Below are 72,089 nucleotides of genomic sequence, written 5' to 3' on the forward strand. Positions count from 1 at the left end.
GCTTTGAAGAAAGGAACAAGGAAGGAAGAGTAGATCCAGCCTCCATATCGACTTAGCAACTATTAGGAGGTAAAAAATCTGTACCTTGAGCTTTCAATTGATATATCCCCTTTCTAGCTTGCCTTTATGTCACATTTGGATCATTTCCAAGGTTAATCCGAATATTTAACCCTTAAGGATGGGTTTGGACAACAGATTTGGATACTATTGAGCTTTAGAAGCTCAAAGTTGTTGGCTTTATCCAGCTGAGATCCCATTTCATGACCTAGACCCCATGTTTCATTTGTCTTGTACGCTCTATTGGCTGCCACTTTTAGACATGGTCTATTCGCCTTTCAAGTGGTTTGAGAATGTGGGTTTTGGCTCTAAAGTGGGGAACATTTGGAAGATGCGCAAGATTCATGCAAGATTGACTCTAACCATGTTGACTGATGTTGACCAAGTTTTATGGTATCTTTCTTTTTCCTTTTTAACCTAGCTCATCCTAAGTTCATCTTAGTCTTGTTCTTACTTGAGGACAAGTAAGGTTTAAGCTTGGGATGATTTAATAGTTTATTTTATTTCCTTCTTTTTTTATAGTTTAGTTTAGAATTTTTAGCTTTTTTATTAGTATTGCATTGTATATTTAATCTCATTCTTTATCATGAATCAACACAATGTCTTGATTTTCCACACCGTGGAAATGGCTTTGCCATGGTGTGGGAACTCGAAATTAGAATTTGGCATAAAAACGAAAGTCGTTTGAAATTTTTTCTAGTTTTCATAACATCTTGAATCTCGTCAATCGGAGTTACGAGTCATGAGATATGGTCAAACCACTGACAATGGGTCAAGGTGCCCACAACATCCTTTTGCATTTTTTTGTGCTCCGTTCTCCTCCTTTTGTATCCTTGCTTACATTTTAAGCGTAATTAAACATTTTCAAGCATATTAAGTATCATACATCTAAAAATATAACATTTTAATCAAATATATTAAGAAAATAACCTAAAATAAATAGTTAAATAAGGTAAATATCAGGCTTGTTCATGTTCATTCGTTTAAGTTAGCTGAACAAACGAAGAAACACAAACACATAAACGAACGAGTTTTCTTGTTCATGTTCGCTTGTCTAACAAATAACATTGTTCATATTCGTTCGTTTATGTTCGTGAACATGCAAAACGAACATAAATGAGCGAACATAAACAAATAAAGATAAACAAACACAATTGAATATATATGAACATATAATATAGTAATGTAACAAAAAAACAATTGAACATATATGAACATAAATAAACTTAAACAAACGAACATAAACGAACAACGTAAAGAATGTTCACGAACATAAATGAACGAACGAGACTATTGTTCATGTTCGTCCGTTTATTAAATAAATGAACATAAAAGAACTTCCCATCGTACGGTTCGTCGAACGTTCGGTTCGATTACAACCCTACATTTAGATATTACTATTGACCGGTTCCTATTCACGACATTCGTTCTCGACTGTCTTTATATTGACAGGTTCCTATTCATGAGATCTTCGATTCTTGTTTAGATTGTTTCAGTTAAAAATCAACTGATCCAAATTTCAATTTTTACGCTAACATAACTATGCTGAAACTTCGAAATAATTAAAAAATAGTAATGCAATAAAAATAATACTTTTTAATATCTAAATATTTAATATTTAAGATAATATTTATTTGAATATTATAATCCAATAAAAAAGAAATTAAAAATAATTGACTATAAGAAATTAATAATCTATCAAAATAATATTTATTAATACATAACCACCCATTAAAAAAGAACTAATCCAATAAAAAAATTATAAAAAAAATAATTAGAAGAAATTAATAATTCATAAAAATATTTATTAATATACAACTATTATATATTAAAATAATATTTTATCAATATATAATAATTCAGTAAAAAATAATTAATCTAATACAAAAACAAATTAAACAATATGATTAAAAGAAATTAATAATCAAATAAAATAATATTTAATAATATATAAATATTATATATTAAAAACAATATTAATTAATAGATAATAATCTAATTAAAAAATTAATCCAATATAAAAAATAGAATAAAAATAAATAATTCAATTAATTAATGTATAATAATTAAATAAAACCAAAAAGAAGAGATACAAAAATGATCATTGTAGTTTGATAAAAAGACATATTATAATTTGGTAAAAAAATATAATTTTATAAATGGTCACTTAAAGTAAAATTGGCATTTTAAAAAAAATAACAATATATTGTTAAAGTTAATAACATAAGGACCAAAACTGCACAAAATATTTAAAATTGAACTAAAGATTCACCATCAAATGTTTTTGGACCAAATTATATATTTTTGAAAACCACATGATCGTTTTTGCAATTTTGTCATCAAAATAATTTTATTTAGACAATAAAATTTATTGTAATTATAATAATAATAATAATAATAATAATAATAATAATAATAATAATAATAATAATAATAAATTTAATTATTATTATATGTGAACGGGCTTTGTTGACACAAGTTGCCATTCAAAATAAATAAATAAAATTAAAATAAAAATTAAACGACATATTAAATAATGAAATGTCTTATTGACTTTTCGTAAACGACATACGTTTCATTTTCCTAATATCTAGTTTACTAGTTCAATTATTAATTTATTAAAGTATATATAAACAAGTTCATTTGTTTTATATATTTGTAGCGTACAATTCCATAAAGTATAAACTGTTATGTTTGAAAAAACTATTGTTTACAGTGATCACTATCCATTTTACTATATTAACTGTATAATTATAAAACTTCAATATAAGATTATTAACACACAAAAAATGTTTCATTCATTGTTATTGGGCGTTATACATTTGTACGTTCCTTTCCATTACCACCACCACCTTTATTTAACGTCTTTTTCTATTTTTTTCTAAAAACACCGGTTTAGATATTGCGCACAGTAACAGCCTAAACAACCGAAAGTTCAAAGTCTTCCATGTTAGCTTGCTAATCTGGATCACCTCTATCCACCGTTGGATCTTGCAAAATGGGTATAAGCAATATTCTGGCGGGCCCACCGTTTGGTATGCTGCACACGGCCCAAAGGCAGGCGAACTTCCACTAGTTCTAAGATTTTAGTAGGTTGATATTTGACATGAGTTAGTTAATAAACAACTTCTTTTTTTCATCGTTTACATTTAAATTTTAAACCTAAACTATACGTCTTTTATTTTGTCTGATAAAAGGTTAAGTATGATGTGATACTATTCAGACTGTTTGCTATATAATTATTCTCATACAAAATTGTAAGGCATTTAAAGACAAAATAATTTAAAACATAAAAACGAAAAGGTAAAAGCTATGTGGGGACTTTTTGGTTCAAATAAAAGTTTTAAGTTTGTTTTCCAAATATTTTTTAATTTGATTTTTTTTAAATACTAAAAGATAAAAACTAAAAGTCTTAAAAACTCGTCAATCAACACATAAACTAGACTCTTATTCTTATATTAAATAAAATAGGCTGATCATATAACTCAAGAAAATCAATTATATATATATATATATATATATATATATATATATATATATATATATATATATATATATATATATATATATATATATATATATATATATTTATCATATTTTGATAAGAACTGCAGTCTTTTATCATTTTATCATCGGCCAACCCTATTATTTTATATTAGTTAAACGAGAGTACAATATTCGGTGCTAAATATATTTTAAAAATACATTATCTCGACCTTCAATGTATGACTTCGTTTTCGTGTATCCATACTCAACCTCTGCAAATGCTTTCATCTGCTGATTAAAATATAAGGAATCTCCTTTAAATCACACTTTTGAAGCTGCAAATGCCATCGCCTACAAAGCTGAAAACTGCGTATGAGAGCAGATTGAAAGTCTATTCCCCCAATTTCTACATTTGTAATGCACAACGAAAGAGTTGAAGAGAAAGAGAAAGAGAGAGAGAAAGTTTTGTTTGTACGTGGAGTGAGAGAAAGAATGAAATCAGTAGTATTATGACCACTTTCACAGAAAGGTGATTTGTTTTTCATGGAGGACCCTATATGAAGATGTATTATGGTGTATACATATATTTATTTATTTTTATAAAAGGTAGCACTCAATAAACAGAGCACTCTTATGCTTTGATAGGCGTGCTTTGACACAGAAAACAGCCTTCTTTTTCTTCGTTTTTCCTTTATGCCATTGTTGGTTTTGATTAACGAAGGTTGCCCCACATAGATTTTGCAGGTTTTGTTCTTTGGTTTTGGATTTTTAGGGCATGTCCTCTTTTTCTATTCGATTGTTCTTTATATTCTCCTCTGTGTACTGAGTTTGCCCCCTAATTCGACACTCAATTATCGAAATTTTTTGTTTTCTTTCGTTTGTCTGTATCAAATGAGTGGTTTTTTGCAAATGGGTTTGTTCAAGAAGTTAGAATCTAATGTGGGGTTCTTTGTTTTTTGGGTGAAATTTTAGTTGGGTTTTGGTCGATTATGCCCTTGTGGAGGAGTCAATGAGATCTTTATTAGATGATTATTGAAGGGTCCTTTCAGATTGTAATATGAGCATCATTGAAGAGAAGGCCGGGGCTTACAGTTTACTTGAGGATATTAAATTGTTGAAGGAAATGCAGGATCATTGTGGTTAGTTTCTTTTAACTTTTTAGCAAAATCTTTGAGTTTTTTAAAGTAAATTATACTCAAATTGTTAATGTTGGAATAACATTTTTAGGTGTTCAAGATCACTCGCTTTGCTCCTTTCTTTTGCTTCCATAATTACACTTAACACTATTTTTTGCACAAAAATTATAGTATTTGATGTAAATAGTAATTCATCTCGAACCCATTACACCTTTTTTTACACCAAAATATTCATATATATAATATCTTTTGACAAATTTTTATCACACGAACTTTAAGAATTATATTATTAAACTTAATATATATGATTAATTAATATCAATATTCCAAGTTCCAAAGTACATTCTTCTATTTAATACCTTTTGACAAATTTGTCTTACATATTTTTTATTACAATAACTTTATAAGCTATATCATAAAACTTACTATAAGTAACATATACTAGATTTAAAATCTAACTATACAATTAAAGTAACTAAAAGTACAAAAGCTCAAACTTGAATAACCAAAGTGTTATCGAAAGTTAACGTCAAAATTATACTCTCCCGTTACACCATTTTTGTGCAAAAATGAGATTTGGTGTTGAGACATGAAACATGAGATGACCTAACTACTTTTTTTTTTAGTTATAATTTGATCGAATTTTACACTTTTATCTTGTATCAAAAGACAAAAACCCTATAATATAAAGGGTTCCACAAAGATTTTATGTTTTGGTCAATTCTGATAGTTGTTAGGTTTTTTGTTTTGGGTCTACTTGATGACATTAACTAGTGGGGGAGAGAGAAAGGAAGAGTTAATATTTTTGTTTTGTAGGGAAAAAGAAGTCAATAAATTCAGAGCTATGGCATGCATGTGCTGGGCCATTGGTAAATTTACCCCAACTTGGAAGCCTTGTTTATTATTTCCCACAAGGACACATTGAACAGGTTTGGTTTTGTTTTCGTTATTCACCACTTTGCTTAATTTGCTTGAAAATTGTATTTACTATTTACCAAATCATGGTTATTTTTAAATTTTTACCCATAAATAATTAGATAATCTTAGGAAAAGTAGGTTACCATTTGCTTGAAACTAAAGTCACAATCATTCATGAACATTGTAATTGGACATGTGTTAAATCAGTTTCATTATAGGTCCATTCTTCTATCTCAAGATATTTCATATACGATGCTCATGTTTATAACAACTATTTGCATTAATTCCTCATTGGTCGAAGCGGGACCCACAAAACATGTAACATGTTACTTTGTCTACTAACTAATGCTCAAATTTGGCTTATTAGGTGGCAGCCACGACGAATAGAACTGCAACAACACAAGTTCCAAACTACCCAAATCTTCCTTCACAATTGTTATGCCAAGTTCAAAACACAACCCTACATGTATGATGTGTTTCATCTAAATTTATATAAAAAAAAAAATGTTTGTTTGCTTTTTTTGTCCATTTTCTTGGCTCTTAGTTTTCTTTTTTATTTGAATAGACAGACAAAGATACCGATGAGATCTATGCACAAATCAGCCTTCAACCTTTGAACTCGGTAAGTTTTTTGTAATTCGGGATAAATGTAATAAATAGCAATGTAGTTTTACTTATTTGTGTAGTATTGCATCCTACATTCGTTTCTTTTTATTACACTATTGTACTTTCAGTGTCTTTCTTATTAAGGCATTGTACTTTGAAAAATCTACCTAATCATAGCATTGTACTTCCATTTATTTCATTATTTGTGTATTATAGCTTCCTACATGCATGTCTTATTTTACATCATTTTACTTTCAATAATTTTTGTGTTGTACTTTAAAAAGTCAACCTAATTATAGCATTGTACTTTCAGTTCTCTCTTATTAGAAGATTATAATTTTAAGAACCTACCCAATGGTATGCTATAACAAATAAATTAATGAAAATACACTGCTATTTCTTGCATTAAACCTATGTAATTTTTGCAAAACTAAAATCTTGTGTTTGATCAATGCCTTGATTGATACATTTACAATTCAGGAAAAAGATGTTTTTCCCATACCAGATATTGGAATGAAGCCAAGCAAACATCCAAGTGAGTTCTTCTGCAAGACTTTGACCCCAAGTGATACTAGCACACATGGTGGTTTCTCTGTGCCTCGTAGAGCAGCAGAAAAGCTTTTCCCACAATTGGTGAGATTTCATATAGTTCTTTCACAAATTCATAGTTACAATTCTTGATTGAATCATATTTGATTTTCCAGGATTTTTCAATGCAACCTCCGACTCAAGAACTTGTTGTTCGAGATTTGCATGATAATACATGGACATTCCGTCATATATATCGTGGTGAGACTTGTAAACAAACCCTAATTTTAATTCAGAAACGATATGCGACATTAGTTACCAAAAAAATTTCGCATGTTTTCTTCTTTTACACAGGGCAACCAAAGCGACACCTTTTGACTACGGGTTGGAGTATGTTTGTCGGTGCAAAACGGCTGAAAGCAGGCGACGCTGTTCTATTTGTCAGGTGAGAGCCGATTGATGCTCCAATGGCCATTTAAACAGCCCTAAAACAAAACACGAAACTTTTTAGGGCTAATTTCTGACATTGTAATGTATCTTGTACATTTAATTACGGTAGGGATGAAAGATCGCAATTACTATTGGGTGTGAGGCGCGCAAATCGTCAACAAACAGCTTCATCATCATCGGTTTTATCAGCTGATAGCATGCATATAGGAGTTCTTGCTGCTGCAGCTCATGCCGCTGCTAATCGAAGCCCATTTACAGTATTCTATAATCCAAGGTACGTCAATATGTATAACTATTAAACACAAAAGGGTAATTCCGTAATTGTATCTCCGACCCTAAGAATTTCTGTATTTCCATTGTTATTTTAGGGCGTGTCCGTCGGAATTCGTCATTCCATTGGCGAAATTCCGGAAGTCGGTGTACGGAATCCAGCTTTCCATTGGTATGAGGTGTGGAATGATGTTTGAAACCGAGGAATCCGGGAAAAGAAGGTATATGGGTACAATTACGGGCATAAGTGATGTTGACCCGTTAAGGTGGCCCGGGTCAAAGTGGCACAATCTTCAGGTGGAGTGGGATGAGCCTGGGTGTGGTGATAAGCGGGCCCGAGTGAGCCCGTGGGAACTCGAAAGCCCTGAAAATCTTTTCATTTTCCCTTCGCTCACATCAACCCTTAAACGTCCATTCGGTTTGGGCTTTTATGAAGCCCAAACCGAATGGGACAATATGGTAGCTCATCCGTTTATGCGGGCTACCGAACCTATAAATAGAAACTTTATGAACCCATCATTATCTAACCTATGGTCAGAACACCTCATAAAGACATTAACAAAACCCCACAGTGTTAACAACATTGTTAACACTGTTAACACAGGCTGCAGTTTGCCCGTAATCCAAGACGCGGGTAAACTGGAGCCTGTTATTATTCCTCAAAATGTTGTAAACGAGCTTCCGGTTGTTAACCAGTTGTCACCTCTCGACCCGCAGTTTGATCCGTCTCTTAGTGGGGTATTCCAGGGCCAAGAGAATAACACATCCAATAACGGTTTTTCTGGCCCCGGGCAGGAAAAGTGGGACCCGTGTGATGATGTTTATAATTGTCTTAATTTTGAGGGCAGTAACACGGGCAATGCGATTGTTGATCCGGTTTCGAGTGCAGTGTTGGATGAGTTTTGCAATTTAAAAGATGATGATTTCGAAGATCCTTCAAGTTATATAGTAAACAACAAATTTAGCCCGAGCCAAGATGTTCAGTCACAATTCACGTCGTCTAGCCTCGTTGATTCTCGGGCATACTCCGGGCAAGAGCTGCCCGACCACTCGGGCGGGACCTCGCCTGGAAACGGAGAGTTTGACACGGGACTCATGCAGATGGGCTCTTGGAAAAAAGTAGGCCCGCCTCCGCGTGTAAGAACCTATACAAAGGTCTGACTTTTCCATTCCTATAGACTTCCGAACATTTAGATACTAAACCCTAAACCCTAAATCATAAACCCTAAGTTTCTTGTGTTATTTGCAGATTCAGAAGGCGGGATCAGTGGGAAGATCGATTGATGTTTCTGGTTTCAAAAACTATGATGAACTATGTTCTGAAATCGAGAGGATGTTTGGGCTTGAGGGGCTGCTAAACGATGCAGTATATTCTGGTTGGAAGTTGGTGTATGTGGATTTTGAGAATGATGTTCTTCTTGTTGGAGATGATCCATGGGAGTAAGTTGATTTTAGCCGTATTTGAGATACTGAATTTATGTGAAAAAGATGAAGGGTCATATAAGATTATAAGTGATATAACCCTTATAGACTTATAGTTCTAATATGGATGCGGTGTAAATGCAGGGAATTTGTGGGATGTGTGCGATGTATCAGGATTCTGTCGCCATGTGAAGTTAGAAAGATGGGTGAAGAGGGAATGCAGCTTTTGAACAATAGCACTGCGGAATTGCAGGCTTTAATGGCGGTTTAACACCTGGGATGCCCATTTGTATGTGTGAAAGAAAGCTTCCAAGCTTTGTAATATATGAGTGCCACTTTAGCTAGAAGTGTATGTTGGTATTGAGGATTTTAAACCAGTAGTTATGGATAATAATAATAGGGAATTTAAAGGGGTTTGATGACGTGGCCTTTTTTGACTTTGTTATTGTTTATATGTTTGAGATTCGTTGTCAATATAAAAGTGAATTAATTGATCGTTAAATATCAGAAAGCAATCCATCAAATGCCTCACTCATTGTCATCCATAACCAAGATTGGTGCTTGGATGTGAGTTTTGAAAATGAATAATATAATATGAGTAACTATAATTACATAATTTGTAGTGATAGAGCATGATGTGAAAGATAGTGTTTGGATGTGTATGTTAATTAAAGATTCAATATAATGTTGGGTGTTTGACAAGTTCTATATATGGTGTATAAGTAATTTTATTTTTTCATGTAATAATCATTATTGATAATCATTATTCAATATAAAGATTCAATATCATTATGCTAAATTATTCAAAATTAATCAACCCCTATGAAGTATGAAGTATCAGCTGAGGATAGTGGCAATTATTTCGATTGAGTACTTAATGAATCAATTTGAGTTCTATTGGTTAAATGAGTAAGTTTGATAAAGTTCTATCACAAAATAATCATTTATTTCTATGACATGATAACCATGACAGTTGATGTTTTATCATAAAATAACTATCTTTTGAACATTTATTTCCAAATAATCATATATTTCACAAAAAACGACTTCACAAATAATTATTTTCTGTGAAATTGTTTTATAAATGGTTTTCATTACAGAAAATAATGTTTTTCGAGCATATTTCGTAGCAAACGACTTCACAGACTATTATTATTTTACTAGATGTGACACCTATGTATTACATGGGTTTAATTAAAAAAATATATATAAAATTTTAACAATTTGAAAAGTTTGAATTTATAAGAAAAATGAAAAAAAAAATTGAATTATTAAAATTATTGAAACTTTAATGTATTGAATAAATTATATATATAAACACTTTCTAATAAATACTTTACATATATATTACCTTACACATTAAATGTAGAATTTTAATTTAATAAAATGAAAAATACAATAAAATAACAAGTGAAAAATAGATAATTTAAAAATTTTAGAAAATATCAAGTGTCCAAATGAAGAAGAAGATGACATATGGTAAAAAAAAACTTTCATTTATTATAGTAAATTTTGCGAAATATATAGTTAGTTATAGATAAATATTCAAATTGCGAAAGAATACCATTATTTTGATATTTTAGGTTGTGTTTTGAACACATAAACCAACATATTATTTAAATTTATTTCAATTTAATATTTAATGAATAGTTATCATATCTTATAAACTAGAAACTTTTTGACTTACAATAAAAGTTAGTTTATAAAATATATATAATAAAAAGTAGTTATTGATTTCAGAATGAAAGTTCTTATATGTTCAACTTATCGTATGTTTTGAACTCTTTATATTTCGAACTCAAATTCAATAAATCTGATTCAAATGCGCTCAAGTAGCCCGATTAAAAGTTAAAACTCTAATTAGTTTGGACCATGGACTTTGCAGTCTTATTTAAAGTTGTATCCGTTTTTTTCAATAGAAAATTTACGGGTCAGCCCAAATCTATTTAGCCCGTTTCCTTCCTGGACGAAACTATATCCCCTACCCTTCCACCCAGCTTCTCGGCCTCAATATGAACAGCAACACAACGTCAGCAAGTGCTGCGAGGCGACCACCATGAATACTGCGACTGGAATACTATCATCTTCGTCATCTACCTTTTTCAACTACAATCGATGTCACCCATTTGTCATCTCGTCCTTTACTTCATCTTATAAAACCCACATTCGGTCTTCTTGGAAAAGGAGGGTCTGGAGGAGCATGCCCATGAATTCATCACCACCTTCGTCTTCGTCTTCGTCCCTTTATAGCGGTGCATCCGACACCAAAATTGAGCCTACTGTATTATCGTCGGTTGCCGCAGGGCTACAGACGTTTAAGGAGAAAAACAAGCCGACAAAGCAACAACCGTGGCTGATTGTAGGTCTTGGAAACCCTGGAAAATTGTATAACCGCACAAGGCACAATGTTCGTACTCTCGCTCTATTTAGTTACTTTTATTATTAGTATATGAAGATTGTTTGCATTGAGGAATTGAGATCAAATTCAGTTCCTCTGGAGTAGGGCAGATTTGGGCGAAATAATGATAAGGTGGGATTGAGAGAGATGATAAGAACTGATTTTGTAAATCTTAAATAATAGCGAATAGATGAAAAGGGCATTAGGTTTTCACAATTTTGTGATTACATATATGAACAAAAATTTCATAAACCATAATCATGTCAATTAGATCATATTTTTCCGATCTTATCAAATTATTCAACCCTAATCATCAACAACCCTCCTCTTGTTCCAAATTAGCTATTCATTATGATTATTTTGATATAAATTTGATGAAAGTTATGTAATTGCAGGTGGGTTTTGAGATGGTAGATGCAATAGCAGAGGCTGAAGGTATCTCCATGAGCAAGGTTTCCTTCAAAGCTTTCTTTGGGAAAGGTTTGTGGTCCTTTAACTTATTATTATTCTCAAAGAACGCATCATCTAAAGCCCTGTTTCTTCTTTTATTATGTTGATCCATGTTCATTTACTGATTTAAAAAATGGATTTGGTTTCTCTTTCTCTTTAGGGTGTATTGGAGATACACCATTGATGCTTGCCAAGCCACAAACTTTCATGAATGTTAGCGGGGAGTCTGTAAGTATGCTAATCTGATGCTATAAATGGTCCTTTTTGTTTTCTACAATCAATTAACTTCTTGATCCTTTTTCAAAGGTTGGAGCAATTGTCTCTTTCTGTAAGATTCCACCAAAGCAAGTACTTGTGGTAAACTGTCAAATTTGTCTTTTCTTTTTTATCAACACCTTTCTAAATGCTTTGAACTAATAATGCTTCACTTTCAGATTTATGATGACTTGGATTTGCCTTTTGGAAAGTTGCGTCTATTACCAAAAGGTGGACACGGGGGACACAACGGGTAACTGCCATGTCACAAATTGAGACTCTTTTATTATATGATTTTCCTAGTTATTTTTTTCATCTTTTTAGCATATACGAGTTGTAAATAATTGTGATGATGGTGAATTCGTGATGATATTTATGTTAGGATGAAGAGTATAATCAATCACCTTAAAGGCAACCGTGAGTTTCCCCGTTTAAGAATAGGTTTGTTGACCATCCTTTGACCGGTTTCTACAAAAAAGAAAATTATAACTCTAATGTGGTATTGACTTGGTCAACGGTCTATAGGTATTGGGAGGCCTCCAGGCAAGATGGAAGCTGCAGCTTATGTTCTTAAACGATTTAACAAACAAGAAAGTGAGGAGGTATGTAACATAAAACAACTTTTCTAGGTTAATTTCAAAGCATTCACATAATTCCTAGACACAAGATTTTGAGAGAGAAAAAGTTGCAAATTTTTGTCCCATTGACACAACCCTAACTTTGTGTTTTGCAGTTGGAGTTCACCTTTCAAACTGGCATCGAAGCAATTCGAGTTCTTTTGCTCCAAGGTTTCGACAAGAGTGCGACATTTGTGAATTCTCCAAAACCCTTGAAACATCTTCAATGAAGCAATTGTTTCTCCAATCATTGGTGACTTATTTTTGACATACATCGGTACAAACAGGATTGTTTAATAAACCGTAGACTAGCCATTTGGGTATTCTTAGTTAGTTTGATTAAATTTATACAAAAATGACGTAATTGATATCTTAGAAGCTGTTGCTACTCCATTAGATTGAGGGGTGATTTCTCATCGCACCCTATGGTGAGTTGTGGTGGTGTGCTGAAATTTTGAACTGTGTAATGATTTGCAAACTACCCTTTGTGATAAAGGTAGTCCTGAATTTTGAAAAGGGGAAAAAATATCGTAAATCTTAAACGATTTTGGTCTATTTAATGGCAACACTTCTATGATTTCAAATGCACACCCCAAATTCCAAATTTCTTAGAATTCCATATGACAGTTTCTATAAAGTATTGTGTACAAGGATGTTATGTTTCGTTTTCCAGAGTTATAATTAAATCAAGAGATGTTATCTGTTAACGCCACTAGCCACACGGGAATTGCATGCCAAAGATGTGCAACACGTGTCTAGAAGAACAATTTAGTGAGTGGGTGAAACTCTGTACTAATTAATGACGAAGTTATCCGAAATAGAGCCTTGTGGGCGACTGAGTGCTCATCAAATCAATAGATGTCATCATGTTTAGAGGAGAACCAATAGGCAGTTTCAAGTCTTTGACTTGTAACATATGGTAGTATACAATAATTGAATCTTGAACGATAGCGCAGAGTCGTCATGCGGTTTGGAAATGGGCTAGGGTGGTACCGGCCCGTCGGGTTACGTCACCTAGCACCGTCGGTTTAGCTTGGTGAACTCGTGAGTATTGCAGATGTATGTGAACTTTTTGACAGTTCAATGACAAACAATTTAATATGCATGTATAGAAAATTGATTCCCTCCTCAATCTTATTTTATTTTATTTAATGTACGTGAGTTTTTGACAACTTTATTCATGCGTGCCATTATTTATTTATTTATTTTGTTTTATAAGTTTATAAAGATGAATACACAATTCACTCGCTTGTAGTATGTTTTATGTGAGAAATTTTATATTTCGTTCAATTCATTATGTTGCCTTCAATGGATTCCCAGGACAAAGCTAAACAAACCGTTTTTACCCAAAAATACTACATGAATTCCAGGACAAAGCTAAACAAACCGTTTTTACCCAGAAATACTACATGAATTGCGCAATGTTGAAACTCACCACCAGTTTTGATCTAATCTTATTGATCACATTGAATGTGTCTACATTTCAACTCTAGATGGCTAGTTAATTTTAGTGTGTTGATATTTTAATTATTTTGTCTTTTTAAGTGTGTTTTTTAGTTATCGTGTATTTTTTTTATTTGTAGTGTGGTTTTTTAATAAAATATTATTTTTAATATTATTTTAGATTTTTTTTAAAATAAGAAAAAGTTAATTTTTAAATGAAGAAATGTTATTTTTTATTTTTATATTTTCTAATTTAATTATATAAAATAAAGAATGATGTGGCAAGTAGGTTGAGAAATATAGTGTTTCCATGTGTTGTGAGTTGAAAAAGATAGAAAACAGAAAAAATTAATATGACAGTAGGTTAGAAGGGAATGACTCTCTCCTCCTTAGAGAGCTTCACATGTATGTTTTCGCATATCCTTAGAGAGCTTCACATGTATGTTTTCGCATATGATTTGACAAATAGTTAGAAGATAACATAAAGCCAAGAAACAACTTGTTAACCGATTAGATGTTGGTCGACGTCGGACGGTAGAGGAGACATCATGGCTACCAAAGTTAAGAATTTGTATCTATTTATTTGTTCGACGAAAACTTGGGTGAAAGTATGTTGAAGACTAATTTTTCATGTAGTTGCCATTGTCCAAGAAATAGCTAGTCATTCATAGATTTTTAAAGAAACTGTTGTTAAATGAACACATGTTCTTTATATGGAAACTATTGTAAATTGTACATTTCGTTTCGATTTGTGATCTGTACACATTAGCTTCAATAATATTATGTTTTTTATGAGTTATTATTTTTAATGTGACATTTGTTTCGTATAAAGAATTTACTAAAAAGAAACATACAAGTTATCACATACTACTTAATTACATAATCTCATAATTTTTATCTTTAAAGAAAGTTTTACACATTTTGTACATAATCTATTTCGTTGTCTAAAAAATTATAACAAAATTCTATCTTTTGATTTTGATCACTCACATAAAAAATTAGTTTCCGACAAAACCTATATGATGATTAAAGAATGAGATATATAATAGATCTCGGTTTTCTTGAAACATCTTACGGGACATCAACAAAAGTCTCACTATTCAATGAGTGAATAGCAAGAGGGGCTCATCAGTCCGTCAATCGATACCAAGAGATTTTTCACAACATACCATGTCAACACCAAAGTTGTATGCGGAGACATATAACTTGTCCCCGACTTCAACCTTCATTGTTGGTGGTAGTCCAAAAAGCTAAAGAATCCGAGGAAAGCTTATTTCTATTTGTAAAAACCAGTTAAATAATAACATTTACAAGCTTCGAACATGTTCATTATATATGGAGAAATTTTGCAAAAGATTTTAAAGTGGTGTTTATTATGAAAATATTCGAACTTTATTTATAGAGGTACTACAATCATTGTTGATCCGTACACAAAAAAAATCTTCGTACATAACAATTGATGCTTTAAAATATTGTATTGTACAATTATATAATCCATGAATTGTTATGTATGTCAAATTGTTCCCTTTTCGAAAACATTATTTTGCAACATATTCGTTAATATCGGTGTTTTTTTTAAGAAAAATATGGTTAATGCGTGATTTACGTTTGAAAAATATGGTCTAAAATGAATATATAACTTGTTTTTTAAAATACACTTGAATTGAGGTGCAAATGTATCTGGTTGAAAATTGGCCTGACCCCACATGATCCAAACTCCCTCCAACGTTGATGGTGGATGACAGATTCTTCTGTGATGGTTGATTTTTGACATTCGGGGAGGGCCAGAAACGCAGCAAAAATGTCATCTGCAACTTCCCTTCGCTCTCCATTCCTCTCACCTTCTTCTCCATCGAAGCTTTCTTCTTCATCGTCTTCTCATTTTCACTCGCTTTCCTTCAAATGCTCAAGAAATCAACGCTCCCCTGCTTCTTACCCTCACCTCATCAAAGCCGAGCTCGACCAGAACACGGTTTGTTTCTAATTTTTGATTCCTTCGTAACAGCATCATGACTCCTAATACAATTTGGTCAATAACTAAGTTTTATGCTATGTTTTGATTACACTGAGCTTTTGTTGGCGGCGGCAGGTGGTGGCAGTAGCGGTTGGGGTGATGAGCGTCGCTGCTGGAATTGGTTTACCCATTTTCTACGAATCTCAAATTGATAACGCGGTAATTCGTTTCATCATTGTTCTTTCATTTTCGTTTGATTTGTGGATGTTTTTTTTCGATTGGATTAGCCCCAAATGCTGCCACTTTGCCAATTTATTGTTTATCTATAAGAGAATTACGCTTGGATTGTGTTCGTTTTAACTAATGTCCAAATATACCGAAATATGTTGTAACTTAATTATTAGGCATATAATTATGAAATATTGAAATTCCGGTAATAACCCTAACTTATAAGATGATTCTCAAATTGATGATATATAGCCTTACACAAACTTTATCATCAACTATCTCCATCCGAACCAAAGTGATTTGGGGTGTTTGGGTATCCTGATTACGAATATAACTTTGGTTTGATCCCTTAGAGGTGAAATATAATCCAAATTGCTACATTTACGTATAAACGGGTCGATTTGGCTCCTATAACAAGATTCTTGAATAAAATATGGTATTAAGTACTTAGTAGTATTGAAAACCGAATCTAAATTGAATATTTGTAAAAAAATGTATGTGGTGCAGGCAAAACGAGATAACACTCAGCCATGCTTCCCCTGCAGTGGAACTGGGTCACGTAAGTCGCTCTTTTCCAATTTATACTTTTGTTTCCCAAATTGGTAAAAAAAAGTGCATAAAAAAATGTAATTTTATGAAGAATTGATTAGCCTATTGTTAGTAGTTAATACTAATCTGGATGGATGTGAAAGTTGTGTGTTTGTTGTTGTTGTTGTTGCAGAGTCATGCAGATTTTGCACAGGAAGTGGTAATGTAACGGTGGCGCTTGGAGGTGGTGAAAATGAAGTCTCGAGATGCATAAACTGTGATGGTGCTGGTTCTTTGACCTGCACCACTTGTCAAGGCAGTGGCATTCAACCTAGATACCTTGACCGCAGGTAAAATGACTATATTGCCCTTCACATAGTTTTTTGTTTCTGTAAATATATTTTGTTTATAACAATATAAATTCAAAAAAACATATATATCTAAAAAAAAAAAAAGATGAAGTGAAGTATAGTAATTTCACTTGGGAGATAGACGAAAAGCGTTAGAAACATCAAAATAAGGACCAAAGTTGCAAATAGATTCCTTTAGGGACCAGAATCGTAAACTCATGGATCAAAAATGTAATTTACCCATAAAAAAGGTACTTTTTGCTTTTTTTTTTTCGTGTGATGTTTTATAATGGGAAAATGGTATTTTTAAACCGTCAAAAAAGTAAACCAGCTAAATCGATAAAATGGTGAATAAACCGGCTAAAAAAATGCTATATAATTTGTTTTATTGTTTTGTAACTCATGATGATTATGATTTGCATTGCCAGAGAATTCAAGGATGATGACTAGAGAGTGTTTGTTGAGGCATTATGATCAAAGGGTAATTAACTTCATTTACTGTGAAAGATGAATGAACATCTTTGTTTTTTCCATTTTCATATAAAGAATAATATATATTTCTCTTCAGTATTATATTTTTTTTTGTAAATTCGGTGAATGAATTCTTTTCATTCTTGTTGAGCTAATAACTACTGCTCAATCATTTTATCCTTATGTGTATAACAGCAACAAGAAGTTCAACATATGCATCTCTATTTATCACTAGGAGTTCTTGCAAGATTATGCACTAATATAATAAAACTAGGATCTCTTACAAACAAATATAAGTAGGATGCTATAATAGGAGTAGATGAAAGTAGAATGATATAATAAACAAACCAATATAAGTATGTTGCTAGTTTTTAAAGAACATGAAATCCTAAAGCAGATACAATGAATCCAAAAAGCCCGAAAGAATTTTGAAGAAGAAAATGCCGATGAATTCATATACTTTCTGGAATAAATTAAAGGATGAAACAGTAACGATAATTAGTAAGCAAATCGATTCAAGGAAAATGGAATAGGCTACAAGATTTTGTCCATGATAAAAGAAATCATTTCTAAAGCTATGTTAGACACATAACAACTTATTTTTCGAAAAAATAAATCATACATTAAATTAGCGTTACAATGATCTTAAAGAGTTTTGTTTTCAAAATTCTCTCATATACAAGAATTTCATTTATATCCTTGGAAACTTAATATTACTTATATATCCTTATAAACTTTAGAATTTCGTGTATATCCTTCTAAAACCATAAAATTCATGTATATATGGAAATTCATATTTTAATTAGATTTAAACTAATTAAGTATTAAAAAATATATCAGAATTCGAATTTGTATATAATGTACCTAAAATACCCATCTCAAATAAAAAATTAAAATTAATCCATTTGACTAGGATTTGATTATTTTAACATGAGAAATAGAAATCATTGCATTAATTCGTATTTAACTATTTTCAATAGTTACATTTGAAAAATATGTTTCAGTAAACCTATTTATCACAAAACCAACTGTAATTCGTAATATTTTATTTTATCATAATGTATATTTCATTATATCATATTATTATTGATGATATAAAAAAAATATAAAATTATTACATAAAAAACAAGATTTTGGTTTTTTAAACATAAATTATTAGAAAACTATTATTTAGTCTTTTTTTTTTCTAATATTTAATTAGTTTTTATGTTATTTTATATTATTTTATATTCTCAACTATCTTATCATCTAGTTTTACCAAAAAAAAATTATCAACCACCAATTAATTTTTAGATAGTCTATAAAAGGATTTTCTTCTTGTACCCCAAATTGCTTAGTTTATCCCCTTTGAAATGATGTTTTGTTAGTTATGTTTTTTTTTTTTTTTTTTTTTTTTTAAATATATTTACTAAATATATATTATTGTTATTAAAATTAAAAATATATTTTTTGCTTGTTCAGACTATTTCGTGTTATTTTTCTCATTCAGACTATCATGGTTTATTTTTTTGTTTGGTCTATCAATGTGTTGTAGTTTTAGGTGGCATGTTATTTTTCGTTCGGATTATGTTTATGTTATTTTTTTCGTTTGTACTATTTATGTGTTTTTTTTTTACTATCACTGTGTTATTCTTTTTGTTTTGACTACCCGTGAGTTTTTTTTTTTTTTTTTTTTCAGACTACTCATATGTTATTTTATTCGTTTGACTATCCTTGTTTTATTTTTTTTCGTTTGGACTTTCATTTTGTCACTTTTTCATTCATACTGTCAATTTGTTATTTTTTTTTTACGTACTATCATTGTGTTATTTTTTTTTGTTGGAACTATCATGTGTTATTCTTTTGTTGTGATTTTCATACCCACTAGATAAAACTCACACACAAACACACATAATTATTAGTAAAAAAAGTTAAAAGAAAAACAAATATATAAGAAATATTTTTATAGAAAAAAGTATAAATATACAAATTCAATTTTTAAAACAATACACGCATACGTAATTGTTTGTAAAAGAAATGAGTTTGGACCACCCTGTCCACCCTGTGCTGTTCGTGGACCAATATATTAAGACAACCATAATAATTATTAGAATTTAAAAATAAAATATCAAAGACAAAAAAACAAATGGTCTATAATAGGCCTGTCAAAATTGTACCGTTAAAAATCAACCAACATGTTACCAACTGAAACAAAAAAGTATGTAGATAATATGTTTGGTAGCCAACATGTTGGTTGGTAGTACCGTATCAATTAAACAATCTTGGTATGGTAATGGTACAAAACTTTGAATATCATAGTAATATCGTACCAACTAGGGGTGTTAAATCGTGCTATCGTTTTGTGTTTCTGTCTGACACGATACGACACAACAATGTTTTATATAACACGAACACGACACGATATCGTGTTTTTTTAACTAACATGAAAATGAACGAATTAAAAAACGACAAACACGACACGACACGAAAAATATAAAATATACTAAAAAGTAGTTTATTTAACGAATAATTTATCAAATATAGCACGAAAAACACGATAAAGAACTATTAAATCGTATCAAATTTTAAACACGAACACGACATCGTGTTTTTTGCAGTTAACACGAACTCGAATTCAAATTTTAGTTTCGTCCCAATTTCGTTTTGTATCGTGTATTTGTGTGGTGTCATGTCATAAATTATCACCCATATTACCAACCAATTCATATATATATATATATATATATATATATATATATATATATATATATATATATATATATATATATATATATATATATATATATATATATATATACACTCCATATTTACAAGGTTTGGGGAAGATACCTTGTCTTTGGCGATGATTAAAACAACCTCATTCAAGTAAGGTAGAGGTGGCAAAAATTGACCCGACACGAAATAAACGAGTTTGGGTAAGACATTTCAACCCGTTTAAATAAACGGGTTAATACGACACGACACGAAAATAAAACGGGTAAGGTTAGGGTTGAGAATTTTAACTCGAATATGACTCAAAAATGACCCGTTTATTTATATGCAAATTTTTTGAATTATTTAAATAAACTAGAAAGATACAAAACCAAAACCATAAGTAAAAGAAAACCTTCAAATTGAGTCGTTTTATAATGTTGAAATGACTTCATCTATTCTGCCTCCAAACTATTAGTTTTTCCTCTCCGCCTACCCAACTCTTACTCTTTTAACATAGTCAATCTTTTAACCTCACATGACACCATATTTCAAAATATAGCCCTAACCCGAAACCCGACACGAAAATAAACGGGTTGACACGACACGACACGACACGTTAATTAAATGGGTCGGGTTAGGGTCAAGTACTTTCAACCCGTTTAGTGTTTCGACACGACACAACACGATTGCCACCTCTAAAGTAAGGGTGGAAATGGGGCAATCGTGTCATGTTTTGTCTGACACGACACAACATAATAATGTTTTATGTAACACAAACACAACACAAAGTTATGTTCTGTTTAACTAACACAAAAACGGATCAAATAAAAAACGATGAACACGACAAGAAAAATATAACATAGAATGACAATTAGTTTATTTAAATAATACTTAATCATATATAACACGAAAAACACGATAAAAAAAATGTTAAATCGTATCAATTTTGTGTCAAATTTTGTCTGACATGAAGTCGTGTTTTTTATACTATACACAAACATGAATTCAAATTCCAATATGGTCACAATTTCATTTCACATCGTGTATTTTGGTAACAATTTCGTTTCATATCGTCTATTTTTAAGACTGTACACCTTTCTTTTGACCATTTCCTAATTGAAATCCTAAAGACTCGATCTCTCAAATAAAAGTTGACTAATTTCCTCTGGTGTTTGTATAATCGAAATAAAATTTAAACATTTTACGTTGTTGTATATTATCTTTCTAATAATATTGGTTAGGAGTCAGGACATTTTGGGTTTCACTGTCACACAACATGTTGGGTTTATACTTTATTACAAAAACCTAATAATGGTGGCGAAAGCAACGGGGCAACCCAAGATTGATTGTTTCAACTGCCGAGTGTTTCCAATAGTGTCCACTACCAACTCCCAAAATCAGTAAGCCGCTAAAAACCAATGCGGCGCGCCATTTGTCGGTGACCATTTCTATTTCAGCATCTCCGTGCCCTGCAAAAGGACACAAACCCACACACCTAAAACCTCTCCATCTTCTGAATCTGAAGGCCAAATATTCCACCACATTGGATTTAGATCTTCAGATCCATACATTATCGCCTGCCAATTCACTTCAGGTTTGTCAAATCTTTTGATTTCGTTCAAAGTAAGCAACATTGATTCGATTCAAATCTCCTAATTGTTGAGCTACTGTTTTTTTAGATCGGAGGGATTCTGTTTGGGGAAAATGGGGAAGGAGAAGAAATCCGGTGGATGTTTCGGGTGGTTTATTGTGCTAATTGTAGTGGGGGCTATCGCGTTAGCATTAGGGCTCACACTGAGGAACAAATTTCACAAGGGTGACGGTGATGCTCCTGTTCCTGGTCCTCCCGGAGCTGTTACGAAAAAGTACGGGGATGCTCTCGAGGTTGCCCTACAGTTCTTCGATATCCAAAAATGTAAGCTTACAATCTTAAAAACAACTACTTATTCATGCTAGATTCAAAGATATATCTCAATTCAATGCCCTACAGATCTTAAGTTTCTTCCTTTTATTGCTTTATGTAGCTGGGAAGTTGGAGAATAACGAAATATCATGGAGGGGGGATTCAGCTCTACAAGACGGAAAAGACGCTGATTTAGATCTTTCTAAAGGAATGTATGACGCCGGAGATCATATGAAGTTTCAATTTCCGATGGCTTACACAGCCACCGTTCTTTCATGGGCAATCCTCGAGTATGGAGATCAGATGAATGCAGCGGGTCAATTAGAATCCGCCAGAAACTCACTCAAATGGCTCACCGACTACTTCATCAATGCTCACCCTGAACCTAATGTTCTCTACGTTCAGGTCGGTGATCCAGATCTTGACCACAAATGTTGGGATCGACCTGAAGATATGACTGAAAAAAGGCCTGCGATACAAATAAACGCATCTTCCCCAGGATCAGACGTTGCAGCTGAAACTGCAGCAGCAATGGCAGCTGCTTCACTGGTGTTTAAGTCTAACTCTGGTTATTCAAGCTCGCTTCTTAAACATGCTAAAGAGCTGTTTACTTTTGCGGATCAAAATAGAGGTCTTTATAGTGAAAGCATCCCTGAAGTTCAGACTTATTACAATTCAACCGGTTATGGTGATGAGCTTTTGTGGGCAGCTAGTTGGCTTTATCATGCAACAAAAGATCACACGTATCTTGATTATGTAACGGGAAGTAACGGTGAAAGTTATGCTAATTGGGGAAGTCCTACTTGGTTCAGTTGGGACGATAAACGCCCCGGGACTCAGGTAATGTCCGTTCCCAGCAGCAATCTTTAAGTCCCAATTTGTTACGCACTACAGAACAATACAATACAAAATTGCATTGTTCTGCGTAACAATTGATTTTGATGGGACAAAAAGTTTGTCCCATCAAAAAAATGGGACAAGGACAAGGTGAACTTGTCCACCTGATGCTGTCCCATGTAACAAACACAGTTTTATTATTGGCTGATTATGATTTGGTGATTATTATAACTCCAACACGTTAAACTTGATAGGTTCTTTTATCGAGGGTAAGTTTCTTTGATTCAAAAGTTGCTTCAAATGCAAACCTCCAAAAGTACAAAAAAACTGCTGAGGCTGTAATGTGTGGCCTCCTTCCAAAATCCCCAACAGCAACAGAAAGCAGAACAAAAGGTATGTTACCATTCTATGTCAATATATATTCATGTTTATATATATACATTCATCCTTTTCATATCTCATTATAATCTGAACAACACAGGTGGCCTTTTATGGATCAGCCAATGGAACGCTTTACAGCATCCAGTAGCTTCTGCTTTTTTAGCAGTCATTTACAGCGATTACATGCTCACATCTAGCACTCAAAAAATCCACTGTGATTCCAACTCTTTCAGAGCAGCAGATCTTAGAAAATTTGCCATGTCACAGGTTTGACTCGTTCTTCTGTATTTGACATGTTAGAGATAAACATAAAATATAACCTAAATTCATTGATTGATTGATTTTAGGCGAACTATGTGTTGGGAGACAATCCAATGAAGATGAGTTATTTAGTTGGATATGGTGACAAATACTCACAATTTGTGCACCATAGAGGAGCTTCGATACCTGTTGATGCAACCACAAATTGCTCTAATGGTTGGCAATGGCTGGAATCGGATACACCGAACCCTAATGTTGCAACCGGAGCGCTTGTTGGAGGACCGTTTTTGAACGAGACATTTGTGGATTCGCGGAATAATTCTATGCAGACTGAACCGAGTACTTATAATAGTGCGGTTATTGTTGGGCTTTTATCGGGTTTGGTTACAACTTCATCGGTTGTTACATCCTTCACGTAATAATGGTCTTGTTACACATTATTTTTATTATTTTTTTAAGCATGAGTGCTGCTATTGTAACTGTAATGTTGTGTAAGGGGCTAGGTGATTACACGTTAGAATTATAAAAGTTATGTGGTGACTGGTGAGTGTATATAGTCCTAGTTACATTGATTGTTATTTGTCAATTGGTTTTGAGTTGAAATTCTAAGCTCTAGTACGATTTTTATGTGAAACTATATTATGTGTTGGAACTCAAAAATGTGGTTGTGTGTACATGAAGTTGAGAATATGCAGGGCACTACTAGAGATGCACAAAACCGGGCACTCACATAGTAATTTAATGTAGGGATAATGACTTGAAAGGGTAACGAACTTTCGACTTTTGTCACATTTAGTCACTAAACTTTTTTTTGTTATCTATTTGCCATTAAACTATTGAAACTGTTCACATTTTACCCTTATGACCGGCTGTTACCGGTCATAAGGGTAAAATGTGAACGGTTTCAATAGTTTAGTGGCAAATAGATAACGAAAAAAAGTTTAGTGACTAAATGTGAACAAAATCGAAAGTTTGTTTCCCTCTAAAAAGTTCAATGACTAAATGTGAACAAACTTCCTATTGTATTATGTTTTAGCAAAATTATTTATTTTTGTTTAATTGTAGCAACATTTGTTGATGAAGAAATCTATGAAATAAAAAAACAAAATGCAACATCTGGATTTCCAGGTATCATAATTTAAGTATTTTTCTTTTGAGTTAAGAAGAGAGACTCGACGAGTTGACGCCTCAACTCATCGAGTAAGGTCGCAACTGATGACTCGGATTAATGAATGGACTCGACAAGTCAGTGAGGCGACTCGACGAGTCTGTGTTGTTGGCAGAAACCCTAAATCTTTGGGCCCGAGCCATACTTAAAGGCACTTATGGCCTTCAATTACCACTACCTTTCCCATAAGTGAGAACCCTAGCGAGCTTGAGTGTGTAGAGTGAGAGGAAGAGTTATCTTGAGCTTTTTGGTGTGATGGATCTGGACCCTTCTAGGTTCATAGAGCCGAGAATATGAAGCTTTAGTAGAGCAAACCTTGGGGTTCGAAGTTAGGAAGCATTTATGGGATTTTTATGGTAGATATAGTTACTTTCATCTTACACATAGATATGAAGTATTTTATATAAATTACGTGCTATGTGTGCATATTATTTGAATACTTGGTGTCTATGTTGGATGAACGATTTTATACATGTTTTAAAAGATTTAAACGGTATATTTATTTTATATCTACAAATATGTTGCGGATGAAACATGGGTAGATGAAATAGTTGGTGTGTGATGAAATAAAATGATGAGAGATATGTGATGATAGAAATGTGATGATAATTAGGTATATAGATGATGATGAATATGTGATGTAGGATGAAAGGAGATACCATAACCTTAACCAACAATGTGGCGATGTAGTCATCTACCAGAGTATAGATGGCGACCACAGACTACTCTAGACAACACAGTGGAAACACCAGCAGGCCCATAACCTGTAGGTGATGAATTACGAGTTCAGGCAATGTTGTAACTACGTATTCATGCGATGATACTCTAACCCCTTACTATGAATTACGAGTTCAGACGATGTTGTAACTACATATTCATGGGATGTCACAAATTTCGCATGCCAAACCAATGGTCATAATTCACATCAGTGAGAATGGTTCATTTTTTTTGTAAAACCAAAATTAGATTGGAAATTTTGATTTTTTATTTTGGAAAATGTCAAACCATTGGTTTTGTATTTTGGTTTCGGTTTTTTTGTTTTTTTAAATATATTTTTAGGGTTTTTTTTTTTATTATTTCATAGATTTCTTCATCAACAAATGTTGCTACAATTTAACAAAAATAAATAATTTGCTAAAACATAATACAAGAGGAAGTTTGTTTACATTTAGTCATTGAACTTTTTAGAGGGAAACAAACTTTTGACTTTTGTCACATTTAGTCACTAAACTTTTTTTCGTTATCTACTTACCATTGAACTATTGAAACTGTTCACATTTTACCCTTATGACCGGCAACAGCCGGCCATAAGGGTAAAATCTGAACAGTTTCAATAGTTCAATGGCAAATAGATAACGAAAAAAAGTTTAGTGACTAAATGTGAAAAAAGTCGAAAGTTCGTTACCCTTTCAAGTCATTATCCCTTTAATGTAACTTCTAATGGTAGCGTGGTTTGTTGTTTTCTCTATAAATCAAATTCAATAAATTTTATTTTTACAAAACAAATAAACGTCTTAATGCCCTAAATGAAATGACAAATTTTGCCCCGGATAAATACTTTTTCAGAAATTAAATTGTCTTCTAACCTTTTATGCCTACAAATATTCGTACCCACTAACATTATTACATATGTCACCATTTCATATTTACTTAAATATCTCATTAAGGTAGGAAGCAATTTAATTAAATTGAATGGTGGAATGACGATGACACATGTCAAAAAGTTAGTGTATAGGAATATTTGTAGGTATAAAAGGTAGAAAACAATTTACTTTTTACATTTAATTTAATTTAATTTATTATTAAATGTTCTTTGGGACCTTAAAACATCATATTCATAAAAAGCTCAACTATAAATAGCTTACATGAAAAGAGAAAACACATACTAATTCCATAAAAGAAGGAAACAAATTTTAACTAAAATTAAGAAGTTAAATCAACTCTTATTAAAGTTGCTAAGACACAACCTTTCTCGCAGTTCTTTTAACTTCATTGAAGCTAGCGCTTTGGTTAGTTGTCTGCTAGCTAATCATCAATCCTGTATATTTCTAATGTGATTGTTTCTTCTGCAACTAAGTCACAAATGCAATGATGTTTTATTTCATTGTGTTTTGTTCTTCCATGCATCACTGGATTTCTGGTTAATGGTACATCTAACTGATTATCACAAAACACTTGAGTGGAATGAGCTTGTGTCAGCCACATAATCAACCTCGATGGAGGATAATGCAACATTGTGTTGCAATTGTACTCTTCTAGTCATCTTGAGAGCCTGCGTAATCCTTATCAGAGTAGCCTCTCAATACAAATGTTGTACTATGCGTGTGTTAGATTTTAGGTCCAAGAATATCAATATATACTTGGATAATTCTAGAATCGTGATTGCAATCACTTCCCAAAATCTATGAATTAAATCCTATAGTTTGTGGTATCACGAAATCAGATCTGGGATAATCCAAGAATGACAATTTAGAAGTCATGCAACTTCTAAATTCGAAACACGGAAAATACCTTGTAGTTTTGTGTTTTGACGAGATAGAGAGAATCTAATGATCAAATTTCGAGTCTGAAAAATTCAACCCTTTTCAGGAACATTCTGTAACGCCCGCAGATTCGCGCTAGTCAATTTAGAGGCAATAAACATCAAAAATGACTTTTTGAAAGAAGATTATTTAGAATGAATAATCTTAACTAAGTTGTAGTATATGTCACAAGGGTTCCGTACATATAAAGAACGATAAAATCCGAGTTATAACCAAGAGTTATGACCTGTCGAAGTTTTGCGATAAAACCAGCACAATGTTGTGTGACGTAAAAAGTGAGTTTACGATGAAATACTTTTTAGCCTTAGCAATCTTAACAAAATTCGTAGTATACGTTAAACCGAGAGCGTGCATAAAAAGAACGTCCAAATCTTGACTTTGTATGAGGAAGTTATGATTTTTGTAAGATTCGGCATAGCAGTATGCAACCTAGAGTTCGAATATTAGATCGACCGATTTTTATCCGACACAACCTAAATGAAAATCGAAGATCTCATTAATAGGAGCTCAACGATAAAAAGACGGACGAAAACGGATGTCAGATGATAAAGTTATGAATTTTTAACGGACTTTTTATGTCCTGACCTGTTAAAATATAACTTTAAAAATAAAGTCAAAATTAGCCTATGGAGTCTAAACGAAAGTTGTAGACTATGTATCCACCTACGCGTGGATATAAAGAATGTCGAAAACGGAGCTCGTATCAAAAGTTACAGATTTTAGAAGACGAAAGTGGATAATGTGAGGAGAGTGGGAACGCCCCGCGCAGAGAGACCGAACGCCCCACGTACTTGCATGCATGACCTCGGATCAACCACGTTGCCCCGGCAGTCTTTGGCACTTGTCCCTCCAAACGCGCTGCGTATGCCGAAACGCCTTGCGTACCTGCGAGAGTACGCCCAGCTTAGACCGAAGACCAGGCCTATATAAAGGGGTGCGAGGCTCACTCCAAAAAACTCACACCAGAGCCTCTATTTCTCTCTCTAACCCTCCCCCAACCCCTAGTATCTTCTTAGTTCTAGAAGAAGTCCCCGGAGCGCCCGAAGGCTCCAAGAAAAAGGGCTTTTCGGCTAGGGAAATTCTGCCTCCGCCCAACTAGGTTTTTAGCAAAACCCGTTGTAAGTAAGATACGCTTACCCTACTTTAAGTATAACTTATATTTAAATTTAGTATTGTTAATATGAACTTATAATAAATACTTGGGCTAGTATTATGACTTATATAAGTGTCGTTATAATATCGTTTTAACTACTCGCGGTACGGGGAATCCGGTTTGAAGAGTCGCCTTGGGTGTTGGATTTCAGAAGTGCTTTAATGCCAAAATGGCCCTGCCCTCCGGTGTTTCATGTCTGGCCCATATCTGTACATAGTGGTTGACAAGTATTGTTTAACGCTTATATAATAATAATAATAATAATAATAATAATAATAATAATAATAATAATTAGTCACGTGATTAAAATCTAATTGTAATAATACTAGGTTTCGTCGAAGGAAATTATATTGTTAAGAAGTGGAGCACTGTCCGAGTTTGGAGTCATCACTTTAACAAGTGATTGCATAGTTCATTTCATGAACATGATTTTTAATACAAGTATTAAATTATATGTTTATGTGTGAATATTTGATATTACCTGAAATACGTGTTAAAGAGCATACCTAATAATATATAATGATTTAGGATACAGAGTAAACCTAAATTAATTAAAAGGAATATTGGGTAATATCTCCTTGTGAGTACGAGTGAGATATACACAAAGGGAATAACTTTAAAAACCTATCATTGATCTGAGAGTATGGATTAGACTTTGTTAGTTATCCTTAGTCCAAGAGTATGTATAGGACATAGTTATTTGTCATTAATCCGGGAGTATGGATTAAGACATAGTCAATTGTCCCTAGTTCGAGAGTATGGAATGGGTACAATTATTGATCCGAGAGAATGGATTAGACATACTTGATTCGGGAGTATGGATTAGGTAAAGTTGTTAATTTTTTATCCGGGAGTATGGATTAAGTAAAGAGGTAAATTTTAGATTCGAGAGTATGGACCGTGTCGTTGAGAGGATCGACAGGGTGGGGGTAAGAGTTGCTTATATATATATATATATAACATTGTGGGATTGAAATCCCTATGTACTCACCAGGTTTTCCCAACCTGACCACTCAGTTTATTTGTATCACATGTGTCGATATGAAGCTACATTACACTAAGAGATTTAGAAGATGTAAATCACTAGTGTAAATGATTGTAAGGTATGTTTATTCTTATGTTTGTGTATTGACAATGACATCCCAATGTTTTGAAATGAATAAAATACATTTCTTCAGAAATGCTTTGATAACATATTTATCATGTTTTTTCTGGGAATAAATTCCGCAACATATTTCTTTAAAAGATACTCTGCTTTTCAAATAAGCATAAACAAAATTTTTAAAAATGACCATGAATTTGGGGATGTCACACATTCACTATGTTCTTATGCAGTGAAGAAAGTAGTTAAACGATGGTTAAAAGCATTTTGGTACCAAAATGGTGGTTAGATATATGGTTATAAGACATAACCAATTCTCACATCATAATTATGTCACAACCTGGTTTTGGCAGGAAAATGCACGTCTCGGGGGCTTTAACCCCGCAAGGGGCATTGATCCTTGGAACCCTATACCCAAGTGGCTACCCCAGACCCCCCGTATTCCCGAGCTCATATTTATCATTCCAAGTATACACCACACACCTCTAACCTCGATGAATAAATAGAACTCTGTCTATCTCAAAATTGATAATAACTATACTGAAATATGTTGATAACACTAAAATCATCAAAAATATGTACTGGATTTCAAAGTTGCTTATGCTTGCAACATACCTAAGTTTTCCCTAGAGGAAAGAAACAAGCATGAAGGAAACTACAAATGAAAAGGACTATATCTTTGTTGATGAAGTATGTTGTATGAGAGATTTAACAAACGAAACTACCTTTATGCATGTTTTTGAGATAACGGAAGTAACAAGACTTAAAAATAAAAAGAAAGGAGATAAACAAATCAATCAAGTCGTTGAAGAGAATAAAAAAATTGTATGGATATTTGTAATACATGTCTTACAAATAAAATTACAATAGATGAAACTAAAACTATATGTGACACGTGAAATTAAAATTAAAACTATTAATTTTAGAGTCTATATTTTGTTTTTATCTCGTGGTACAATATTTTATTACACATAAGTTGGGTAAAATAGGACAAGTGATGATTTAAACTTCTTGCATGAATTAAGGATTTTAGTTTGTTGTGTTCTAAGTCAAAATAGAGTTGTGGGATCGTCAATATCTTTTCGTGCATATAAAGATCGTCGAAAACGGAGTTGAAACGAAGAAGTTATGACTATTTGAAGTTTGAATGAAATTGGGTGAAAAATTATCCTCACGAGGTGAGAGGAATGTTGTCATGACGTGAGAGCCCTCACGAGGTGACAAGCAGGTTGTCACGAGGTGAGAAGTGTTCAGCTCATTCCAACAAAAATTTTAGGTTTTCAAGATATTTAAAGGTAAAGTTTCATGTTTTAGGGTATTTTTTTAGCTCTCGTCATATCTAGAACCCCTTGGGAGAAACCCTAGCCTCCATTTTCAAGATTTGAGCTTCTCCTCTCCTCTCTCATCTATTTTTTGAGTTTTTGGTGGTTTTGGAGCAATGTTTTCATGCAAGATTGATCCTTGAAGCTTGGAAATTTAAGATCTCAACTTTCATTTACCTTTAAGACCTCTGTAAGTTATAATTTTTTATGATTTATTGCATTTCACCTTGGATCTAAGTATATTTGGTGTTTTGTTCCATTTTAATGAGTTTTGAGTGAGCGTTGGGAATAAAGTTTGCAACTTTATTACTCTCCAAGGTCCAAGAGCATTGTATGTTTCAGATTTGGACTCCAACACCTTTTTGATCAGTTTAGAATGCTTCATGGATCTCATGGACTAGGAAAGTTATGATTTGTTTCCTTCCTTTTAGTCATGCAAGTTATCTTGGCCCTCATTTTGGTGTATTAAAGCTTTGATCTTGAAAGTTTGAGACATTATTATGGATAAATTTGGAAACTTTATCCATCTAAACATCATGTTAATTCAGATATGAAGGTTAGAGACTTGGACTTAATGGATTAAGTTGTGAAAGATGCATTCTTGGCCCTTTTGAGACTTAAAGACTAAATATTGGTTGTTTGGACCGTCCTAATGGATAAAGTTTGAAACTTTATCCATTAAGAAGATATTTAGGAACTAGATATGAGAATATGGGCCTTAGACTAAAGGGATTAAGCACTTAATTAAGATTTGGCTTTCTGACCAGAAGTCACAACGTGAAATAGGATGTGTCATGACGCAACGGTACCTAGAATCACGATTATTTTGTCCTTGCATCCTCATGATGTGGCAAGGAATGATCACGACGTGATGTTGGCTTTGACTAAGTTGATCGTTGACCTTTGACCGTTGACTTTTGACCAGTTTGACCTAGGGTCAAATTTGTAGGAAGTTGGGTGTTAATTGACGATTTATCTATTCTGGTTGTTAGTCGGTTCGAGGGATTGATCAGTGCAAGGAGCTAGATCGTTGTTATACTTCTCCGGTTCTACAAGGTGAGTTTTCCTCACTGTACTCATGTAACGTCCCAAAAATACGAGCCAAAAATTTCTTTTTTAAAACATACACCTTGCAAAACATTAGAGATAAAACATCCACTGATCACATCATTTCATAAAGATATTGCGTGTCTGGAAACCATTTTATAAAAAATAATAATGTCAGAGTACAAATCCCCAGGAAGGTCTCATAGTGCGGAATACAAAGCATGTATGTGATGTGCTGCTACCGCGCCAGCTCCTTCCCCTTCGAAGAAGAGGTACCTGAAACCAAAACTGAAAACTGTAAGCACGAAGCTTAGTGAGTTCCCCCATCGTACCACATATCATACATATTTCCAGGCAATTCTGGGGTGCCCGACCTACCCGGTACGACCATTCTGGGGTGCCGACCTACCCATGCGGCCATTCTGGGGTGACGTCCTACCCGTGTCAAGCCATTATGGGGTGCTGACTACCCATGTCAAGCCATTCTAGGGTGCTGACTACCCATGTCAAGCCATTCTGGGGTGCTAACTACCCTTCGGTCCTATCGGCCGAACCTCGGGGACTATTTCACCCCCTACTACTATGACTATCACAATATCATAACATAACAGATTATCAGACATATCTGGGGTGTCTGAACTACCCTTCGGTCCTAACAACCGAACTCAGGGACTGCTCCCCTCCTACTACCTCTAACTCATATAACAGATCATGCTAGCATATAAACATAACATTACATACTATCAGACGTATCTGAGGTATCTGACTACCCTCCGGTCCTAACAACCGAACTCTACTACTATCACATATAACATATCATGCTAGCATATAACATATCAGGTAGTAGCAAACCTAGATGATATCACAGAGACAATCATCTATCATACGTCTCCTACTGGTGGGCCAACATTGTGGCCTTAGACCCACCACTACTGGAAGGTAACTCACCTCGAAATAGCTGCTGAAAGTCTGCTTGCTGAGCGCCTGACTGCTGAACAGGAACTCCCCGACTAAAATTTCCATAATCACTAAGTCAGATATTGATAACTAATCTTAAGGTAAAAGGACTATTTTACCCCCCCCCCCCCCCCGATCAAAGTCAACATCCTGGTTAAACTCAACTTCCTGGTTGACCGGACTCGCCGAGTCCCTTCCATCTGTTCTAGTTCTACACTCTTTTCTACTCGTCGAGCTTAGCGAAGACTCGAAGCGTTCTTCCTCGATGCATACATACTAAGTCCAAGTTCATCTGACTCGCCGAGTTGAAGAACAACTCGTCGAGTCTAAGGCAATCTTCATCAGACTCGCCGAGTTGCTCATCCAACTCGCCGAGTCCACGGCTAACTTCATAGGACTCGCCGAGTCCATCGTTCTACTCGCCGAGTTCATTCAATCCTTTTTCTATACAAACCTAGTTTGAGTCATGCAGCGGCTCCAAACCACAGATCTAGGCTTCTTGGGCATGCTTATCACGTAAAGTTGTAAACTTTACGTGCATGCATAGCTTTAGAGGCTTCAAATGTCCAAACTAAGCTCTTAATGGGGTTCTGTAACGCCCGGGTTTTCAGGGCTAAGCATTTTTGTCAATGTAATAGTCTAGGTCAACTATTGTAACTCTTTTTGAAGTAATAAATATGAAATATTTGAGTATTATGTGAATTATGTGTGTTTATGTGTTTATTATTTAATTATAAATGTATAATTAATAAAGAATAAAAATGAGCGTCAAAATTAAAGTGTGAGATAATCCCGATATCTCTACATAAAGTTGTAGAATATGTCTCAAGGTTTCCGTGCATATAAAGAATGCCGAAATCCGAGCTATAAAGAAGAAGTTATGGCCCGCCGAAGTTTTACGACAAAACCGGCACGACATCGGGAGACGTAAATAGTGAATTTACGATAGAAGACTTTTTAGCCTTAGCAATCTAAACAAAAGTCGTAGAATATGTTAAACTAAGAACATCGATAAAAAGAACGCCCAAATCTGACTTCGTATGAAGAAGTTATGATTTTTCTAAGATTCGGCTTAGCAGTGCACGGCCTGAAACTCGAATTTTAGTTCGAGCCGTTGAAGATCTCATTAATAGGAAATCAATGGTAAAAAGACAGAAAAAAACAGAGTCCGTATGTAGAAGTTATTAATTTTACGCAGACGTTTAACAGTATAATCTCCTTGTACTGTTAAATTTAAGATCGGTCGAGAATTAGCTGACGGTGTCAAAATGAAAGTTGTAGATCTTATTATTACCTACGCGTGGATATAAAGAACGTCAAAAACGGAGGTCGTATGTGAAAGGTACGGATTTTAGAAGTCGGAAGTGTGCTGTGCAAAAAATGGGTGATGTGGCACAATCTTGGCCATTGCTTTCTCCCCAAGGCTTGCCACCAGATGGTGACATGTGGCACCAAGTTCAGCCACATTTCACCCTATAAATACCACCTCTCCCACCCTCATTTTCTTCACACCTTTCCCATTCTTTCTTCTCTTTACTCTCTCTCTCTCTAGAACCTCTCTCTAGCCCCGAAATCCCCCGAAAAGCCTAGGGAACCTCCCTAGCACGAGGCGGAAGCCCCGGAGTGCTCGAAGGCTCTGAGAAGAAGAGCTTTTCGGCTCAGGAACGCTGCTCCAAGCAAAGCCCGGTTTTCTATAAAACCCGCTGTAAGTGAGCTACGCCTACACTATTTTTAATATAACTTTTATTTAATTATAGTAACGTTATTAGTAACTTATAATAAATACTTGGGCTATTATTATGGGTTATATAAGTATTTTTTTGACGCTTATATAATAATAATAATAATAGCTAGACTATTAATTAGTCTCGACGAATAATAAACTAAACTCTAGTGGTAATAATACTAGGTTTCGTCGAAGAAAAAAATTCTTTTTAAGAAGCGAAGCGCTGTCTGAGTTCGGAATCACCACCTTTTCCGGTGAGTGCATAGTTACCTTCAACTTACACATAGATATGAAGTATTTTATATAAATTACGTGCTATGTGTGCATATTATCTGAATACTTGCTATCTATGCTAGATGAACGTTGTTATACATGTTTTCAATGATTTAAACTGTATATGTATTTTATATCTACCAAAATATTGGGGTAAAACATGGGTAGATGTAATAGGTGATGTGTGATAAAATGATGAGAGGCCTCGATGTTGTTGTTGTTGATCCAGTCATCTAGCGGAGTATAGATGACGACCACGGACTCTTCTAGACAGTCCAGTGGAACACTAGCAGGTTCGCAACCTGTAGGTGTTGTGAACGATGTGTTCACCGGTGTACTCCATCCCCCACATGGTTGCCTATTAGGACATTTATTGCTGAGGAATCCCCTTAGCAGTAGTGTCCGTCCCGATGATGATCCTTAGGCTAGGTCCCTTATGATAGGTGTTTAGGGACGTAAAGTGAGGATAACGGGAACGGGTAATCGGGTTATTGTTGATTGATGAAATTAATAAACTTATTGTGGGTTGAAAACCCTATGTGCTCACCAGGCTCCCAAGCCTGACCCACTCAGTTTTATGCATTACAGGTAGTGGCGCATGAGCATAGGTGTGATGTTTTGGACGAGGGATTACGGATATAGGCCTGTAGATATGAAATAATGTAGTAAGGCTTATATTGTACTGTTTATACTTTTGATCTGTACGAACATGACATCCCGAGTCTTTTAATGAAATACATTTCTATGGAAATGCTTTTGATAAATCTTTATCATATTATTGTTTTGGGACAAATTCCGCAACCCTTTTATTAAAAGATAACTCTGATTTTGAAATAAAGTATAAACAAAACCGGTCTTTTCTGGCCGTGATTTTGGGGATGTCACAGTTGGTATCAGAGCATTAGTTTAAGCGAACTAGGAATTTGTAGGATTTCTAGACTTAAACTTAGAATGCTAAGCGATGATTGTGAGGTGTGTGCACTAGCTTATTTTAGGAATTGTGCCTAAAATGCTTTTATGTGCTAAATGTTTTATGCATGATATGCTGTTATTTTGTTCGGGATCTATGGTCTGTTGCCGACCGGATCTGGAACCTTATGTGTTTAGGATTCTAAACGTACGACTACGATATTAGAACTAGCATGTAAACGTTTCGGAGTGATAAGGACGATTTAAAACGTCTCTCCTAAATAAAGATCTAAATCCACCTTATTCGGTATATAGATCAAGATGGTAAGGACCCGTAGCGGAAACGTAAACGCAAATGGGAACGGACACCAACCCCCCGTGATCGAGCAAATACCAGTTGTGGAAGCCGCTGCCGGACCAATAACGATGGCCGGAGTGCAAGCGATGATCCAGGCAATGTTGGATCGTCAAATGGAGGAAACCAGGCGTTTGCTCCAGGAAAATCGAGAGGAAGCGACTATTCAGCTCGAACAGCCCGAGTTGAACGAAGGGCAGACTGAAGAAGGAAACTACAGTGGGACTATTGGTCAAGCCAACCCACCGATAGTTAGGCAAAACCACCAGGATGGAGGAAATGATGGACGTGGATGCAAATACAAGGATTTCATGGCATCCAAGCCACCGAGTCTATCCGGAAGCCCGACGCCGGTGGAAGTCATGAACTGGATCTCTGAGATGGAGACAATGTTTGAGAGTTGCGAGTGTAGCAATAGGCAGAAGACTGCTCTTGCAGTTCCTCTATTGAAATCTGGAGTACTAAGCTGGTGGAAGCTATTAGCTTATTCAATGCCCAAAGGTGAAGCAAGCAAAATGTCGTGGGAGGATTTTCTGGTACAGTTGAAGATGCAATACTGCTCTGAGCAGGATCTTCTGGAGATCAGCAACGAATTCCAGAATCTGAAGAAGGGAAGAATGAGCGTTACTGAATACGCTGCAAGCTTTACTGAGAAAATGAAGCTTGTTCCTCACCTCGTCCCAACTGAACTCTCCAAGGTTAACAAATTTGCCCTCGGATTACCAGCGGACTTCGGTCCAATGGTCAAGCAAACTACCACTCTAAAAGCTGCCATCTGGGCTGCTAAGAATGTAGAGACCCAGATACGAGAAAAGGGTCTGGAGAGAGCGGAAGTGGGAGAGAAACGGAAATTTGACGGATCCTCGAGGTCCGGTAAGAAAGGAAGATTCTCGAAGTCTGGTTCGAGAGGAGGAGGATCAGAAGCAAAGTGGTGTGACAAGTGCAAGAAGAAGCACTTTGGGAAGTGTGATGGAGGAGTCACTTGTTACAAATGCGGAAAGCCTGGGCACTATGCCAACGAATGCACCCTCTACGAGAAGGCCTGTTATGGGTGTAATGAAGAAGGGCACATTTTGAAGGACTGCCCAAAGAAGAAGGAGGCAGGAAGACCCAACATACCACCAAAGCCGAAGGCGAGAGCCTTCCAGATGACGCTCGAGGCTGCGAAGGAGGCAGCAGACGTCGCTTCAGGTACCTTTCTTGTAAATGGTTTACCTGCAAATATACTATTTGATTCCGGAGCCAATTACTCCTTTGTGTCACATAAATTTGGTGGAAAATTAGCATTACCTGTAGAAAAACTAGATAATGCCCTGATTGTAGAAGTTGCCAGTGGCAAATTCGTACTTGTTAGTAATCGTATTAGGAACATCGTCATTGACCTAAACGGAAACGAATTCCATGAGGAACTACTACCCATAGAGTTAAACGGTTTCGACATCGTTTTGGGTATGGATTGGCTTAGCGCCAACGATGCCGAGATATTATGCCGAAAGAAGATAGTTAGGATAAACCCACCCGGAAAGGAATCATTTATGGTGTACGGGGACAAACGCAGAGTAAATTCTGGAATCATCTCCCTGATGAAAGCCAGGAAATGTTTGTCCAAAGGATGTGCATCATACTTGGCATTCGTAATCGATGCTAAGAAAGAAAAGAAAGAGGTGCAGAATATACCGGTTGTGTGCGATTATCCGGAAGTCTTTCCCGAAGATCTTCCCGGATTACCACCTGATAGGCAAGTAGAATTTCGTATAGACTTATTACCAGGAACAACACCGATAGCAAAGGCACCTTACCGATTAGCACCGACGGAGATGAAGGAGCTCATGACGCAACTTCAGGAGCTGTTGGATAGCGGTTTCATTCGACCTAGTTCATCACCCTGGGGAGCTCCGGTGTTATTCGTGAAGAAGAAGGACGGAAGCATGAGGATGTGCATAGACTACCGAGAGTTGAATAAGGCAACGGTGAAGAACAAGTATCCATTGCCGAGGATTGATGATCTATTCGATCAGCTGCAAGGTTCGAGCTACTTCTCAAAGATCGATCTTAGGTTAGGATATCATCAGCTGAAGGTGAGAGAGCAGGATATTGAGAAGACTGCATTCAGAACAAGATATGGACACTACGAGTTCTTGGTTATGTCGTTCGGACTAACCAATGCTCCCGCAGCATTCATGGATTTGATGAATAGGGTTTGTAAACCATTCCTCGATAAATCTGTGATAGTGTTCATCGACGACATTCTCATTTACTCGAAAAGCCAGGAGGAGCATGGCAAGCATCTACGAGAAGTGTTGGAGGTGTTAAAGAAGGAGAAGCTTTTTGCAAAGTTCTCCAAATGCGACTTTTGGATACGGGAAGTCCAATTCTTGGGTCATGTTGTTAACCAAGAAGGAATAATGGTTGACCCTGCCAAGATCGAAGCTGTAATGAAGTGGGAACGTCCGAAGAATCCCACGGAGATTCGAAGCTTTCTAGGATTAGCCGGATATTACCGACGATTTATCCAAGGCTTTTCTTTGATAGCTGCTCCATTAACAGCTTTGACCCATAAAGGAGCTACGTATACATGGAGTGAGAAACACGATGAGGCGTTCGAGAAGCTAAAGAAGAAGTTATGTGAAGCGCCGATACTTTCTCTACCCGATGGAGTCGAAGATTTCGCAGTTTATAGTGATGCATCTGGAGTCGGGTTAGGTTGTGTTCTGACCCAAAGAGAAAAGGTGATAGCATACGCATCTCGACAATTGAAAGAGCACGAAAAGAACTACCCCACTCATGATCTGGAGTTGGCAGCGGTAGTATTCGCCTTAAAGATATGGAGGCATTACCTCTACGGCACGAAGTGCAAGCTCTTCACTGATCATAAGAGTCTCCAGTATCTCTTTAATCAGAAGGAGTTGAACATGAGGCAACGACGCTGGCTAGAACTTCTCAAGGACTACGACTGTGAGATACTTTACCACCCAGGTAAAGCAAATATTGTTGCTGATGCTCTCAGTCGGAAAGTCAATCTTGAAAGAAGAAGGCCAAGAGCGTTAAGAATTGAAGTCGTCTCGACGATTGTGGAAAGTATCAGGAAAGCTCAAGAAGAAGCCTTAGAAAAGAATGACCGAAAGGAAGAACGTTTGGGAAAAACGTTAGTGTTCGGTACGAACAGTCGAGGACTGAAGGTATTCCAAGATCGAATTTGGGTACCTAAGACGGGAGGAATAAGAGATCTTCTAATGGAAGAAGCACACAAGACCATGTACTCGATTCATCCCGGTAGCACTAAAATGTATAGGGACCTAAAACCCTACTACTGGTGGCCGACGATGAAGCTCGATGTTGCGAAGTATGTGGCTGAGTGCGTAACATGTGCGAGGGTTAAGGCACAACATCAAAAACCGTATGGGAGTTTAGAACCCTTACCTATACCCATGGGTAAATGGAAAGACATCACCATGGATTTTGTGACTAAACTGCCCAGAACGAAGAATGGTCACGACATGATTTGGGTAGTCGTGGATCGTTTCACCAAGAGTGCACACTTCATAGCAGCCAACGAGAAGTGGTCTATGGATAAGCTCGCAAATGCTTACGTGAAGGAAATTGTAAGACTTCACGGTGTCCCTCTTACTATTGTGTCAGATCGTGATAGTCGTTTCACATCGAGGTTTTGGAGGAGTCTACAAGAGGAGTTGGGTACAAAGTTGTGTTTGAGTACTGCTTACCATCCGCAAACTGATGGTCAGAGTGAAAGAACGATTCAGACGTTGGAAGATATGCTGAGAGCATGTACCCTCGAATTCCAAGGGAATTGGGACGAGCACTTACCTCTGGTAGAATTTTCCTACAACAATAGTTTTCACTCGAGCATCAAGATGGCTCCTTATCAAGCCTTGTATGGGCAGAAGTGTCGTACGCCGTCTTGTTGGCTTGAAGCCGGAGAGAAGCAGTTTATGGGCCCCGAGATAGTCCATGAGACTGCTGAGAAATTGAAGGTGATTAGGGAAAGAATGTTAGCAGCTCAGGATCGTCAGAAGAGCTATGCCGACAAGAAAAGACGACCGATAACCTTCGAAGTTGGGGATTCCGTTTTACTTAAAGTCTCATCGTGGAAGGGACTTATACGATTTGGGAAACGAAGAAAGTTGAGTCCAAGGTTTATTGGACCATTCAAAGTTCTTCAGAGGATTGGGAACCAAGCTTACAAGCTGGAATTGCCCGAAGAACTCAATGGTATTCATAACACCTTCCATGTGTGTTATTTGAGGAAATTCATGGGAGATGTTCCCGACATAATTCGAATCTCGGAATTAAGGATGGATGAGAATAAAAGGCTGATCGAAGAGCCTGAGGCAATTATTGACCGTAAGACTAAGAAGTTACGACGCAAGATGGTCGACTTGGTGCTAGTCCGATGGAAACATTCGAATGGGCCGAATCTCACTTGGGAAACAGAGGATGACATGATGAGTCACTATCCACATCTGTTTGCTGATGCATGATTCCGGGACGGAATCATCCTAAGGGGGTGAGAATTGTAACGCCCGGGTTTTCAGGGCTAAGCATTTTTGTCAATGTAATAGTCTAGGTCAACTATTGTAACTCTTTTTGAAGTAATAAATATGAAATATTTGAGTATTATGTGAATTATGTGTGTTTATGTGTTTATTATTTAATTATAAATGTATAATTAATAAAGAATAAAAATGAGCGTCAAAATTAAAGTGTGAGATAATCCCGATATCTCTACATAAAGTTGTAGAATATGTCTCAAGGTTTCCGTGCATATAAAGAATGCCGAAATCCGAGCTATAAAGAAGAAGTTATGGCCCGCCGAAGTTTTACGACAAAACCGGCACGACATCGGGAGACGTAAATAGTGAATTTACGATAGAAGACTTTTTAGCCTTAGCAATCTAAACAAAAGTCGTAGAATATGTTAAACTAAGAACATCGATAAAAAGAACGCCCAAATCTGACTTCGTATGAAGAAGTTATGATTTTTCTAAGATTCGGCTTAGCAGTGCACGGCCTGAAACTCGAATTTTAGTTCGAGCCGTTGAAGATCTCATTAATAGGAAATCAATGGTAAAAAGACAGACAAAAACAGAGTCCGTATGTAGAAGTTATTAATTTTACGCAGACGTTTAACAGTATAATCTCCTTGTACTGTTAAATTTAAGATCGGTCGAGAATTAGCTGACGGTGTCAAAATGAAAGTTGTAGATCTTATTATTACCTACGCGTGGATATAAAGAACGTCAAAAACGGAGGTCGTATGTGAAAGTTACGGATTTTAGAAGTCGGAAGTGTGCTGTGCAAAAATGGGTGATGTGGCACAATCTTGGCCATTGCTTTCTCCCCAAGGCTTGCCACCAGATGGTGACATGTGGCACCAAGTTCAGCCACATTTCACCCTATAAATACCACCTCTCCCACCCTCATTTTCTTCACACCTTTCCCATTCTTTCTTCTCTTTACTCTCTCTCTCTCTAGAACCTCTCTCTAGCCCCGAAATCCCCCGAAAAGCCTAGGGAACCTCCCTAGCACGAGGTGGAAGCCCCGGAGTGCTCGAAGGCTCTGAGAAGAAGAGCTTTTCGGCTCAGGAACGCTGCTCCAAGCAAAGCCCGGTTTTCTATAAAACCCGCTGTAAGTGAGCTACGCCTACACTATTTTTAATATAACTTTTATTTAATTATAGTAACGTTATTAGTAACTTATAATAAATACTTGGGCTATTATTATGGGTTATATAAGTATTTTTTTGACGCTTATATAATAATAATAATAATAGCTAGACTATTAATTAGTCTCGACGAATAATAAACTAAACTCTAGTGGTAATAATACTAGGTTTCGTCGAAGAAAAAAATTCTTTTTAAGAAGCGAAGCGCTGTCTGAGTTCGGAATCACCACCTTTTCCGGTGAGTGCATAGTTACCTTCAACTTACACATAGATATGAAGTATTTTATATAAATTACGTGCTATGTGTGCATATTATCTGAATACTTGCTATCTATGCTAGATGAACGTTGTTATACATGTTTTCAATGATTTAAACTGTATATGTATTTTATATCTACCAAAATATTGGGGTAAAACATGGGTAGATGTAATAGGTGATGTGTGATAAAATGATGAGAGGCCTCGATGTTGTTGTTGTTGATCCAGTCATCTAGCGGAGTATAGATGACGACCACGGACTCTTCTAGACAGTCCAGTGGAACACTAGCAGGTTCGCAACCTGTAGGTGTTGTGAACGATGTGTTCACCGGTGTACTCCATCCCCCACATGGTTGCCTATTAGGACATTTATTGCTGAGGAATCCCCTTAGCAGTAGTGTCCGTCCCGATGATGATCCTTAGGCTAGGTCCCTTATGATAGGTGTTTAGGGACGTAAAGTGAGGATAACGGGAACGGGTAATCGGGTTATTGTTGATTGATGAAATTAATAAACTTATTGTGGGTTGAAAACCCTATGTGCTCACCAGGCTCCCAAGCCTGACCCACTCAGTTTTATGCATTACAGGTAGTGGCGCATGAGCATAGGTGTGATGTTTTGGACGAGGGATTACGGATATAGGCCTGTAGATATGAAATAATGTAGTAAGGCTTATATTGTACTGTTTATACTTTTGATCTGTACGAACATGACATCCCGAGTCTTTTAATGAAATACATTTCTATGGAAATGCTTTTGATAAATCTTTATCATATTATTGTTTTGGGACAAATTCCGCAACCCTTTTATTAAAAGATAACTCTGATTTTGAAATAAAGTATAAACAAAACCGGTCTTTTCTGGCCGTGATTTTGGGGATGTCACAGGTTCTAAGCTCAAGAGGGACCTTAATCACCAATATGACTGACACTTATCACTTCAAGAAGGTAATGAGAGTCCAGATCTGAAGTATAACCTAACCATAAGGTTTCTCTTCAAGGATTTGGGGTTTTAGGGCTTAAAAGTGACAATTTAGGGACAAACAAGATCTAATAGATCAATAACCAAGATGAAAACTTTATTACCATAATGGATGACCACAAATGAATGTGTTCTGGATCTAAGTCCCCCTCCTTGACCTCTTCAACCTCTCCCTTCTTCCTCTTGCTCCAAGATGCACCAAAAGTCCCTTCACAAGGCAACAATCACTCAAACTTATCAATGGAGGCTAGGGTTTTAGATAAGGAATGCTCTGAGGATGATGGGGGCTGAGATGGGGCTGTAAGGATGTTTAAATAGGTTGCAAACCCTACGGATTAGGGTCTCCTCCTGATTGGCCTACTCGTCGAGTTCAGACGTGGACTCGCCGAGTAGATCACTTAAAGCCCGCATCCACTCCACATCTACTCGACGAGTTAGGGCTACAACTTGCCGAGTAGCTCTTCCCATAAGAACATTTAATGAAAATAAATACGTACCAGGAACGGAGTGTTACAACTCGTGGGTCGAAGGAACCAATGTCGGCCCACTAGGTTGTGTTATGTATCTTGGTATATAGGATGTTGTTATGTTATAGTGAACTGTTATATTTGTATATCTGTATGATTACCTATACTTGCTGGTTATATGTTTATGTTTATATCTTGCATATATCGACATAGTGCGGTTAGGTTGAGGAGGTCTTGTTTTGTGTTGAAGGTCAAGATATCTAGGGCGGTCTGGATAGGTTGTAGGCCTTGCGAGACAGTCCAGTCAAGTCGTAGGCTCGTAGCGCGGTCCAGATAGGTTGTGAGCCTTGCGAGGAGGTCTAGTCAGGCTGAAGGCTCATATATGCATGTTGTCATCTATTCGGTTATATGTGGTATTTTGGGGGAAACTCACTAAGTTTTAGCTTACAGTTTGATTTTGTGGTTTAAGGTACATCTAAGGATAGGGGCAAGGCGAAGGCGTAATTGTTCACATCATCCTGGGATTTATGTTGAGAGATGTTTGTGGATACTCTTATTTGATAACTATGTTTTTGGATACTCTGATTTGATAATTATGCTTTTGGAAGCGTTGTTTTGAATGGCTTATAGAGTGGCTTATGGAGTATGTAATGGTTTTGAAAAATAAAAAAAAATTACTACGATTTTTTGGTCGTTACAGTGTGTTTCTTATTAAGTTATTATGTTAGATTAGTATTTGGTTGTTCATTTCATTCTAGTCAATGTAAAATACTAATTATTAATTAATTTAGAGGCATATATAATTTGTATAAATTTAACATATGAAAAGTAACCCGAAAATGACTCGTCGACTCTTTGACAGAAATCGACTCATGAACCTGTTAACCTATAAATTTAAACGAGTTATGTGGGTTGAGTTGATATTTTCCAACCCATCAATCCATAACCCGCCAACCTGACAATCCATATATTATATGAGTTGGATTAAATCAATGTATTCTAAGTCATCAACTCGTGACCCGCCAACTAACATAAACTCAACCCAATTGTAATGCCTAAGATTTATATTCCAAGGTACACTTTCTACCATTGATTTATGCTTCATACTTTACAAACTATCCTACATCTCAATTCTCAATTCTCTTCCCTAAATCAATTTTCAAAAATTGTATATTTAGTCCCTCTACTTTTATAAATTCATATTTGTCATTTTGTTTATTAATTTAATTTATTTTTTAGTTTTTCCTTATGACAGTTTACCTTTTAGTTTATTTTTCTTTTATATATATATATATATATATATATATATATATATATATATATATATATATATATATTAGGATCCATTTTTTATTTTTCGTATAGGACGTTAAAATCAACTGGTTATGTTAAACTTTTTAGAGAATGTTTTGTAAATTTGTGTGGATTTCATGAAATAGTTGGGTCAAATTCATGTTTAGAGCATGTTGTATTTGTATATGGATCTCATTATTTAGTTGGGACAATTTTATGGAGACGTTACGTGTAAATCTCACTTACGGTGCTAGTTGAGTTTCAATTTTTCAATTTCTTTTTTAAATTATCAAATAAAGATTACTAATAACCAATAAAATACCGATTTATATATAAAAAAAGGACTTTAAAAGATTCTTAATTATTATTTTGATACATAATATCATATATAATAGTTGAAAAAGTAACCCACCCTATTAAAAATTTAAAACCCAACTAAACCAACACATGCAGTATCCATTTCCATAGTCAAAAAGCATGTTGCAGCTCACACTCAACTAATGAACTCCTCCTATATATACTCACGTCGGAGCCTCCATAATGGCACGCCGCCCCCACCATGTCTTCCTCCTCCACTCCTCCCACAACCACCGCCCCAATGGTGCTGCTACTACTTCTATTGATCATAACGATCACATACCTTCCATCTCCCATCATTGCCCAATCCAACTCCCCACTAAGTCCTACAATCGCAGAATGTGGGCCTCGTATCCTTCCCCTCGCCCTGTGTGCACCATTCGTTCAAGGAGTATCCAATACCCCGACACAATTATGTTGCGATAATCTAATGCATGTCAATGAACAGCAGCCTCGTTGCCTGTGCCTCTTGCTCAACAACTCTGGTTTGAGCTCGAGCTTCCCGATTAACTCGACACTTGCCATGCAACTTCCACTTATGTGTAGTGTCAATTTCGATATTAGTTCTTGTTCAGGTTAGGTTTATAAATTCTCTTCATAATTAATCTTGATATATATAACTATAATTAAGATCCTAATCGGCTAACATTTTTTGGTTTTATGAAGGATCTCCTTTGTCATCGGTGTCACCTACGCCACAAGTTTCACTAGGGTCGATCACCAATACCACTACCAATTCTACTGTTGCTTGTAAGTACCGAACATAACTGCGTTTAATTTGATATGCATTAGAATGAGGCGAGGACTCGAATGGATATCAATAGGACAAAATACCTATTTTTCATCCTTCCTAATGCAAAAGACGTAAATGTATTCATCATTCTCATCATAAATAAATAATCTCGGAAAGTTTGTATAGTTTGGTCTAGTGCAGTCTTGTCACACGTGTAACAAATGCAAATGTAGTTGCAAATATTTGATATGACTTTGGATATTGATGCTATGTTGTGTATTAATTGTTTGTTGCAGCTTCCCCAATGGCGACAGTCACTCCGAAGTCCCCACTGATGGGAATAGGTTATCATCCGAATAATGCAATAAAGGTGCGGGGATCGTTGCAGTTACGGATGATGGTGGTGTTGACTATCTTGACTTGCATGTGGACTAGCACGTTATATTGATTATTGAACACGTCGTATGAGTAGCTTGGATGTGGTAATTGCGTGTTGTTGCATTAGGTCGTTAGGTTGATAGTTAGTGAATAAATTTAAGCAATATTTAACGGATGAGATGATTTAATGTGATGTATTTTTTGTAATATTGATGATTGGTATGTCTAGCAACCACTATTTTCGGTTAAGGTTTACTCCACTTGATGATCTCAAATCAAGGAATCGAGTTTATTAATTAAGCGCAGTTGTGGATTTTAAGGGGTAAAAGTGGTATTTTGACCTAAAGTCAAAGTACAAACTGTATCTACGACAGGGGACATATTTGACAAAAACTAATAATTAAAACAAACATCATGGTCTAAACATGTAGGGTAATTGTTGTTAAAGTAAAAGGTGATGGGAGGAGGAAAGTGTTAATCAGCTATTTTCCCATAAACAATATCTCTTATTTATTATCAATGGATAGAATAATTACAGGGAGAAGGACTGGGCATAACAATCGGGCTGGTATAAACGATACAAAATACAAGGCCTTAAGACATAGTAAGAGCCCCTGTTTGAAGATGAGTATTCTTTCGGACATTCAATTGGACAGAAAATCGAGAAACAATGTTGATGGAAAGCCCTTTGTGAAGATATCAACATATTGGAAGAAAAATGATACATGTAGTATGTGTACTTGACCCGAGGCAACCTTGTTGCGAACAAATAAAATGTCGATTTCAATATGTTTGGTCAGTTGTTGTTGAACTGAGTTGTTGGACAAGCAAATTGAACTAAAAGCATCACAATAAACAATAGTTACATTATCGATTTGGCCATTGATAAAATTCATATAGAAGATCTTTGAAGCTAACAAGTTTCTGTGACTACATTAGTTACGCTCTTTTATTTGGATTTGGCACCGGCAAATAGTATCATGATGTTCAAAGAACTTAGAAAGAAGATTTTGCTCAAGAAAGACACAATAATCGGATCTGGAGTGACATGTCTTGGGCCATCCAACCCAATCTGCATCGGAGGGTCCGATAAGCATGCTCGAAAACGATGCATAAAAATGTAAGCCATGAGAGATGTGCCACAAATGTAGCATATAATTCTTTTTAGGGCCATGAAATTTGATTCCCGATGAGGGGGTCATGCATATATAAGCAAAATGTTTACACAACATACGTGATATCTGCTAAAATTAACATGTTGTAAAGCTTTCACAGGACTCTTATAGAAAGTCAAATATGGTATTGGTTTTCCAGTATCACCGAGTTTGCCTAAGGTATCACCTAGGGTCCAGGTCAGCTTACAATTTGTCATACTTTCTCGTTCCAAATTTTCCAAATTATACTTTTTTGGGATAAAACGTCTCACGAAGATCACATGTAACAACAATATCGTGAAAATAATTGAGGTCCTCGAGGTCGGTCATGGAAAACTCATAACCCGAGATGATGGTAATATGGCATAAAAGCTCAAGCGAGGAAGCATTCAAGACTATGTCGTCCACATTCAAAAGTAAATACGGAACGGGTCATCCTTGTTGATGAATAAATAATAAGTAATCACATTTGTTGTGAATAAAACTGAGGTGTGCTACGAAGTCAGAAACACGATGAAACCATACATTTGGTGCCTATGGCCATATAACGATCGTTGTAAAAGACAAACATGGTTAGGAAATAGAGTCCCTAAAACCAGTTGGTTGTTGCATGTAAACTATCTATCGAAAGTGGTCGTGCAAAACACATTTTTCACTTCAAGTTTCCTAATTAGCCAATTATGAGACATAGTGAGGCTAAGAATGGTACAAATAATAGCAGGTTTGACAATGACACTTAAGGTCTCGTCTTAGTTGATATTAGGTCTTTGACTGCGACCACTAACAACATATATATATATATATATATATATATATATATATATATATATATATTTGTACATAGGTAAGAGGTAAGCGCACTTGATACAATAGGGTGCAGATGATGTCGTTGATAATAAGGGGCATGCGTTTGGACTTCCTATTTTGTTGGGAAGTGTATGGACATGGAAAACAACTATTCATTTTGTTTGAATCGAAAAGGTTGTATAAAATGAGAGTTATTGAATACTCCACCTATATCACGCTGGAAAGATTGAATGTTGGAATGAAATTGATTTCTAACATAAGCACTAATATGGAGAAATTTAAAAAAGACTTCAGATTTTGATCTTAACAAGTAAACCCAAACAAAATATGAATAATGATCCAAGAGACATAATATTTAGTGTCACTAACACCCAAAATAAGATATGTACATACATCATAATGAACTAATTGAAAAGGAACATATGGAACAAGAAGACAAGGTAAAAGGCAATCGAATGTGTTTGCCTAATAACAAGCATGGCATAAAGTTCAGTTATAGTATCTATTATTATTTACAACCTCACTAATGTTGTGATACTAAATGTAGACCTAGGCATTATAGAATCATTAGGAAACAAAGATACAATATGTACCCAATCATTATGCTTGAGTGCATAAGAGATCCAAGTATGTATCTGGTTTGCATCTTGTCAAACCCCATATGGAAACCATAACCTCTTTATATCTAATGCTTCCCTAAACTTGAGAATCCCTTTAACAAAATTTTCAATTGAACCCGCATTAGGTTGACCGTAACCATTAAACCTTCGTAGTAGATAATAATGCATCATCAAGGTCTATGTTTTGAAGGTATGTTCAGAACTTCTTCCATCTTGTTGATGGTTTTGATAGCCTTACAACTTATTTAGTAGGCAAGGGTGATCAAATGTGATGCAAAAGGAAATCATGAAGATAACTTACATGATCAAACGTATCAACTATATCTTCAACTCAATGCATCTATCAACATTCATGTTATTCTTTACTTCATTGAATTCCTAATTACAGTTTGCAAGAGCAATACTAAGATTAAGTTTCTCCAAAGTGAACAAAAAATAATTTCTTATACACATGCAACAACCATATTCGTTACCTTTATTGAGGCTCATTGTATTACTTAAAAGGACTAAAATTATTAGTAACATTAAATTATATTTAATTTAACTGGAAGCATCTTTCAGTTATCACTGATCATTATTGGATTTTCTATATAAAATGTTTCCAAATATACCCATTCTTTAGGGTTCAAAACTATAAAATCAATAGTTAAGACATCTATGCTCCAATCTTCTAATTCATTAAAATAAAATTTTCTCTAAAATTTTTATTCTTATCACTTTCTTCAACAATATGTGATAAAGATTATACATAATCTTCTCATTATTGCAATATTCTCACAAACTCATCTATTTTCCTATCATAGTCATTTCAATTCCTAATTTTTGGATATCTTGTTATGATGTCATACAAAGTTCTTGGGTAATCAATGATTGTGAGAAAAGTATCCACAATATATGGAATAACTCATTTATCAAGTTTTGTCACTAGTTCTATTGGTCGAGATGATGATACAATAAAATTTACTCTTGGTATTGACTTTGATCCATGGGTTGTTTATTTATTAATGGGTTTTCTCTATGCTTTCAAAAAAATTGGTTTTAGGATATTGTTTAGGTAGTTTAGGTTGGTTGGTTGGTTTCTCATAAGCTGGTTTTATTTTAGGTTTATATAATTGGATTGATTGTTGTTTTGGTTAAAGTTGAGTTTTGTTTTGATCTAGATTTTCAATATGACTTTGACGTAATTTAAGATTAACATAGGGTGGTCCCATTTCATGTACACTTTTCACCTTAGGAAGAGTTATGTCAGACATGTTTGTTTCCTTCAAATCTTTAACAACATTGATAGGAGTTCGTGTTCTCTAAAGTGAAACTCAAATATGTATGTTCTTATTAAATTGATTTCATATTGTTTTAATAATTCCAAATGTAGTTATTGAAGTTCATACTTCATTGTATTTTTGTTTATATATGACTTCTTCCATATGAACTTCAAACTCTTTTGTAGCTATTTCAGTATCATGAAAAAAATTCATATTGGATCATGGAGATTCGTCATTTGATTTTAATTTTTTCTTACCTTTTTTCCTTCTAAGAATTCCACCATCATCTTCTTCTCCCTCGTCTATTGTATTGACATGATTAAGTGTGTTGGATGGTTTTAAATTCAAGTTCAGTCCTAGGTCTTTTTGATTCTTTGTCATCTTTTGATGTCTAACCTTTTTCCTTTTCTTCTTCCAATGCATATTTCGTCTCCCCTCTAATGTATTCAACATTTTCTTCAATAAAAATAATCTTACATATGACTGACAATTATCACCGAGTCATCATACAAATACAGACATGACTGACAATTATCACAAAGATAACCATCATGCTATAAGATAACTATTGGGCCGATATTGGTGCCTTCGACCCACATTTACTGCGAAGGAAGACTCACCTCAAACTATGAGTATCAAATCGCACTCGGCAGATGACTCGCGAACTCCTCTCCCTATCACACAAGCACAAAACACTAATTAGAAGTTAGGTCACAATCTAACTCAAGGTCCAAAATCCTAGTCTTTGACTTAAGTAAAAAGGCTCCTTTACCTTTGCCTTATTGGGTCTCCTTCTCTCCAAGGCCCAAAACCACAAAACCCAAAAGGCATCCAAGCCTACCATAAGGCCCGATGGACTTAATGTTGTGCTTTATTGACCTTATTTTTATGGAAGTTCAACAACATTGTCTTGCAATAAAGAAATATTCAACATGTTTTTGTCATAATCTTTAACCGACTGCTAAAATATCCTTTCAAACATAGACGAGTTTAGTATATAGGAAGGTGGGTCCTATGACTCACCTAAATTTCAACATGGTAGAAATTATATACCCAAAAAAATATGACATGTCTTAAAAGAATTGAAGGACCTACCTTGTGTTTGAAAAAAACATGTATTAGCTAAACGAAGAAATGATATGTTTGAAAATTTCCTTTAATTCAAAAGCATATCTTTACCACATGTAGTTAGCCCCACATCGACCAACTAAATGAAATAAGTGAAAGAGAATGTCTTATAAGTAGCGAGATGAAAGAAAAGTTTGTAGTACCTTTGTGCTTAGAGGCTATGACTCGGATATTATAAATTCAATTTGGCATTTCTATTATAAATTGGCTACGATAGTTTGAAAGGTCTAAGAAATATGTTGAATAGGGTTTTTTGGCAAGTCAATTGGTTCCTAATGGTTTGCTAATAAGTGGTTTTTTGAGAAAAAAAAGGGTAACTTGATCGGTTCCAATTCAACCGGTTAAGCTGGCTGATCTGGTATGTTTTTTAAAACCAAGCTTGTATTGGTCCGGTTGAACCTGTTTAGGGAACCATGTCATTTTGTATTCTAGACTCGCTACTTCTTTCATATCCAACATTTGAGTTGATGTTTGGGATAATTGATTGTACTTCAACAAAACCTTATGCATATAACCAAGTGAACCAATTATTTCCATTTTCTATTAGAGTAAATTACATAAATGGTTGTTGTAATTTGACGCAATCTTATAACATCCCAAATATCAACCCAAAATTTTTCATTTAAAAATAAAAGCATTTGTTCCAATTACAACTTCAAAGATCTAAATAAAATCATTTGATTCAAAACATTTATCAAAGTATAGACATAAGAGTTATTAAGTGCGAAAATCTCCAAGATACCACATACATTGTGAATGCCATGATCCAACCATAATCTTACAATCAGTTTTGTTGCTACAGTCCATTTGTAGTCTTTCATGTCGTGATTTAACCATGCTCTTCCATGCAAGTCACTATGACAAGCAAGTGTTGTGATACAACCACAATCTTTCATACAAGTGTTGTGATCCAACCATATTCTTTCATACAAGTGTTGTGATCCAACCATGGTCTTTCATACATGTGTTGTGATCCAACCATGGTCTTTCATGCAAGAGTCACAAATACAATCTAGCAACCTACATAGTATAATGAGAAGTCTCACCTGAACTACTCAACATCAGCCCAACAACTACCTTAGCTACAAAATAGCTAATCAATGCTACCTAATGCCAACCCAAGATCATTCCTTAGCTAAATACTCAATTCTACCAAAGTCTGACCAAAAGTTAAACTGGTCAAAAAGTTAACGGTCAGCCACCACGTTGTGGCAGCCACACTATAAAAAAACATGTGACCACTCATCCACCACGTTGTGGTCAGCGACCCACCTCGCTACAGTGTCTCGTCTCAATAGCTTTTTTCATAAACGAGTTAATCCTTTAAGTCAAGAGCTGTAAATCTCATATCTAATTCTTTTAAGTGGCTTAATGGATAAAGTTTCCAACTTTATACATTCACATGGTTTAAACAACCAAGATCTAGACTTTAAGTCTATAAGAGACCATTAATGCATCTTTCTCAACTCAACCCATTAATTCCAAGTCTCCAACCTTCACATGTGAATCAAAATGATGTTTAGATGGATAAAGTTGGAAACTTTATCCATAATAATACCTCAAACTTTCAAAAATTTAAACTGTAATACACCAAAATGACCTAAATGACCAAAATAACTCTCATGGCTTAAAGGGAATGAAAAATATTATAACTTTCCTAGTCCATGAGGTCCAAGAAGCATTCCAAACTTATCAAAAGGTGTTAGAGTCCTCTCAACTCCAAGATCACCCACCAGATGGACCAAAAGTGTCAAAACCACAAATTACAAGATCTAAAGAGTTATAGAGCAAGATATGAACTTTATACTCACAAAAATCCACAAATGGAGTGACTTTACTGATCCAAACTTAAAGCAACATTCATTACAAAAAAAAAAAGAACTTTTTTTTTTATCTTCAAGCTACATCAAATCACCACCAAAAGTGGTTCAAATATAAATGATGAGCTTAATTTATGAAGGGAGGCTAAGGTTTGCTAAACATAGGGTTTCTTAGTGTAATGGAGGCTTAAAAATAACCTAAAACAAGGGGTTGAAGCCTTTAAATATGAGACAAACCCTAATTTAATGGGCTTGGGCTGCATAGTGCATTGCGCCGTGGTGACAGGGTTTTTTTCCCAAAATCCATTTAAGCTTCAAATAACAATAACTTCTTTGTTTCAACTTTGTTTTCAGTGATCTTTATATACACACGAAGGTATTGACAAGTCTCACACTTCTATCTAATTAATTATGACTTAAAACATACCAAAATAAATTATTAATTCATGCAACTTTTCCCCATATTACCCTTTTGCTCCAAAGTACAAATCAAGGGCTTAACTCACTTAACCAACATTATTAATGACCGATAAGGTCTAAAATTTAGTCCATTGAAGCCCAACGCCTTTGCATGATCAAGTTACGGTCTAAAATCCTAAAATAAGAAACATCTCAAAACTAGATGTTACAAATCTATATGGTTGGTTACTAACTTTTTTTAACTTGGAAGGTCCATATGGGTTGGTTTTCTTGCGTCTTTAATCCCTATCACTTTTAAAAATACTATTTTTCCCTTCTTGGTATTTTTATCTTTATTTTTATTACTATTCGAGTAAATTACATGAATGGTCTTTGTTGGGGTAATTTTCACGTTTGGTCCCTAATTATTTTTTTCTACTTAGATAATCCCCAATGCATGTTCTTTATTACATCTTTTTGGTCCCTATGAGATGTGGAAGACTATTTTCCATTAATAAGTTATTTTTAATTTTATATTATTGGTTTATCATATTTAAATTCAAAGAAAAAGGAAAAACAAAATAAATACCACCCATCAAAGTCGTTCTCCCATGGCTTCAAAACTTCTCTCATACCTACACTTTTACCTCTAAAATCTCCATCACCGCCTCCCCCCCCCCTCAATATATTGACACTTTCTCCAACCATCTCTATCACAAATAGTATGATTAGTTCTATAGAAATTGGTGGCAGAGTGCATTCCAGACAATATTGGTGGTTTAAATGGTTCTATAAAAATCGGCGGTTTGTTCCAGACAACAATGAATCATCACATCCTCTCTCTCTCTCTCTCTCTATATATATATATATATATATATATATATATATCTTTCTCTCCCCTCCCTTTCTCTTACTCTCTCATAGTTAAAAATATTTAAACATCAAATTTTGGTTTTGGTTTTAGCCAATAGTTCTGCAAAAATTAGTGGTGGCCTGGATTGGTTTTGCCCGGAAAAGTGATGGATTTATAGAAACTAAGTATGAAGATGTTGGAACTTCAACCAAATGTTCATGTTTTCAAAAGAATTTGTAGTTCTTGTATTATTGAATATGAAGTTGAAAAAAATTGTTTAGATTAATGATTTACTTCTTGGTTTGAAGATGATGAACCTTAACTTAATCTTGGTTTGTGTGCTTTTTGTCGATTAGCCTTAAAGTAATGTGGGTTTGCATGTTTCTTGTCAATAGATGTTTATGTAGTGAATAACTGTTATTTGGATTAGTTTTTTATTTGTTTTAATTTTGTAGCTATATGCAATACTCATAAATCTATAGCTCACCGTCTTCATCATTTTTTACCATATCAGGGAAGATTTCATGATGACTTGGGGGAAGATCATGATAAAAGGTTTAACGAATGAAGGTTTGTTATGATAAAAATAATTAGTGGTGGTTGGGGGATAACGAATGATCTTTATATATGGTAATTGGTGGTCGTGGTGATGGTTGAACTAATGGTGAGATGGGTTTAGAAGGAAGGGTTAACCGATCGGTGATGGCGCCGAAGATGATGGGATTGATTGATGTTGGAGAGGAAGAACAGATAAGTGGGAGGGGATGGGAAGTATGGTGGGACTATGTTATATATATATATATATATATATATATATATATATATATATATATATATATATATATAACATATTGTTGATTTTCTATGTATCTATACACACGATGAAGACAACAGAAACAAAACAAAATACATGTGTGTACATGCACCCTAGGATCTAGGTTTTAATAGTTATAACAAGTAGCAACCTACTTTAAGATTGAACTAAAGAAGGATAAAATACTAACCTTTTTTTTGCTTTGATTGAGACCTTATAACTGCTAGATCTTGCAACGGATGAAGGACCTAATAGAGAATCCCTCTAATGTAGTTGTAACATCACAAAAATCATTACCAATTTTTTTTTAAAACATTAATAAAACCATAAATATTAAGTCCTTTCAACCATTACTAAAGGATTATATAACACAACAGAGTATCATTTCAAAACACTTGTTCGTTTTATCAGAGAAAACATCCCAGGCTAAAACTCCTTTGGTGTGTGTGCCATGCGATCACCCCGAGCTCTTCCCTCCGCTACCGGAAGTACCTAAAACCAAAACTGAAAACCGTAAGCACGAAGCTTAGTAAGTCCCCCAACCTACCGCATACCATATACGCAAAATAAAGGACACATAACCACGTACTGGGCCCCCGCCCGCTGCATCAGGGCCTTGCCCGACATCAGGCCCCACCTGGCATCAGGTCCCACCTGGCACCGAGCCCTGCTTTGTATACAGATCTGTCTCTCTTAGGCCCCGCCTGCCTCCGGGCCTCGCCCGGTACCCACATGCATACAATCAAATAGCATACTAATAAATAAACACTCTCTAACTGTTCCCTAATCTAGGGCCTCGCCTAACTAGGGATCGCCCCTGTCTTGCTACTGAAGTTGTGGAACCCCGTCCATACTCCTGTTAGTAGTGAGATACGGGCCCCAGCCCATAGTCACTCCCTTCCTATCACGAGCCTCGTCCATACTTTGTTAATGTTGAGATATGGAACCCCATCCATACTCAGCTAGTGATAAGATACGAGACCACACCCACACTCACTTCCTTACTAGGCACATACAAATATCATAGAGATAACATGTATAATCTAACATACAACATAAGAATCTTCCTCAGGATTTCCCCGACATTGGATCCTCGTCCCGGAGACATATTATCATCTAACATACTACGGGCTTACCCCGACATCGGACCCCTGATCCTAAACCTATCATACTTACTCATGCAAGAATCATAAAGACCTCTAGCATTCTAACCTTCCTCAAGCCTCGCCCTACATCAGGTCGAAACCCATAACATAAACATTGAGTGCCGAGGGCTAACCCCTGGGTCTTCCTACTATACATAAACATAAATATAATGGTCCGACATTGGTGCCTTAGACTCATACAAACAATGAGGAGACTCACATTACACTGCTGAAGACTAGTTGAACACTTCTGACTGCTATCAGGCGACTCCTGAACTGCTGATCCTTCGGCTCCCCGAACTATTAATACCCAAAATAACACTTAGACCACAATACCCTCAAACATCAAACCAGGTCAAGCTTGGTCAAAGTCAACTGTCAATGTCAACGCTCCGAGTTGACTTCAACTCGCCGAGTCGACTCATCAACTCGTTGACTCCCATAATTCACAGGTTACTTTTGGACTATGATCCTACTCGTTGAGTTCTCCTTGAACTCGTCGAGTATGCCTTCAACACGTTGGGACCCTTCTTCATCTGACTCGCCGAGTTCTCCTTTGAACTCGTCGAGTCCACCTTCATAAATTAGGGAGATTGCCTTGGACTAGCCGAGTTCCTCCTTGAACTCGTCGAGTACGATGATCTTCAAGTCCACTATGAACCCAGGTTGACCAAGTCCCTTACTAACTCAACTCATACCTGCTAGCACAAGGGTTTTGGACAAGGAAACGACCTGACTCGCTGAGTCCTATAAGTGAATCGCCGAGTCACTCTATTTCCAAATCTATTCAGATGATTTCAGTTAAGCACAAAGCATCTAGAACCCATATCTAACCTTCTAGGGTCGAAATAACACGCAAAGCTACTGCCTTTACATCCATGCATGACCCTTTTTGCTCAAAAGGCCATAATAACATCTTAAACTTTGCACGGGGAGTTCTAATGGCATAAAGCTTCCACCTTTATGCCTTAACTGCCCACAATACTCTCAGATCTAAAAGGATCTTGCTTGGGGACGTCCAAATCCTACAAACACCCATTATAGGACCAAAATCTTCATAAAAGGGACTATAAAGAGATCTATTAAATCAAAATCCAAGATGAAGACTTGATTACCAAGAAATGCAGCCACTGGAGTGTATCTTCTAGATCTACTTCCTCCCTCTTGAACCTCCAACTTCCTTCTTCTCCTTCTTCCTCTTCAAGAGTACACAAATCATACAAAGGTGGCTCAAACACTCACAAGGTGCACTAGGGTTTCGTGGGTGAGGTTTTGGGGTATGGAGGCTGAAGGAATGAAAATATGATGCTTAAATAGGGAATCGAGTCCCGAAATTAGGGTTTCCCAACCCAGGCCAGACTCGTCGAGTCAGTCCCCCAACTAACCAAGTTGGCCACTTAATCCGTGACACAAAACTCACTCCTACTTGTCGAGTTCCTCCCTGGACTCGACGAGTAGACTTCTTGACTTGGGGGTTTTTCCTTTCCTTTCTTGACCTCCTAAATTTGGGGTGTTACAATAGTCATATCCAAAACTCCAAAAAGCTAATAAGGGATAACCCTTTGAGAGGCTTATATAGATAATCACTAACCCTAGGAGACGTTATGATTTTGATTATAGTGTATATATATATATATATATATATATATATATATATAGATAGAGAGAGAGAGAGAGAGAAAGAAAGAAAGAGAGAGAGAGAGAGAGAGAGCTTGGACGATTTTAGGAGAGGGAATCAACAGTTAGGGTTTATAGGCATTAGATAAATCCTTAAGCAATTCAAATTCTTCGGGACAATCCTTACGTTATTCAAAACCTACCTTATCTCTATCCAAGGGACATCAAACTTTCTCCTACCTTGGATCATCTACAAAGTCCATTTTTTAGGCTTCAATTACATCTCTCAAGGTGTTGGTGGCTTCAACTTTCATATTTTCGCACCATGCCTTGTGTCAATCTGTGTTGACACTTACATACATCAATTGCCTCTCTGTTGGTAGGTATGGGTCCTCCCTCCACACCATTTTTTATCATGTCACATGTCACATCATCCTCCGCACCACACAATTTTAGGTAAGAAATGGTCACCACATCACTGCACCAAAATAATTTCATGTCATTTTTTTTAGTTTTTTTTAATAATTATAAAAACAAATATAATTTTATTAAACACACTTTTTAAATATAACCATAATATTTAAATTGAAAATAAAAATATTACAAGACCATAAAAAAATACGATAAAATTAAACCATAAAGCGATCCTAAAATTTAAAATTAACCCATATTTTTTTTTCAAATATTGACCTTCAACGCTTATAACAATTCCTCATATTCAGACGTCAAACCTTCTATTTTACTCCTAAAAAAAATCAAGTCGTTCTTAATTTCTTCGAAAACTTTTACCACAAGTTGCTTGCCATATTTGTCCGCTTTGTCTATAGACTTGTCTTGATCCGATTTCCTTATTCCCTTTGTTAGGAGTTATGATAGGAATCCTTTAATCTTAGAGTAAATTACACGAATGGTCCTTATGGTTTGGAGTAATTTTTACGTTTGTTCCTTAATTTATTTATTTTAATTCGGAAGCTCTCTATTGTTTGTTTTTGTTGCGCGTTGGGTTCCTATTTTACCGAAAAAAATTATTTTGTCATTGATTTTTTAAGTTATTTAAATAAACACACCTACAACCTCACTTCCACCTCACCTTACCTTACCTTACCTACTCCAACTTATTTAAATAAATTGAAAAATCAAAGACAAAATAGTCTTTTTAAGTAAAGCAGAGACCAAACGCGCAACAAAAACAAACACTAGAAACATTCCGACTTAAAAAAATAATAAATTAGAAACTCAATGTGCAAATTACCAGAAAAAAAAATAGGGAGCATTCTTGTAATCATACATACGTATAAAAGCTAGCATTTTTCTTGAATCTCATGCATTTGAAACCCCTTTTTTTAACTTTCTCAAACCATATTCATTTGAAACTCCCTTTTTTAACTAATGCAACTCAAAAGTTTTCTTAATTATGATTTAACACTCAAAAATTTTATAACTTATATTATGTTTAATTAGAATTTAGTGAAAAGTTTACTATAAAAATGTCAATCTTTTGTGTCTTTTGTGTTATATAAAATCTTACATGTAAGAATAATTTGAAGATATTGTGATTCAAAAGTTTTCATATAGTTTGAGCATTCACGATCGAAATATGATGATTTGAGAAATGGGTTATGTCGCATCGATGGTAATTGTAATATGATTTTTTTCTTTCAACCAAAACAAATGAAACTTGTCTATTTTTTCTTTATATTCAGTTTTCATTTAATCTTTATATGTGATTTGTGTGTATTACTCAATCTTGAATGTGACTCTCCAAACATCAATGTTTTGCTTGGAATATCTTTCTGCTTCTTCTTTTTCAAGAAAAATATTTTGATTGCAGGTTAGTGAAGAATTATCATCAAATTTTTATGGTTGAATGGTGTTAAATGAAGAAAGAAGATTCGTAAAATGGATATAGGTTTTTTTATTTGAGCAAAGTTGACAAATGTTAGTTTTTTCTTTTGATTTAAATGTATGGTTATGTAACATCTTTATTTATATATTCAACCACCCAATGTTCTTATTTATTTGATTGTAGTTTTTCTATTTTGATTATGTTTATTTTCTATTATTTTTTTGTTAGGTTATCCTACACAACATATTTAAAAGATAACATAATTTTGAACATTTGATATGTAATTATGATAGACTTATCATGATATGTTTTTCATATAAAAGTAATTTATCCATATTACTACGTCAAGAATTACATATGACATTTACGAATATATATATATATATATATATATATATATATATATATATATATTATGTGATTTGTTGGGTTATCCTACACAACATATTTAAAAGACACTATTTAAAAGATAACATAATTTTGAACATTTGATATGTAATTATGATAGACTTATCATGATATGTTCTTCATATAAAAGTAATTTATCCATATTACTACGACAAAAATTACATATATGACATTTATGAAAATATATATTATACATGTGATTTGTTTAACATGTATATGCACCTATGTATGTTATAAATTTATAATAAAACATCTTTATGTTTAATAATTGAAGGGATTAAAATGATGCATCAAAACCAATCATTTAGAAGATTATAATAATAATAATAATAATAATAATAATAATAATACATTTCCATGTACCACATTCATTTGAAACTCACACTACAATTCAAGAGTTTTCTAATTTATGTATATTTATTAGTTACAACTCAAGAGTTTTTAAGTTATGATTATTAATTAGTAATTACTAATAACTTTTTATTTTCATTTCTTTTATAAGGTTGTAAAGTTTTGCTCATTAAAAATATTAATGTATTTGAAGAGATTTGTGATTTAAATATGAAGAGTTAATATAAAGAGTAAATTACTTAAATCGTCCCTATGGTTTGGTCAAAATTGCACGTTTGGTCCCTAACTTTTTTTTTGCACTCGAATCGTCCCTGTGGTTAAATTTTATTGTGTTTTTCGTCCTTATGGTTTGGTAAAAGTTACATGTTTGGTCCCTAACTTTATGTATGTAAGGGACGAAAAATGTAACAAAATCAAACCACATGGACGAAAAACGCAACAAATCAAACCACATGGACGATTCGAGTGCAAAAAAAAAGTTAGGGACCAAACGTGTAATTTTAACCAAACCACAGGGACGATTTCAGTAATTTACTCTAATATAAATGTTATAATAGATGTTTTAGTGTTTTTGTGTTATTAAAAGTTATAGTGTTTATTTTTCATATATTTTTTTTATTATTCGTTGTATATATATCTTTTTTAATATAAATGTTATAATAGATGTTTTTCTATTTTTATGTTACTAAAAGTTGCGGTTCATATTTTTGTTCATACGTTTTGTTACCCGTTATATTATCATTCATTTGATATATAATTTACACAATTTTAAACAGTTTATAAAATTATCAAATTATTGTATATATCACAATAACTTAAAAATTAAATCATAATGTTTAAGAAAAAACTAATATATTAACTATATATTTGCTTTATTACTAACATGTTATTTCATAGTAGAAATATTAAACAATAATTTGATAAAAATTATTATTTTAATTATATAATGCTATTCTCGAGATTCCCCTAGTTTACTCTTAATCGTATTAGGATGAGAAAGATACTGTATTAGGATGGGCCTTAGCATTAGCCCCTTTTTAGTTCCCTGACCAGATCCAAACCAAAGCCCAAACATTAAAACAAAAAGTTTGGGCCCAACAAAAGCCACTAGTCCACTACCATCTCCGGGTGATTTTCCCGCTAAAATTGCATACTGTAAAGCGAGAACGGGGGGAGGAAGAACCCTAACAGGGCTAGACATGGCACAGTCGGTAGCGGATGATTTGTCTCTCCCCCATATTTCCAATAACGATCTCAAGGTTGTAATATTCTTATTCACTGTCTTAATTTCTGAAATGAAGAGTTAATGTTGGATTATTTGTTTGCTTTTACAGCCATTTTTTGTGCTCCACAAAGCTTCTCCTCGTCAACACCCTGCTAAAAAATCAGCAGGAAAGGCTCGTAGATCCGTTAAGGTTAACTTGTCTGCATCATTGGATAATAATCATGAACCTGAAGTTCTCGATGATCAGTCGCACGAGAACTTGAGGACGAAAAACTTCCACAAAGCTTGGATGACAATTGAATCAACCATTAAGGTTGACCTCTCTTCTATCTCCCTGTTGTATTTAAATAAAGAAAGTAAAGAAAGAAGAGGGTGTATCTTCTTCATGCAGCTAAGAACTGACTTTAATTTGACATTCATTTGGTAATACAGGAATGTATGCACAACATGAATGCTGATGTATTCAATGAGATCGATAGCTGGGTCCACAAATCCTTTGATTCAATTTGTTCAAATGGGAGGCCCGATACCAACAAAGCCACTTGCTCATACCCCATTGTAACAGATGTTACAGCTAAACAACTTTATACTGGCCTAGTAGTAATGAGTAAGTTCCTTTTAAATTCAATTGCTGTAAGTTATCAATTATTCATTGTTCATGTAAGGACTGAGTATCAACAACCTCTGATTTGCAGACAACATGGAATTTGTTGATGATCTTCAGACATTTGCGGATCTAGGTGTACATTTGAACTCCCATGGTTGCCATGTGGCTAACCTCTCATCAGTTGACTTCTCACCCAAGAGTGGAGTAGGTGGCTGTTTGAGAAGTTTATCAAGGCAGATTTTGAAGGGTAGCATTGATGTAATATCTTTGTACCTGTATTCAAATTCTTAATTCTTTCTATATTGATTGATTTCATACCCAGAGAACATAATGCTTCTTCCACCTTCTTTATCTAAACAGGCAGCCGATATATCTATATTAGCATCTTGGTATATGGAGAAAGATAACTTTAAGCACCCAGTGGTTGTTATTATCGAAGACATGGATAGATGCAGTGAACCTGTACTTTCTGATTTCATACTCATGTTAAGGTATATAATGCTTCCGTTTTTACAATTCTAAATGCCTTCCATCAAATTGATACTTCAATATCTGCTTATTTTTTTGCTTTAAACAGTGAATGGGTGATTAAGATCCCAGTGATTTTAATCATGGGAGTTGCAACAATGCTTGATGCTTCAAAAAACATACTTTCTTCCAAGACAGTTCAACACCTGTCTCTTTTCAAGTTCTTTTTGGGATCTCCAGCTGACCGATTGGATGCAATCATTGAAGCAGTCCTTGTAAAACCTTGCAGTGGTTTCTTACTTGGTCATAAGGTTGCAGGTTTTATAAGAAATTGCTTCTTGAAACAAGATGGAACATTGACTTCTTTAATCAGAGCTGTAAAGGTTGGTGGTTTTGTACTATATTAGAAAGGGTATTTTAGACTTTTAGTATACAATGTTGACTGTGAACAAATTTTCTACAGATGGCAATTGTCCAGCATTATCTTATGGAGCCTATAAGCTTCACAATGAAAGGCTTACTTGATGAACATACTTCATTGGCAGATTCATGGCCTAATCAAGCTCTTGAACTTCCATCTTGTGTGAGGTATTTAAGATATTCATGTAATTTTGTGTTTTTAAGAAAAATAAAAAACTATTGAATGGATTTGTCATTTGTGCTAAGTTATGTTTTCAATCCTCTTGCAAGGAGACTTTCTGAAACAAAAAGTGAAGCTTGTTTAGGAGGACCATCAAAAATGAAGGAAGTGCTGGATCTGTGGAGCTGTGTGGTTTTGGTATTTTACAGAATTAGAATGATATAAACACTTCATTTCTCCTTGTTTTATTGTATATTTTATAAACTTTGGAAAGGTAAAATCTCTTGTAGTGTTTGCATGAAGTGGGAAAGAATCATAAAACCACACTGTTGGATTTGTATTATGAAGCATTGGATCCAAAGCTTTGCAGCATGAGAGATTCTGATTACTTGGAGTCAAAACCTGATCATCAAAGGTCTTCATGGAATCACAATATGAATGGGGAATCAGTTAAAATTCATAAAGGTGATTTAATTGGCCACACAATCCGCCAAATAAGGTAAATAATAAAATCATATATCTTTATTTTTTTTGTGCTTATTCTGTTTATCCTCTAAGAATAATATCATTTGTTACAGCTATTAAACTCATTGTAATATTTTCAACTTTCATGTTATCACTCAGGGACCTCTCACCAGTTGCCTTGTTTAAGTTGCTTGAGAAATGGAATAAAATTACAGATGGTGTTAATGAGGTATGTAATTTCATCTTTAATTTCTAGGGCTAAATGCAAGAAATTGCAACATACTTTGTTTGAATTTGAATGACATTGCTATAATTAGGTAGATTTTTCAAAGTACATTGCTTATGTTTTACTATATCACTTTCTTATACTCTTATTCATTCTAGATCCATGAGAAAGTAAAGGAGCTTCAGTCACAAGAGAAGTTAGAGAATAGTAATTTGAAAGAAACAGCAATAAGATCCAGGTAATCGAGAATTAAAAAAAGAAAAAAGATAAATGATGTTTAGTTATTTACTTATGAAACTAACTTTTTATTTTATTAAAATATGACAGGAGACAAGGAATCCGAAATGTTGGGAATTTTGATAAGTGTACAACAGCGTTAAACGAGAAAGCTGCTGTAGTTATGAGTCACATGGCAAGGTAAAATCTTATATCAAATATTTAATTTCTTATTTAATATTAAATATTAATAATAATGTTTGTGTATGATTTATGAAGCAGGGATTATATGCAGCCAATTGAGTCGATTCCTTTTCATGAAATCGTCTGCTTTACAGATGTCGACAAATTACAGGCTGTAAGTCGTGCGAAAATGTTTTTCTACTAAATTTTCTTGATCTGTAGTTTTTTTTTTTTCTTATATTTTCATTTAATAATATTGTAGGGTTTATTAGGAGACCCTAGAAAAAGAATCCAACTTGATCTACTCGGGGCCCACACCTTCATCAAGTGTAGTTGCTGCAGCACCAAAAGTGGGAGTTCCCCAATATCAACAATGCATGACACAACACTAATGTAAGATGCTTTTTGCTTACAATATTATTTATTACTTTTTTAAAATTGATAATGATTTTGAGATTTTACTTGTAATTGATTTGAACAGGTATAGTTTGGCTCAAGAGTATGGTGATGTGATAAATCTGCATGATTGGTATCAATCTTTTAGAGGAATAGTTGGTCAACAAACGGTCAAAGACCGAAACAGGTCAAAGGTTTCACCATCACCTAAGAAAAGAAAAACTGCCATTGAACCTCAGAAGAAAATAACAGAAGCATCGATTCAGTATCCTTTTTATTTTAAAATGACCATTTTGCCCTTGGATTTTTCATTGGAAGTTGTTTGAAATCCTTAACATGATGTTGTACAGAGCACGATTTTGCAGGGCGGTAACGGAACTTCAGATTACAGGACTGCTACGGATGCCTAGCAAGAGGCGGCCTGATTATGTGCAGAGGGTGGCCTTTGGACTCTAATTCCACTCAATTTTGTGACGTTTTTTGTAAACTTATTTATAAATGATGGATGAAGTATTTTTGTAATTTATTGAAAATGTTGTATAAAATGTAGAAACTAATGCCTTATGTTTTATTATTTACCAAACTCCAACTTTAACTTACGAACAGAAGTCATATTGATCAAAAGTCATTTCAAGTCTATTATTATTACGTACAAGTAAAACCTCTTAAATACTTTTGTTAGAAAAATAGGTTTGTATCTGTTTTAAGATAGTTTTTCAATCATACTTGAGGTATTTTGACTTGTTACTCAAATTGTTTGACCCATCAATTTTGTGGGATTTATTTGCCAGATAAAAAAATATAATATTAAGAAAAAATAGAAGTATATTTTAAATATTAAGAAAAAATAGAAGTATATTTTAAAATCTATTTAGGCAATGTTAGGCACGTCAAGCTGCTAAGCTAGTTTATTTTTCGAGTTTTTTAAATTAACCAAAAAGTAGTTGGTAGACTAGATTTTTAGAAAGTTATTTAGGTTATGTTTAACATGTTACAACAAGCTGATAAATTAATTTATTTTTTCTTTCGGTTATGTGTGGCCCATGGATTGTTGTTTTAAATTTCAAAACGACCTTCTTTATCTATAGATGACAATTATTTTTTACTAAACATCATTCTTTATCAATTAACTTTTTAGCTATCGGCTAGTTTATCAACTAATAAGTCAAACATAGCACTAGAGTAACTTTTTCATGATTTTTTTTTATTTTTTAATAATTCTGAATATACCTATAATTAATTATAAAAAAACATATTCTTCTAAATTCATTTTATATATATTCTAGCTAGTTTATCAACTAGTATTTACCAAACATTACTTTTTGTCAGCTAGATTTTAGCTTTCATCTACCTTTTCAGTTATCACCTAACATTTCAGCTACCAACTAACTTTTCAGTTACTCTGCCAAACATAGTCTTATAATAAGCTACCAAAAGGTTATTTGCAATATAATAACCAATTACCTTTAATGTTGTTATAATTGAGAGTTCTTGTAGAGTAGGTTGCTATTATCAATGACCACTTCATTATAATTGAATTTTGGCATAATACTTATTAATTTTTTCTACAATGTTGTAAAAATCGGTCTAGATGACTGATTAATTGGTCATTAATCACTTGGTAGTCTACATCCGCCTACGAATAATGCTAATAAGTCGTATTAGATGTGTCTAGTCAAAATTGGTTATTAACCAGACTAATTAATAGATCTAGGCAGTTAAAATTAGTCGAAACTTTAAATGGTCAAAATTATTAAAAAAAAAAATCAAAATAAGACAACAAATCTAAAAAAATGTCAAAATTAAAGAATGAAATACGTGAATGATAAACTAAATGCCCTAATATATACATATTTGATGTGTCTCTGTGCATCAAATGAATCAAATTTTGATATTTTATGATATATACTTATTTTTAAATATATATTTTTTTATAAATTAAGATCTCCAATTAATCTCCATTTAGATCGGTTAATCCCTCCCAATCAATTGATTAGCTAACACCTAACAAGTTTACATCCTTAGGGGGTGTTTGGCTTAGCTTTTGAATAGCCAAAAGTCTTTTTAGAAAAAGATCATTGGTAAAAGATGTTTGGCAAAGAACTTCTACAAGTTACTTTTGGATTTTACAAAGAAAGAAAATCAACTTTTTGAAAAAGTCAGAAAAACCTGACTTTTTGTAATTTTTCCAAAAAGATCTTTTGGTCGTCAAATTAGTTTTTTAGTAATTAACCGTAAATACAAATGCAAAATAATAAGCCTTTTTGTAGAAGTTCAAACTTTAGTGGTTAAGCATTTACTTTTTCTAAACACAAACTATCCATTTTCTAATTAATGGGGGAGGTAAATGTAAAAACCTTGACAGAAACGGTCGTATATCTATAAGCCACATCTCTCCCCATTTGGTTATTCAAATTTCAAAAATCAAAATCAGAAAGCAGAGAATTAGGGTTTCAAAATCAAGATGGCGTCCTCTGCAAGCATGAAGGTATTTTACAAGCAGACGAAAAAGAATGCAGGGATCAGCAAACCTCCACCTAACAAATCGAAGCCTAAGTCGAAAAATGTTGCGAGTTTCGGAGCAAAGAGTGCACAACCTCCTGCTCTCGTCGCCCATGGCTCTTTTGATCTCAAAGGTGAGTAGATCATTCTTAAGCCAGAACAGTCCTCTAGAAATCGGTTTCTTTTTATGTAGTTAGGGTTTCACACTTCACAGTCTCTTCTTCCATGGATTTTGCATTTAGGGCAAAAATTCTGAAAACGAAATCAAACACTACCTACGCTTCCGATGTATCAATTATATTGTTGTAGAGTCAGTTTGTTTTGTTGTAAATGAAATCAAGTAACTTGTTTGTGTAATGACAAATGACAGAGAGTGATGATGGAAGGGAAGAGGTGTTGAGGCAATTTGACATGAACGTGGCGTATGGGCCATGTGTTGGGATGAAGAGAATGGATCGTTGGAAGAGAGCTGCTATGCTGGGGTTGAACCCTCCTGAAGATGTCCGCAGTCTCTTGACATCTGCTACTGCTACCAATGGCAATGAGGGTTGTGGTGACTCCTTGTGGGATGGTCGTGTTTGAACTTTAAAACAACGATCCATGGAAGCTCCTTCTGTTCTTTAATGCTGTGTACAGTCTCTAGCTGTCTCGGTTTTTTCTTGCTATGTTGTGATTTGATATAGATTCCTTCAACAGGATTTATCTTTTATGATTTTGGTTATGTATCAATGCTTTTGGTTGTTCTGTTGTTCTTTGTGGTATGTTTCTTCAAAACAGCTTGCGTATTGAACATAAACCTAACTGGTTAACCGATTTTCTGGTTTGAAAATGTCTGCCACCAACCAAAACGAGAAATTTAAATCTAAAGTCCAGACAAACGTCACTGAATAGAACTAGCAAAAGTAAATGTCGCTCTGTAGTCTTGTATTCTAGTGATCTTTTGACATTGTGAAAGATTCGATCATGGTGATTATTCATTGTTTCCATAGTGAGGGAATCTCCAATACAACACCAACATTAAAACCTATATTTGCATCCACTTGGACAAGAAAGAAAGTCTATTGTTTCTAATCAAACTTTCAGTTTTAATCTCACAGAAAATTATTAATTTAGCCAAATGACTTACTACTGATTTTTCATTTAATAGCAAAAAATTAGCCAATATCTCATTTTAGCCACCCAAACCGCACCTCAGATTAAGCCAACTAGGGTTTGGGCACCTCACCTGTGGTTTTGTGATTTGTGGTTTTGTGATTTCAGTCTCAGGTGCAGTATTGGATATTTGGGCTAAGGTTCTGCACGATCTGCTGTTTTATGGCGCATAGACCATAATATATAAAGTTGAAAAGAGACAATATTACATAAATGTTTTATGGCGCATAGACCATAATATATAAAGTTGAAAAGAGACAATATTACATAAATGATCCTTGTGGTTGACAAAATCCATCAATTATGGTTCTTATGACGAACTCTTTACATAGATGGTTCTGTGGTTTCAAAATTTTGCAAAAACGGTTATTTTGACTAACGAAGTTAACTTTTTAGGTTAAATCTAATGTGAAATGACATATTTGCGCTTCCTCCATAGGGACGATTTATGTAATTTGCTCCTACAACAAGGACCATTTATGTAATTTTCTCTATAATTTATTATTGTTTTTATTTAATTTAATTATATATTTAAGGATTTAGATTTTTTTAAAGATTTGTTTATATATATATATATATATATATATATATATATATATATATATATATATATATATATATATATATATATACTCTGATACTCTGATACCAATTATGGCATTCGCTTAAACTAATACTCTGATACCAACTGTGACATCTCCAATTTTACGGTCAGAAAAGACCGATTTATTTATGTTTTGTTTTATAAATCAGAGTAATCGTTTAAAGAAAACGGTTACGGAATTTGTTCTCAAAACAAGATATGATAATAACTCATCAAAACATTTCTCAAAGAGAATGTAGTTTTTTTTATTTAATAATAAAACCTCGGGATGTCATGTTCCGATACAGACCAAAAACATAAACAATATAAAATAGACTTTACAACAGTTATTTATAACTACTGATCTATAATCCAAAATCTCTCGTCAAGTCCATCAACTTATACCCTTGTACCATTACCTGTAATGCAAAGAAAACTGAGTGGGTCAGACTTGGGAGCCTGGTGAGCATTTAGGGTTTTCAACCCACAATAATAAATTTATTATATTCAATTATCAAACAATCAACCTAAATACCCATCCCCATATCTCCTTTATTTTCTCAAGGGTTTACCCTAAGAACCAACTATCATTCATTCATTCATTCCTAAGGAACTGACACAAAGTCCATTTGCTACCACGGTTTATACATCAGGTACTACGTCACATAATCATCAGGGTTCATATGATAGGCACTACGTCTCATAGTCACCAGGGATTACACAACAGGCACGAAATCACATCGTCACCAAGGTTTATCAAATAGACATGAAGTCGCATCATCACTAAAGCTTACTCAATAGACATGAAGTCGCATCGTCACCAAGGTTTTACACAATAGGCACGAAGTCGCATCATCACCAAGGTTTTACTCAATAGGCAAGAAGTTACATCGTCACCAACTATTCTATCTACCCATGTTCTACCCAACAATTTTTTAGATATAAATACAAACACAGTTTAAATCATTTAACACCTGTATAAAAACATCAATTCGAAGCCCATCTCAAATAGACAAATAATATATAACACATAGCACATATTTCATAGCTAATACTTTATATTTATGTGTTAGAAGAAAGTAACTATACACTCACACCAAACATATACTTAATACATTCAAATAATACTTGTATTAATATTGTGTTTATGAAAGGGACTATACACTCACTTGATTAGACGATGCTCGGACAACAATACGGCTTGTAAAATTAGTATTCTTTGGTAGATCTGGAAGATCTTCACAAAAATCGGCTTCTCGCAGGCAGAGCTTCGGCTCGGGAATTTCACTTCTCGGGATCTCCGGGCTTTGGGACTTGTTTCGGGGCTCGGGAATGATACCGGGGCTTCGGGGGGTTAAAATAGGGCTTAGAGAGAATATTGGGAGTGGGAGAGATGAAAAGGAGCAACCAAAATCGGCTAACCCTCGATTTCTATTTATAAGGTGAATTTTCTGAGTTCACCTTGTGAGTTTTTAATATTCACCTCGCGAACTTGCTCACCTCGTGAGTTTCTAATATTCAAATCATGAGCTTGATATGTCATTGCATTCGTCATGGCCACTTGCCCTGGAAGACGTCCATCATCTGTTCACCTCGTGAATTTCTAATATTCACCTCGTGAGTTCTGACAGTTTTGGGGTTTCACGCCACGAATTTCAGAAATTCCTAAATTTCGCATACGAACTCTGTTTTTGATGTTCTTTATATCCACGCGTAGGTAAAAACAAGATCTACAACTTTCATTTAGACTTCGTCGGCTAATTTTGACTTTAATTTTAATATATTATTAATATATTATTTTTAGTAGGCCGGGACAGGAAAACTCCGTTCGAAATTCATAACTCTTTCATCTGAACTCCGTTTTCGTCTGTCTTTTTATCGTTGGACTAATATTTATGAGATCTTCAATTCTCATTTAGAAAGTTTTGGCTAAATATTATTCGACCTCAATCTCGAGTTTCGAGCTGCATACTACTAATGCTGAAACTTCGAAAAATCATAACTTTCTCATACGAAGTCAGATTTAGACGTTCTTTTTATGCACGCTCTTGTTTTAACGTATTCTACGACTTTCATTTAGATCGCTAAGGAAAATATCGCTCTAACATAAATTCACTATTTACTTTGCGTTGTGTCATGTCGGTTGTGTCGCGAAACTTCGACAGGTCATAACTTCTTCGTTATAACTCGGATTTCGGCATTCTTTTTATGTAAGGAATCCTTGAAACACATACTAAAACTTAGTTAAGATTATTCCTTCAAAATAATCTTCCATCAAAAAGTCATTTTTGATGCTTATTGTCCTTAAATTGACTAGCCCTAATCTACAGGCGTTACAATTATCTCCCCCTTACGATAATTACGTCCCGGAATCATCAACGAAATAGGATTCGTATATTGACTCCATACGTTAACTCTCCATCCTAAGTAATAACCGTGATGCCGAATTTTTCATCTGCTCTTCATACTATGTTGGACTTTCAATCGTAACCTTCAAGTTACAAAATAAATCCTTATTGTGGACTCCTTCTTCTTCTTAGGATAAATACATTCCTTTATCTATTGTAATAGACCGATGGGTCGTGTCCCGATGACCTCTCATCGTAGTCAGACTCAATTGATATGACCACTAGGGTCGGAATAACAACCATCTTACTAGTCATTACCGAAACAATGGTAATGACATGCTTGAATAAAACAGAAACAATTACTAGCTTCTCTGTAACCTTATGACTTTCCCTGATCCAAGTGCGAGTCCTGTGCTTCCGATAGTATAGATCTCTACTACCATTCACACCTACTCATACTCGTCCCAAGTATTGTCTCGCAGTCAACCAAGTCACCATACATAAATCATATAATCATTCAACACATCAGATAACAAAACCAGGGTTTATATTATTTCTTGAAACTAT

At 34.6% G+C, this 72,089-nt stretch overlaps 6 protein-coding genes across 7 annotated transcripts; all 6 read left to right on the top strand.

Annotated features, from left to right (window-relative positions):
* Positions 1-3,782: 3,782 nt before the first annotated feature.
* LOC145015727 (auxin response factor 5-like) lies at positions 3,783-9,295 on the top strand. Its single transcript, XM_078974200.1, has 12 exons — positions 3,783-4,072; positions 4,516-4,682; positions 5,496-5,608; positions 5,965-6,063; positions 6,163-6,219; positions 6,684-6,836; positions 6,908-6,992; positions 7,086-7,176; positions 7,291-7,455; positions 7,550-8,606; positions 8,701-8,891; positions 9,018-9,295. The coding sequence occupies exons 2-12, from the start codon at positions 4,601-4,603 to the stop codon at positions 9,142-9,144; spliced, it is 2,220 nt and encodes a 739-aa protein (XP_078830326.1). The 5' UTR covers positions 3,783-4,072; positions 4,516-4,600; the 3' UTR covers positions 9,145-9,295.
* Positions 9,296-10,864: 1,569 nt separating this feature from the next.
* Positions 10,865-13,135, top strand: LOC145015728 (peptidyl-tRNA hydrolase, mitochondrial-like). Its single transcript, XM_078974201.1, has 8 exons — positions 10,865-11,280; positions 11,667-11,751; positions 11,882-11,949; positions 12,028-12,078; positions 12,156-12,229; positions 12,359-12,417; positions 12,502-12,578; positions 12,710-13,135. The coding sequence occupies exons 1-8, from the start codon at positions 10,930-10,932 to the stop codon at positions 12,821-12,823; spliced, it is 879 nt and encodes a 292-aa protein (XP_078830327.1). The 5' UTR covers positions 10,865-10,929; the 3' UTR covers positions 12,824-13,135.
* Positions 13,136-15,776: 2,641 nt separating this feature from the next.
* Positions 15,777-17,685, top strand: LQY1 (DnaJ/Hsp40 cysteine-rich domain superfamily protein). Its single transcript, XM_078975999.1, has 5 exons — positions 15,777-16,008; positions 16,126-16,209; positions 16,726-16,777; positions 16,940-17,096; positions 17,525-17,685. The coding sequence occupies exons 1-5, from the start codon at positions 15,838-15,840 to the stop codon at positions 17,544-17,546; spliced, it is 486 nt and encodes a 161-aa protein (XP_078832125.1). The 5' UTR covers positions 15,777-15,837; the 3' UTR covers positions 17,547-17,685.
* A 3,931-nt stretch (positions 17,686-21,616) lies between these two features.
* LOC145015216 (endoglucanase 2-like) lies at positions 21,617-24,280 on the top strand. Its single transcript, XM_078973663.1, has 6 exons — positions 21,617-21,855; positions 21,941-22,176; positions 22,286-23,004; positions 23,256-23,394; positions 23,483-23,649; positions 23,730-24,280. Exons 2-6 carry the CDS (start codon positions 21,966-21,968, stop codon positions 24,060-24,062), a joined length of 1,569 nt encoding a protein of 522 aa, XP_078829789.1. The 5' UTR covers positions 21,617-21,855; positions 21,941-21,965; the 3' UTR covers positions 24,063-24,280.
* Positions 24,281-61,729: 37,449 nt separating this feature from the next.
* Positions 61,730-65,511, top strand: ORC3 (origin recognition complex subunit 3). Of its 2 annotated transcripts, none has more exons than XM_078972573.1 (16): positions 61,730-61,830; positions 61,906-62,109; positions 62,229-62,403; positions 62,492-62,661; positions 62,764-62,894; positions 62,981-63,254; positions 63,335-63,459; positions 63,562-63,649; positions 63,742-63,950; positions 64,076-64,145; positions 64,301-64,380; positions 64,470-64,559; positions 64,641-64,716; positions 64,804-64,934; positions 65,023-65,202; positions 65,288-65,511. In XM_078972573.1, exons 1-16 carry the CDS (start codon positions 61,771-61,773, stop codon positions 65,391-65,393), a joined length of 2,169 nt encoding a protein of 722 aa, XP_078828699.1. In that variant the 5' UTR covers positions 61,730-61,770; the 3' UTR covers positions 65,394-65,511. The 2 variants fall into 2 exon arrangements, with proteins under 2 accessions (XP_078828699.1, XP_078828700.1); XM_078972574.1 differs by having other exon boundaries at positions 63,565-63,649.
* Positions 65,512-67,312: 1,801 nt separating this feature from the next.
* Positions 67,313-68,179, top strand: POLD4 (polymerase delta 4). The gene is made up of 2 exons (XM_078972635.1): positions 67,313-67,573; positions 67,810-68,179. The coding sequence occupies exons 1-2, from the start codon at positions 67,402-67,404 to the stop codon at positions 68,019-68,021; spliced, it is 384 nt and encodes a 127-aa protein (XP_078828761.1). The 5' UTR covers positions 67,313-67,401; the 3' UTR covers positions 68,022-68,179.
* The last annotated feature ends 3,910 nt before the right edge of the window (positions 68,180-72,089 follow it).

Source organism: Lactuca saligna, chromosome 9 (genome assembly GCF_052625555.1).
Source record: "Lactuca saligna cultivar CGN05327 chromosome 9, ASM5262555v1, whole genome shotgun sequence".
NCBI lineage: Eukaryota > Viridiplantae > Streptophyta > Magnoliopsida > Asterales > Asteraceae > Lactuca > Lactuca saligna.

Bases quoted from the DNA above. Each gene is read 5' to 3' on its own strand.
- LOC145015727 (XM_078974200.1), top strand. From the start codon at position 4,601: ATGAGCATCATTGAAGAGAAGGCCGGGGCTTACAGTTTACTTGAGGAT. The intron at 6,837-6,907 runs GTGAGATTTCAT...TTGATTTTCCAG, and splicing joins AAAAGCTTTTCCCACAATTG to GATTTTTCAATGCAACCTCC. The intron at 7,456-7,549 runs GTACGTCAATAT...TTGTTATTTTAG, and splicing joins ACAGTATTCTATAATCCAAG to GGCGTGTCCGTCGGAATTCG.
- LOC145015728 (XM_078974201.1), top strand. From the start codon at position 10,930: ATGAATACTGCGACTGGAATACTATCATCTTCGTCATCTACCTTTTTC. The intron at 11,752-11,881 runs GTTTGTGGTCCT...CTTTCTCTTTAG, and splicing joins CAAAGCTTTCTTTGGGAAAG to GGTGTATTGGAGATACACCA. The intron at 11,950-12,027 runs GTAAGTATGCTA...CCTTTTTCAAAG, and splicing joins TGAATGTTAGCGGGGAGTCT to GTTGGAGCAATTGTCTCTTT.
- LQY1 (XM_078975999.1), top strand. From the start codon at position 15,838: ATGTCATCTGCAACTTCCCTTCGCTCTCCATTCCTCTCACCTTCTTCT. The intron at 16,009-16,125 runs GTTTGTTTCTAA...TGGCGGCGGCAG, and splicing joins CCGAGCTCGACCAGAACACG to GTGGTGGCAGTAGCGGTTGG. The intron at 16,778-16,939 runs GTAAGTCGCTCT...TTGTTGTTGCAG, and splicing joins CTGCAGTGGAACTGGGTCAC to AGTCATGCAGATTTTGCACA.
- LOC145015216 (XM_078973663.1), top strand. From the start codon at position 21,966: ATGGGGAAGGAGAAGAAATCCGGTGGATGTTTCGGGTGGTTTATTGTG. The intron at 22,177-22,285 runs GTAAGCTTACAA...TGCTTTATGTAG, and splicing joins GTTCTTCGATATCCAAAAAT to CTGGGAAGTTGGAGAATAAC. The intron at 23,395-23,482 runs GTATGTTACCAT...TGAACAACACAG, and splicing joins AACAGAAAGCAGAACAAAAG to GTGGCCTTTTATGGATCAGC.
- ORC3 (XM_078972573.1), top strand. From the start codon at position 61,771: ATGGCACAGTCGGTAGCGGATGATTTGTCTCTCCCCCATATTTCCAAT. The intron at 62,662-62,763 runs GTAATATCTTTG...TTATCTAAACAG, and splicing joins TTTTGAAGGGTAGCATTGAT to GCAGCCGATATATCTATATT. The intron at 63,951-64,075 runs GTAAATAATAAA...GTTATCACTCAG, and splicing joins CACACAATCCGCCAAATAAG to GGACCTCTCACCAGTTGCCT.
- POLD4 (XM_078972635.1), top strand. From the start codon at position 67,402: ATGGCGTCCTCTGCAAGCATGAAGGTATTTTACAAGCAGACGAAAAAG. The intron at 67,574-67,809 runs GTGAGTAGATCA...GACAAATGACAG, and splicing joins TGGCTCTTTTGATCTCAAAG to AGAGTGATGATGGAAGGGAA.